This window comes from Magnolia sinica, chromosome 3, assembly GCF_029962835.1.
Source record: "Magnolia sinica isolate HGM2019 chromosome 3, MsV1, whole genome shotgun sequence".
In the NCBI taxonomy this organism is placed as follows: Eukaryota; Viridiplantae; Streptophyta; class Magnoliopsida; order Magnoliales; family Magnoliaceae; genus Magnolia; species Magnolia sinica.
The window spans coordinates 115598591-115665066 of NC_080575.1; the positions used below are offsets into that span (position 1 = coordinate 115598591).

The window sequence follows — 66476 nt, forward strand, 5'->3', positions numbered from 1 at the left end:
CATAAAGAACATCAAACAAAAATTTGAAAAATACTTATGTTGTTCACAGTTGCTCGCCCAATGAGTGAGACAAATTTCAATTTTTGGTGAGCCCATTGTGATAAATGAATAATTTTATCCTCCAAAAAATGAAAAAATAATTCCAATATTACCAAACTTTAAGTTTAGTTCATACAGGCCTGTGCCACAACAATATTGGCCATTTGGACAAATAACCCTGGATAGACTTACCTTTTTAAAAGGTTTCAATGGTGGGCACCATCGTAACCACTACTTCATGTGGTGTGGTCCAATTGGACCTTGGATCAACGTCATTTTTAGGCTCATGTTTTAAAATAATCAGAAAAAATTGATGAACGGCATGTATAAAAACTATAGATCATGTTGGGTCCCATAGATCCCTGCATGGATAAAACTCATACTTCATGGCGTATAAATGGACAAAAACAGAAAAATCAGCAACAGCTCCCATTCAATGAAAGTAGAATCATTTTTCAGATGTTAGGATACTTTGATGGAGGCAATTGTAGGTTCGTGACCAGATGATATCATATCCTTCAGAATGAACGGTTTGGATCACCATAAACATGTACGGTAACCAATGTGAGGCATGGAAACTCGGTGCCGGCACGGACACACAAGTCTTTAGCAATTTAAATGGCAGGCATAGGTACTGCACCACCACCTCGTCACACGTGCAGGAACCTCGAAAAGATCGTTCAGTATATGAAGAGGTGGGTCAAGTTCGTATATTTAATCATCCTTCGTCCATTTAATGTGCGGCCTTTGCGATCATGGGAGCATCTTCATTTTCTCATGAGATAATCATGATGGACGGATCGGATTTCCTATACATATTACATTTTGGCGGGAAACAGGAGCAGTGCAACAAGCTTATATCCATTATGTAATTAGGGCGATTTCCTGTGCAAAACACTTTCCATTCATTATCCCAACTGAAATTCGGGCATCATAAAAAAAGATGAGGAAGATCCGAAGCTCAAGTGGGCCACACCACAGGATTCAGGAAATCAAATAACTACTTTTGAAAACTTTTTAAGGCTATTATTTCCTTTGGTGTGGGTCTCTTGAGTGTTGGATTGCCCTCATTTTTTGGCTCATGCCTCAAAAGATTATGCTCGAATGGATGGACGGGACAGATATTTTATATATATATATATATATATATATATATATTACAACGAGGCCCACAAATTTAAACCAGTCCATTTAGACCGGTTTTCAAGCGGAAATACCTATAAGTTTCCAAACAGACGTAATAGTAATCATTACTATTTCCCATGTATTTATCCTTGAGAAATTTGTGTCTGTACAACCCATTTATGACCCATTTAGGAAACTACGCCCACCTCATTTTCCTTTGCGAGAATACGCCCGAGCTGTACGGAAGGCTTGCCAAAGGTCGAAAATGCCCCTGTTTGTTCCTTCGAGCGGATATGTGGCGCTCGAAGACAAGCGCTTTCACTCCTCGAACACCGAGTTGTACGAACGGTTCAAAAGATATCAGAGTTACATGGGCCCCACAGTTACGTATTTATTATATCCACAACGTTCATCCATAGTTCGAGATCATTTCAGAGCATTATCAAAAACAAAAAAATTCCTATCCAAAGATCAACTGGACCACACCACAAAGAGCAACGGAAAAATTGATTTCAACCGTTAAAAATTTTGTAGGGCCCACCATAACATTTATTTTCCATCCAATATATTCATAATGTCACAAAGACCTGGATGAAGAGGAAAAACAAATTTTGTAATGATCCAAAACTTCTGGGGCCCCTAAAAGGGTTTCAATGGTAGACGTTCAATCTTCCACTGCCTTTTACCGTGTGGTCCACTTGATAGCTAAATATGTCTTATTTTTCTTCCCAAGCGTTGGTAAGAGTTCGCAAAATAGATGGTCGGTTTGGATATAACACATACCTCATAAAAGGACCCACAAAAGCGGTGGGGATTACAACAGGGAAAAAAAAAGAGTTTGTATCTTTGGCTACGGATTATAACCGTAGCGATAACCGCAGCCAATGCTTTTTTAATATGTCTTCTACTATACATCGAAGGTCTTTCGATATATCGAATGTCTTTCGATTAATCGGAAAAGGTCCAAAACTGTCCAGCAACTTTGCATAAAAAATCTCGCAATTTTCAATTAATCGAAGTGTATTCGATATGTATCGAAGATATAGCTACAGATTATAGCTGTAGCCATAACTGTAGTCCGTAAAAGTCTATGCAAATTTTTTTATTTTTTTATTTTTTATTTTTTAGTTTTTATTTTTTACATAGAGAACTTTATTCTACCTACAATTTTCTCTAATACATATTTATATAAATATGTATATATAAGCATATAAAAAAAAATTTCTCTCTTTTCTTCATTTATTTCTCTATTCATTCAACAAGAATATCTTATAAACCAAAATTAGTTACTTGATGTACCCTATATGATTTTGGGGTAGGAGAAGATACTTTAGCCAACTAACCTAGTTATTTTCTAAGATTCCATTAGCTCGATGGTCGAAAATCCATTTCATTCACTTTGCGGTCAATTTCAATCAGTTCGTGGTCATTTCCATGCATTTCACCGTCAATTCCCTCCACTTCACGGACAATTCCATGCATTTCACGGTCATCCCAAACTATTTCGTGTTAATTCACGGTCGTTTCGAGGCATTTCGCGGTCAATTCCCTTCACTTCACGATCATTTGCATGCATTTCGCGCTCAAATCGCTTCAAACCATGATCATTCTCATGCACTTCACGGTCATCCCAAACAATTCTGTGTTGATTCACGGTCGTTTCGAGGCATTTCGCGGTCAATTCCCTTCACTTCACGGTCAGTTGCATGCAACTGACCGCTAATCATGAATTGATGCGATTTGAGCGCGAAATGCATGCAAATGACGTGAAGTGAAGGAATTGACGCGAAATGCCTCAAAACGACCATGAATCCACGGAATTGTTTGGGACGACAGCGAAATGCATGGGAATGATCATGGTTTGAAGCGATTTGAGCGAAAAATGCTCACAGTGAAGTGAAGGGAATTCAGCGTGAAATGCATGGAAATGATTGTTTGGGATGACAGTAAAATGCATGGGAATGATCATGGTTTGAAGTGATTTGGCCAGTAAAATGCATGCAAATGATCGTCAAGTGAAGGGAATTAAAATGCCTCGAAACGAGCGTGAATCAACACGGAATTGTTTGGGCAATACGTGAAGTGCATGAAAATGATCATGGTTTGAAGCGAATTGACTGCGAAATGCATGCGAATGACCTGAAGTGAAGGGAATTGACCGCGAAATGCCTCGAAGCGCAGTGAATCAACACGGAATTGTTTGGGATAATGCGAAATGCATAGGAATGCTCATGGCTTGAAGCGATTTGATCGCGAAATGCATGCAAATTACCGTGGAGTGAAGGGTATTGACCGCGAAATGCCTCGAAACGACCGTGAATCAACACGGAATTGTTTGGGACGACCATGAAGTGCATGGGAATGATCATGGTTTGAAGCGAATTGATCGCGAAATGCATCTGTTGGCCAGTGGAGTGAAGGGAATTGGCATGAAATGCCTCGAAGCAATAGTGAATCAACACGGAATTGTTTGGGATGACCATGAAAATGCATGGGAATGATCATGGTTTGAGCGATTTGAGCGCGAAATGCATGGAAATGCCAGTGAAGTGAAGGGAATTGGCGGTGAAATGCATGCAACAGTGAATCAACACGGAATTATTTGGGATGACCGCGAAATGCATTGGAATGATCATGGTTTGAAGCGATTTGGCTGCGAATGCACAAATTGCCGTGGAGTGAAGGGTATTGACCGTGAAGCGCAACTGTGAATCAACACGGAATTGTTTGGGATGACTATGAAATGCATGGGAATGATCATGGTTTGAAGCGATTTGACCGCAAAATGCATGCAAATGACCATGCAACTTAAGAGACTAGAAGAAGCACACTATGAACACAACTTGAAAAACATGGAGTGTGTACCGACATGGGTGTGTACTAACAAGCTAACCTAAAAAAGTAAAACAAAAAAAATATATAAAAAAATAAAAAAATACATTAGAAAAAAAACAGAAAAATTACACTTCGATATATCGAATAGAACACGATATATCGAAACTCTTCGATATAATCGAAACCTAATCGATTAATGGTAGAGTAAGTTGTCGATTATATCGAAATCTAGTCGATATAATATTAGTAAGTCATCCTTACAACCGATGGATATATCGACTATTATTCGATTGATCGAAAATAGTCACACACTGTCCAGTAACAAAATACTTTTTAAATTCTATTATCGATATAATCGAGTAGATGTCGATATATCAAGGTATCGATATATCGACTAGATTTCGATATATCGAAAATTGTCAGAAAATGTCCAGCGTCGAACTGCTTTTTTAGTGCAATTTTTTTATTTTTTTTCTAATATGTTTTTTTTATTTATTTTTTATTTTACTTTTTTAGGTTAGCTTGTTAGTACACACCTATGTCGGTACACACTCCATGTTTTTCAAGTTGTGTTCATAGTGTGCTTCTTCTAGTCTCTTAAGTTGTATGGTCATTTGCATGCATTTTGCGGTCAAATCGCTTCAAACCATGATCATTCCCATGCATTTCATAGTCATCCCAAACAATTCCGTGTTGATTCACGGTCGTTTCGAGGCATTTCGCGGTCAATACCCTTCACTCCACGGTCATTTGCATGCATTTCGCGGTCAAATCGCTTCAAACCATGATCATTCCTATGCATTTCGCGGTCATCCCAAACAATTCCGTGTTGATTCACAGTCGTTTCGAGGCATTTCGCGGTCAATTCCCTTCACTTCACGGTCATTTGCATGCATTTCGCGGTCAATTCGCTTCAAACCATGATCATTCCCATGCACTTCACGGTCGTCCCAAACAATTCCGTGTTGATTCACGGTCGTTTCGAGGCATTTCGCGGTCAATACCCTTCACTCCACGGTAATTTGCATGCATTTCGCGATCAAATCGCTTCAAACCATGAGCATTCCTATGCATTTCGCGGTCATCCCAAACAATTCCGTGTTGATTCACGGTCGTTTCGAGGCATTTCGCGGTCAATTCTCTTCACTTTGCGGTCATTTGCATGCATTTCGCGGTCAATTCGCTTCAAACCATGATCATTCCAATGCATTTCGCGGTTGTACCAAACAATTCCGTGTTGATTCACGGTCGTTTAGAGGCATTTCGCGGTTAATTCGCTTCACTCCACGGTCATTTACATGCATTTCACGGTCAATTCGCTTCAAACCATGATCATTCCCATGCATTTCGCGGTCATTCCAAACAATTCCGTGTTGATTCACGGTCGTTTCGAGGCATTTCGCGGTCAATTCGCTTCACTCCACGGTCATTTGCATGCATTTCGCGGTCAAATCGCTTCAAACCATGATCATTCCCATGCATTTCGCGGTCATCCCAAACAATTCCGTGTTGATTCACGGTCGTTTAAAGGAATTCCGGCCAATTCCCTTCACTCCACGGTCATTTCATGCATTTCACGATCAATTCGCTTCAAACCATGATCATTCCCATGCATTTCGCGGTCATACCAAACAATTCCGTGTTGATTCACGGTCGTTTCGAGGCATTTCGCGGTCAATTCGCTTCACTCCACGATCATTTGCATGCATTTCACGGTCAATTCGCTTCAAACCATGATCATTCCTATGCATTTCGCGGTCATCCCAAACAATTCCGTGTTGATTCACGGTCGTTTCGAGGCATTTCGCGGTCAATTCCCTTCACTTCGCGGTCATTTGCATGCATTTCGCGGTCAATTCGCTTCAAACCATGATCATTCCCATGCACTTCCCGGTCGTCCCAAACAATTCCGTGTTGATTCACGGTCGTTTCGAGGCATTTCGCGGTCAATTCCCTTCACTCCACGGTCATTTGCATGCATTTCGCGGTCAAATCGCTTCAAACCATGATCATTCCCATGCATTTCGCGGTCATCCCAAACAATTCCGTGTTGATTCACGGTCATTTTGAGGCATTTCGCGGTCAATTCGCTTCACTCCACGGTCATTTACATGCATTTCGCGATCAACTCACTTCAAACCATGATCATTCCCATGCATTTCGCGGTCATTCCAAACAATTCTGTGTTGATTCACGGTCGTTTCGAGGCATTTCGCGGTCAATTCCCTTCACTCCACGGTCAGTTGCATGTATTTCGCGGTCAATTCGCTTCAAACCATGATCATTCCAATGCATTTCGCGGTCGTACCAAACAATTCCGTGTTGATTCACGGTCGTTTAAAGGCATTTCGCGGTTAATTCGCTTCACTCCACGGTCATTTACATGCATTTCACGGTCAATTCGCTTCAAACCATGATCATTCCCATGCATTTCGCGGTCATTCCAAACAATTCCGTGTTGATTCACGGTCGTTTCGAGGCATTTCGCGGTCAATTCCCTTCACTCCACGGTCATTTGCATGCATTTCGCGGTCAAATCGCTTCAAACCATGATCATTCCCATGCATTTCGCGGTCATCCCAAACAATTCCGTGTTGATTCACGGTCGTTTCGAGGCATTTCGCGGTAAATTTGCTTCACTCCACGGTCATTTACATGCATTTCACGGTCAATTCGCTTTAAACCATGATCATTCCCATGCATTTCGCGGTCATTCCAAACAATTCCGTGTTGATTCACGGTCGTTTCGAGGCATTTCGTGGTCAATTCGCTTCACTCCATGGTCATTTGCATGCATTTCGCGGTCAAATCGCTTCAAACCATGATCATTCCAATGCATTTCGCGGTCATCCCAAACAATTCCGTGTTGATTCACGGTCGTTTCGAGGCATTTTGCGGTCAATTCGCTTCACTCCACGGTCATTTACATGCATTTCACGATCAATTGCCAAACAATGATCATTCCTATGCATTTCGGTCATACCAAACAATTTCGTGTTGATTCACGGTCGTTTGAGGCATTTGCGGTTAATTCGCTTCACTCCACGGTCATTTACATGCATTTCACGGTCATTAAGCGAACCATGATCATTCTCATGCATTTCGCGGTCATTCCAAACAATTGTGTTAATTCATGGTCAATTCGACGCATTCGGTCAATTCCCTTCACTCCACGGTAATTTGCATGCATTTAGCGATCAAATCGCTTGAACCATGATCATTCCCATGCATTTCACGGTCATCCCAAACAATTAGTGTTGATTCACGGTCGTTTGAGGCATTTCATGATTCCGTTTTGATCCACGGTCATTTGCATGCATTTCGCGGTCAAATCGCTTAAACCATGATCATTCCCATGCATTTCGCGGTCATCCCAAACAATTCGTGTTGATTCACGGTCGATTTGAGGTATTTATTGTCAATTCCCTTCACTCCACGGTCATTTGCATGCATTTCCGGTCAAATCGCTTCAAACCATGATCATTCCCATGCATTTTGCGGTCGTTCCAAACAATTGTGTTGATTCACGGTCGTTTCGAGGCATTTCGCGGTCAATTCCCTTAACTTCACGGTCATTTGCATGCATTTAGCGGTCAATTCAAACCATGATCATTCCCATGCACTTCACGGTCATCCCAAACAATTCAGTGTTGATTCACGGTCGTTTTGAGGCATTTCCGGTCAATTCCCTTCACTCCACGGTCATTTGCATGCATTTCGCGGATCAATTCGCTTCAAACCATGATCATTCCCATGCACTTTCGGTCATCCCAAAAATTCCGTGTTGATTCACGGTCGTTTGAGGCATTTCGCGGTCAATTCCTTCACTCCACGGTAATTTGCATGCATTTCGCGATCAAATCGCTTCAAACCATGAGCATTCCCATGCATTTCGCGGTCATCCCAAACAATTCCGTGTTGATTCACGGTCGTTTCGAGGCATTTCGCGGTCAATTCCCTAAAATCCACGGTCATTTGCATGAATTTAGCGGTCAATTCGCTTCAAACCATGATCATTCCCATGCATTTCGCGGTCATCCCAAACAATTCCGTGTTGATTCACGGTCGTTTCGAGGCATTTCGCGGTCAATTCCCTTCACTCCACGGTCAGTTGCATGCATTTCACAGTCAAATCGCTTTAAACCATGATCATTCCCATGCATTTCGCGGTCATCCCAAACAATTCCGTGTTGATTCACGGTCGTTTCGAGGCATTTCGCGGTCAATTCCCTTCACTCCACGGTCATTTGCATGCATTTCGCGGTCAAATCGCTTCAAACCATGATCATTCCCATGCATTTCGCGGTCATCCCAAACAATTCTGTGTTGATTCACGGTCGATTTGAGGTATTTCGCTGTCAATTCCCTTCACTCCACGGTCATTTGCATGCATTTCGCGGTCAAATCGCTTCAAACCATGATCATTCCCATGCATTTCGCGGTCATTCCAAACAATTCCGTGTTGATTCACGGTCGTTTCGAGGCATTTCACGGTCAATTCCCTTCACTCCACGGTCATTTGCATGCATTTCGCGGTCAAATCGCTTCAAACCATGATCATTCCCATGCATTTCGCGGTCATCCCAAACAATTCCGTGTTGATTCACGGTCGTTTCGAGGCATTTCGCGGTCAATTCGCCTCACTTCACGGTCAGTTGCATGCATTTCGCGGTCAATTCGCTTCAAAGCATGATCATTCCCATGCATTTCGCGGTCATCCCAAACAATTCCGTGTTGATTCATGGTCGTTTCGAGGCATTTCGCGGTCAATTCCCTTCACTCCACGGTCAGTTGCATGCATTTCGCGATCAATTCGCTTCAAACCATGATCATTTCCATGCACTTCACGGTCGTCCCAAACAATTCCGTGTTGATTCACGGTCGTTTCGAGGCATTTCGCGGTCAATACCCTTCACTCCACGGTAATTTGCATGCATTTCGCGATCAAATCGCTTCAAACAATGAGCATTCCTATGCATTTCGCGGTCATCCCAAACAATTCCGTGTTAATTCACGGTCGTTTCGAGGCATTTCGCGGTCAATTCCCTTCACTTCGCGGTCATTTGCATGCATTTCGCGGTCAATTCGCTTCAAACCATGATCATTCCCATGCACTTCCCGGTCGTCCCAAACAATTCCGTGTTGATTCACGGTCGTTTCGAGGTATTTCGCGGTCAATTCCCTTCACTCCACGGTCATTTGCATGCATTTCGCGGTCAAATCGCTTCAAACCATGATCATTCCCATGCATTTCGCGGTCATCCCAAACAATTCCGTGTTGATTCACGGTCGTTTTGAGGCATTTCGCGGTCAATTCGCTTCACTCCACGGTCATTTACATGCATTTCGCGGTCAATTCGCTTCAAACCATGATCATCCACATGCATTTCGCGGTCATTCCAAACAATTCCGTGTTGATTCACGGTCGTTTCGAGGCATTTCGCGGTCAATTCCCTTCACTCCACGGTCAGTTGCATGCATTTCGCGGTCAATTCGCTTCAAACCATGATCATTCCAATGCATTTCGCGGTCGTACCAAACAATTCCGTGTTGATTCACGGTCGTTTAGAGGCATTTCGCGGTTAATTCGCTTCACTCCCCGGTCATTTACATGCATTTCACGGTCAATTCGCTTCAAACCATGATCATTCCCATGCATTTCGCGGTCATTTCAAACAATTCCGTGTTGATTCACGGCCGTTTCGAGGCATTTCGCGGTCAATTCCCTTCACTCCACGGTCATTTGCTTGCATTTCGCGGTCAAATCGCTTCAAACCATGATCATTCCCATGCATTTCGCGGTCATCCCAAACAATTTCGTGTTGATTCACGGTCGTTTCGAGGCATTTCGCGGTCAATTCGATTCACTCCACGGTCATTTACATGCATTTCACGGTCAATTCGCTTTAAACCATGATCATTCCCATACATTTCGCGGTCATTCCAAACAATTCCGTGTTGATTCACGGTCGTTTCGAGGCATTTCGCGGTCAATTACCTTCACTCCACGGTCATTTGCATGCATTTCGCGGTCAATTCGCTTCAAACCATGATCATTCCCATGCATTTTACGGTCATCCCAAACAATTCCGTGTTGATTCACGGTCGTTTCGAGGCATTTCGAGGTCATTTCACTTCACTCCACGGTCATTTACATGCATTTCACAGTCAATTCGCTTCAAACCATGATCATTCTCATGTATTTCGCGGTCATTCCAAACAATTCCGTGTTGATTCACGGTCGTTTCGAGGCATTTCGCGGTCAATTCCCTACACTCCATGGTCAGTTGCATGCTTTTCGCGGTCAATTTGCTTCAAACCATGATCATTCCCATGCATTTCGCGGTCATTCCAAACAATTCCTTGTTGATTCACGGTCGTTTCAAGGCGTTTCGCAGTCAATTCCCTTCACTCCACCGTCATTTGCCTGCATTTCGCGGTCAAATCGCTTCAAACCATGATCATTCCAATGCATTTCGCGGTCATCCCAAACAATTCCGTGTTGATTCACGGTCGTTTCGAGGCATTTCGCGGTCAATTCCCTTCACTGCACGGTCATTTGCATGCATTTCGCGGTCAAATCGCTTCAAACCATGATCATTCCCATGCATTTCGCGGTCAAACCAAACAATTTCGTGTTGATTCATGGTCGTTTCGAGGCATTTCGCGGTCAATTCGCTTCACTCCACGGTCATTTGCATGCATTTCACGGTCAATTCGCTTCAAACCATGATCATTCCCATGCATTTCACAGTCATCCCAAACAATTCCGTGTTGATTCACGGTCGTTTCTAGGCATTTCGCGGTCAATTCCCTTCACTCCACGGTCAGTTGCATGCATTTCGCGATCAATTCGCTTCAAACCATGATCATTCCCATGCCCTTCACGGTCGTCCCAAACAATTCCGTGTTGATTCACGGTCGTTTCAAGGCATTTCGCGGTCAATACCCTTCACTCCACGGTAATTTGCATGCATTTCGCGATCAAATCGCTTTAAACCATGAGCATTCCTATGCATTTCGCGGTCATCCCAAACAATTTCGTGTTGATTCACGGTCGTTTCAAGGCATTTCGCGGTCAATTCCCTTCACTTCGCGGTCATTTGCATGCATTTTGCGGTTAATTCGCTTCAAACCATGATCATTCCCAAGCACTTCCCGGTCGTCCCAAACAATTCCGTGTTGATTCACGGTCGTTTCGATGTATTTCGCAGTCAATTCCCTTCACTCCACGGTCATTTGCATGCATTTCGCGGTCAAATCGCTTCAAACCATGATCATTCCCATGCATTTCGCGGTCATCCCAAACAATTCCGTGTTCATTCACGGTCGTTTTGAGGCATTTCGCGGTCAATTCGCTTCACTCCACGGTCATTTACATGCATTTCTCTGTCAATTCGCTTCAAACCATGATCATCCCCATGCATTTCGCGATCATTCCAAACAATTCCGTGTTGATTCACGGTCGTTTCGAGGCATTTCGCGGTCAATTCCCTTCACTCCACGGTCAGTTGCATGCATTTCGCGGTCAATTCGCTTCAAACCATGATCATTCCAATGCATTTCGCGGTCGTACCAAACAATTCCGTGTTGATTCACGGTCGTTTAGAGGCATTTCGCGGTTAATTCGTTTCACTCCACGATCATTTACATGCATTTCACGGTCAATTCGCTTCAAACCATGATCATTCCCATGCATTTCGCGGTCATTTCAAACAATTCCGTGTTGATTCACGGTCGTTTCGAGGCATTTCGCGGTCAATTCCCTTTACTCCACAGTCATTTGCATGCATTTCGCGGTCAAATCGCTTCAAACCATGATCATTCCCATGCATTTCGCGGTCATCCCATACAATTCCGTGTTGATTCACGGTCGTTTCGAGGCATTTCGCGGTCAATTCGCTTCACTCCACGGTCATTTACGTGCATTTCACGGTCAATTCGCTTCAAACCATGATCATTCCCATACATTTCGCGGTCATTCCAAACAATTCCGGGTTGATTCACGGTCGTTTCGAGGCATTTCGCGGTCAATTCCCTTCACTCCACGGTCATTTGCATGCATTTCGCGGTCGAATCTGTAACATCCTGAATTTTCACTGTTTTAGATTTCTAAAAAAATCCATCAATTTTTGGTCGTTTCGAGGCATTTCGAGGTCATTTCGCTTCACTCCACGGTCATTTACATGTATTTCACGGTCAATTCGCTTCAAACCATGATCATTCCCATGCATTTCGCTGTCATTCCAAACAATTCCGTGTTGATTCACGGTCGTTTCGAGGCATTTCGCAGTCAATTCCCTTCACTCCATGGTCAGTTGCATGCTTTTCGCGGTTAATTTGCTTCAAACCATGATCATTCCCATGCATTTCGCGGTCATTCCAAACAATTCCGTGTTGATTCACGGTCGTTTCGAGGCGTTTCGCGGTCAATTCCCTTCACTCCACGGTCATTTGCATGCATTTCGCGGTCAAATCGCTTCAAACCATGATCATTCATATGCATTTCGCGGTCATCCCAAACAATTTCGTGTTGATTCACGGTCGTTTAGAGGCATTTCGCGGTCAATTCCCTTCACTGCACGGTCATTTGCATGCATTTCGCGGTCAATTGGCTTCAAAACATGATCATTCCCATGCACTTCACGGTCGTCCCAAACAATTCCGTGTTGATTCAAGGTCGTTTCGAGGCATTTCGCGGTTAATTCCCTTCACTTGACGATCATTTGCATGCATTTTACGGTCAAATCACTTCAAACCATGATCATTCCCATGCATTTCACGGTCGTCCCAAACAATTCCGTGTTGAATTACGGTCATTTCGAGGCATTTCGCTGTCAATTCCCTTCACTTCACGGTCAGTTGCATGCATTTCGCGCTCAAATCGCTTCAAACCATGATCATTCCCATGCACTTCACGGTCGTCCCAAACAATTCCGTGTTGATTGACGGTCGTTTCGAGGCATTTCGCGGTCAATTCCCTTCACTCCACGGTCATTTGCATGCATTTCGCGGTCAAATCGCTTCAAACCATGATCATTCCCATGGATTTCGCGGTCATCCCAAACAATTCCATGTTGATTCACGGTCGTTTTGAGGCATTTCGCGGTCAATTCGCTTCACTCCACGGTCATTTACATGCATTTCGCGGTCAAATCGCTTCAAACCATGATCATTCCCATGCATTTCGCGGTCATTCCAAACAATTCCGTGTTGATTCACGGTCGTTTCGAGGCATTTCGCGGTCAATTCCCTTCACTCCACGGTCAGTTGCATGCATTTCGCGGTTAATTCGCTTCAAACCATGATCATTCCCATGCATTTCGTGGTCATACCAAACAATTCCGTGTTGATTCACGGTCGTTTCGAGGCATTTCGCGGTTAATTCGCTTCACTCCACGGTCATTTACATGCATTTCACGGTCAATTCGCTTCAAACCATGATCATTCCCATGCATTTCGCGGTCATTCCAAACAATTCCGTGTTAATTCACGGTCGTTTCGAGGCATTTCGCGGTCAATTCCCTTCACTCCATGGTAATTTGCATGCATTTCGCGGTCAAATCGCTTCAAACCATGATCATTCCCATGCATTTCACGGTCATCCCAAGCAATTCTGTGTTGATTCACGGTCGTGTCGAGACATTTCGCGGTCAATTCGCTTCACTCCACAGTCATTTACATGCATTTCACGGTCAATTCGCTTCAAACCCTGATCATTCCCATGCATTTCGAGGTCATTCCAAACAATTCCGTGTTGATTCACGGTCGTTTCGAGGCATTTCGCGGTCAATTCCCTTCACTCCACGGTCAGTTGCATGCATTTCGCGGTCAATTCGCTTCAAACCATGATCATTCCAATGCATTTCGCGGTCGTACCAAACAATTCCGTGTTGATTCACGGTCGTTTAGAGGCATTTCGCGGTCAATTCGCTTCACTCCACGGTCATTTACATGCATTTCACGGTCAATTCGCTTCAAACCATGATCATTCCCATACATTTCGCGGTCATTCCAAACAATTCCGTGTTGATTCACGGTCGTTTCGAAGCATTTCGCGGTCAATTCCCTTCACTCCATGGTCAGTTGCATGCTTTTCGCGGTCAATTTGCTTCAAACCATGATCATTCCCATGCATTTCGCGGTCATCTCAAACAATTCCGTGTTGATTCACGGTCGTTTCGAGGCGTTTCGCGGTCAATTCCCTTCACTCCACGGTTATTTGCATACATTTCGCCGTCAAATCGCTTCAAACCATGATCATTCCTATGCATTTCCCGATCATCCCAAACAATTCCGTGTTGATTCACGGTCGTTTCGAGGCATTTCGCGGTCAATTCCCTTCACTTCACGGTCATTTGCATGCATTTCGCGGTCAATTCGCTTCAAACCATGATCATTCCCATGCACTTCACGGTCGTCCCAAACAATTCCGTGTTGATTCACGGTCGTTTCGAGGCATTTCGCGGTTAATTCCCTTCACTTGATGATCATTTGCATGCATTTTACGGTCAAATCACTTCAAACCATGAACATTCTCATGCATTTCACGGTCGTCCCAAACAATTCCGTGTTGAATCACGATCATTTCGAGGCATTTCGCGGTCAATTCCCTTCACTTCACGGTCAGTTGCATGCATTTCGCGCTCAAATCGCTTCAAACCATGATCATTCCCATGCATTTCGCGGTCGTCCCAAACAATTTCGTGTTGATTCATGGTCGTTTCGAGGCATTTCGCGGTCAATTCCCTTCACTTCACGGTCATTTGCATGCATTTCGCGCTCAAATCGCATCAATTCATGATTAGCGGTCAGTTGCATGCAACTGTCCGTGAAGTGAAGGGAATTGACCGTGAAATGCCTCGAAGCGACCGTGAATCAACACAGAATTATTTGGGATGACCGTGAAGTGCATGGGAATGATCATGGTTTGAAGCGATTTGAGCGCGAAATGCATGCAAATGATCGTGAAGTGAAGGGAATTGACCGCGAAATGCCTCGAAACGACCGTGAATCAACACGAAATAGTTTGGGATGACCGTGAAATGCATGGAATTGTCCGTGAAGTGGAGGGAATTGACGGTGAAATGCATGGAAATGACCACGAACTGATTAAAATTGACCGCAAAGTGAATGAAATGGATTTTCGACCATCGACCTAATGGAATCTTAGAAAATAACTAGGTTAGTTGGCTAAAGTATCTTCTCCTACCCCAAAATCATATAGGGTACATCAAGTAACTAATTTTGGTTTATAAGATATTCTTGTTGAATGAATAGAGAAATAAATGAAAAAAAGAGAGAATTTTTTTTTATATGCTTATATATACATATTTATATAAATATGTATTAGAGAAAATTGTAGGTAGAATAAAGTTCTCCATGTAAAAAATAAAAAATAAAAAAATAAAAAAAATTGCATAGACTTTTACGGACTACAGTTATGGCTACAGCTATAATCTGTAGCTATATCTTCGATACATATCGAATACACTTTGATTAATCGAAAATTGCAGGATTTTTTATGCAAAGTTGCTGGACAGTTTTGGACCTTTTCCGATTAATCGAAAGACATTCGATATATCGAAGTATATATCGAAAGACCTTCGATGTATAGTAGAGGACATTTTGAAAAAGCGTTGGCTGCGGTTATCGCTACGGTTATAATCCGTAGCTAAAGATACCAGCTCTTTTTTTTCCCTGTTGTAATCGTCATCGCTTTTGTGGGTCCTTTTATGAGGTATATGTTATATCCAAACCGTCCATCTATTTTGCGAACTCGTACCAACGCTTGGGAAGAAAAATAAGACAGGTTTAGCTATCAAGTGGACCACACTGTAAAAGGCAGTGGAAGATTGAACGTCTACCATTGAAACCCTTTTAGGGGCCCCAGAAGTTCTGGATCATTACAAAATTTGTTTTTCCTCTTCATCCAGGTCTTTGTGACATTATGAATATATTGGATAGAAAATAAATGTTATGGTGGGCCTTACAAAATTTTTAACGGTTGAAATCAATTTCTTCGTTGCTCTTTGTGGTGTGGTCGTTGATCTTTGGATAGGATTTTTTTTTTTTTTGATAATGCTCCGAAATGATCTCGAACTATGGATGAACGTTGTGGATATAATAAATACGTAACTGTAGGGCCTATGTAACTCTGGTATCTTTTGAACCGTTCGTACAATTCGGAGTTCGAGGAGTGTCAGCGCTTGTCTTCGAGCGCCACGTATCCGCTTGAGGGAACAAGCAGGGGCATTTTTGACCTTTGGCAAGCCTTCCGTACAGCTCGGGCGTATTCTCGCAAAGGAAAATGAGGTGGGCGTAGTTTCCTAAATGGGCCATAAATGGGTCGTACAGTCGCAAATTTCTCATTTATCCTTGGTTGAGAAATTCAAATAGGCCCTGTGGTACTGAGGACTGTAACTGTTCATTTCTCCGATATAAGATCCACGTGTATGTTGTGAATGCATTTCCCAAGACGCCCCTGCCGACATGTCGATCACTCGTGCTGAGCTCGTATATATGGGAAAGAGAAACTTCGCAGGGCACGTGCTAAAAAGTCACGAGTGCGTGAGATCTATCCCATTCATCAGATGGGTCTTCGTGAACATTCCCTCGTCTAGAAGTCATCTATGTTCAACTCACTCATCAGGTGGCGTACACGTACTTTGAATATAGACCGTTGGTCATTGAGCTTCGTTTTTACCAAATATGTGTGACCCATATGATGAGTTGTTAGGCCTGGCTACCCATCCTGATGAATGGTTCAGATCTTTTATACATGTACCAGGTTGGCTTTTGTACATTTGCATGTTACACAAGCGCAAACTACCGCCTTTCTCCTGGAAAAGAGTCCTAAGAGAGAGAAATGATAAACTGCAACGGCCGTATTGGAAGCACCGATATCACCACTCCATCTTTAGTTCTGGTCGGTTCTGAAAAAGCTCCTAGGCTCACAATGATGTATTTGTTTTATTCATTCATTTATTTTTCATGTCATTTTTTTTATTTATTATTTTTTTAACGCACGCACGCACACCACCCCGTAGTGGAATTTCACCACCTATGGGTACGAACCCTTAACCGAGTGTTGAAACTCCTTTAGAGTCTACCATCGGAGCAAGAGTAAGAACCTTGGACCCTTTTTTTCATGTCATTTTATTTGATGGGACCACACCACAAGAAGCAGTGGCAATTTAACATTGAACGCATACTATTAAAAACTTCCCAACGCTTGTTAGAATGTTTATTTAACATATAACCTATGTGTTTACGTAAATGGATGAAGGTAAAAATAAATATTTAACTTAAACATTTATGGCCTATACAAATTTTTTTAATAGTCAATTACTACATTTTCCTGTGGTGTAGTCCGTCTGATATTTATATCTAATTAATTTTTGAGATCATACCCTAAAATGAGCTGGAATGGGCGGTTTGAATATATAATATATACGTTAAGGTGACCCTACTGTCAGGGCCGAACTGTGCTGCGTGGGGCCGGAGCCGCACCTAATCGGCTTCCGCCAGGGAGTTGCATGGAATACCCGTACCCGAATTAGGCATCGAGTAAATTCTGTGGGGCCTATCTTTAGGTATGTGGCTTATCTACACCGTTTATCCACTCTGACAGCTCATTTTAGGGCATATCTCTAAAACTGAAGCATATCCAAAGGATAAGTGGACCACACCACTGGAAACAGTGGGATAATGACGTCCATAGTTGAAACTTTACTAGAGTCGACAGTTCTGTTTATTTGTCTTACAACTTGTGCATAAGGTCCCGTAGACATAGATAAAAGAAAATCCGAATATCAGCTTATAAGACAGCGTAGATAAGACACGTAAGCTTTGGAAAACGGATGAACAGCGTAGATAAGATACATGCATCAGTCTCTCAGCACGCAATCCACGTCTAGGACAACCAGCCCATCAGGAGGTACGGAAATCGGGCAGATCACTCGTTGGGCGGGCCATACCTAACCACTAAGTAGTACCGCAGCTGTCCATTGATCGACATTGTATCCAGCTCCACCTGTAGATCCTGAATTTCATACCAGGAGATCATAGTGGTGAGGCCCACCTTGTGTACGGATATGATATCCTTAACATGTGATTCTTGGCGGGAGAGGCATGGCAATATCAGAACTTCTTATACAGCCGCTGTATCTGATCATTTCTCAAAAGTCTGATTGGAAACGCTATCCAGCTAAACGGTGGGCCCCACCGTCAGGATCATCTGGTATAAAATTAGGCTGATACACTCACCACTCAGGTCACAACATAAAAAATCAGAGGATGGCATTGCTATAAAGAGGAGCTTTCCAGGTCACGGCAATGAACTGATTTCAATTAACGGGAGATGATACCGTAGAGCGGTAAGAACCCCAATAAGGTAGATCTCTTTCTATCTGGACCGACTAGTTTCCATCTGTAGTAGAGGCAACTAGATGGACCGTCCAGATTGATATATCACCCTTCCACGTGTGCAATGGAGAGAGAGGTCTACCATACTCCGGTTCTACCGGCTCTATAGGATATACTACCACATTTTGCAAATGGTGAATCCAGACCATCCATCTACCATATAATACGAAATAACTCTTTTATTTGCACATTTGAATAGACCTATCAATATATCTGGACCGTACATTGGTTCCATCTCATTTGTCATGGGCCACCTGCAAAATCCCCGTATGATTCTGCAAACGGATTGCGTGGTGTGTTGACGGTGGGCCACAGTCAAGGATCCGATCCCATCCACCGTAGCCGCGCTCGGCTTTTTCTTTTGCAGCTGTCAATTTTCCAAGCAACATATGGGTATGTTTTTTAATCCAAGATATTATTAAGAATGAATGAAATCCAATGATGCGTAGCTTTTTCCTATAAGCCAATTGGACCATCCATTTTGCCAGACATTGATTGGATAAAAGGGAATTTCAGGTTCGGCATGATTTTCTTCACGGTGGCCCACCAAGAGTGGTTGGATTGGATCAGTCGAGATTGATTGGTTGGCTATCCACATCTCCATCTGTCAAAACTAAAAGCCAATGCACCCAAACTTATATTTAAACCACAGTATCTATACTAAAATGAGATTACATAAATAAAAAAATAAAAAAAATTATAAATTGGAGCTTTTCTGAGCCCACACGCGTGTACATGGTAGTTCATGTGCCCCCATGGCACACATGTGTGAGATCCAGTCCATCCATAAGAGATGTACCACTGTGTAGATAGATACTCTGTCTCAAGAATCAGATCAGTCCACTCGTCATGTGGGTCACAATTTACTAGAAATCAATGGATGGTTAGAAAACAGAAGAGATGATAGCTCAGATCCCGTACACAGGTGCCGTATTAGTCCATACGCTTGTATAATTGTATTGATAGGCAAGACTCGTACGCGGATTACCTACGGCCTGCTGCTGACAGGTTGACGAGCCAAACTGCTGCAGAGCAATAGAAGTGACGTCGCCAAGTTCTGTGAGCCCCCACCATGATGTATGTGTTGTATGGATACTGTCCATTCATTTGTTTGTGGAGATTATTTTAAGAAATTATTTAAAGAATGACACAGATCCAAAGCTTTAGTGGACCACCATAGAAAATAGAGGAGAGATTGACGGCCACCGTTGAAACCTTCCTAAGGTCCAACATGATGTTTATTTGAGATCCAACATGTTCTTCATAAGTTAACACATACGGTTAAATAAGGGAAAACACAAATATCAGCTCGATCGAAAACCGTTGTGACACCTATAAGTTTTTAACGATGGGCGTCACTCTCCCCTATTTTCTGTGGTGAGGTCCACGAGAGATTTGAATTCGACTCATTCTATGGCACATGCCCTAAAATGATCTCTCTAAATGGATGGACGGTGTGGATACAAAACATACATCATGGTGGGACCCACCAACTTGATGATGTCACTTCGGTAGTCAGTCTCTCTGCTCATCTCGTCAGTAGCTAATCCCTGGATAGAGAAGGATGGTCCAATCAAGGGCTCTGTGGGGTCCACCGTGATGTGTATGTGTAACATCTCGTCCAATTGGTACAGTGTCCTGAGGCGTCTACGTAGGACTTTCTGTAGGACAGTTCATTTAAACCATTCGCGGTGGGGTACCACAAGCAAATCAACCTAGGATTAGCCCATTAGAATAAACCAGTCGGGTCATGGCAAAATCAATTGTGAGCCGCCAAGTCAGATGACCGCTTACACCTGGCAACAGCCCGTGCGGGCTATACCGCGACGCAAGAATGTCAGAAAAATCTAAAAATCTAAGGAACCATGGAGTTCACTGGGCTTGTGGACCATTGCGGACCACGGACCCAGTGGACACCTAGAAGTGGGATCTGGCACAGGCTAAATGCACCCCATCAATGCCAGGACCGGAATCTGGCACTCGCAAATGAAACCGAGATTTCGGGCTATCCAGCCGTCGGATCTCTACTACATTTACAGTGAAAGTCTAATGTATTTTTCTACGCCCGTCTATAAACACTGGGACTCGATCGAGGAACGGTGACCGTTGATCGCAAATCGGGCCCGTACGACCAAACCCCATATCCGATCGTCTCCAAATTTTGCATGGCCCTTCATCGAGCCAAAGGACCATGGAGTATCTATCCTATAAGTTCCATGGCCAGAGGGCCACCAGAATCAATCTAGTCACCAAAATGGACCCCACAGGGCCATTTAAAGGTCGGGACCGCTTACTCAGACCCTATATCCATTCATCCGTTTGTCCCCAAATTTTACACGGGCCCTATTCGGGCCATAAGACACCTACCCACCAAATTTGATGGCCAAAGGAGTATTAGGGTCGGCCCTAGACCAATAGGGAGCCCTAGAGGGTCATTGTAGGCATTTAACAAAACTTAAGGCCAAAGGGCCTAAGTCTAGGAAACAAAACCCTAACTCTCTCATAACTTCCTCCTTCACTACAACCACCAAGGGTAGAGAGAGAGAGCAAGGGAGCAAAGGAGAAAGAAGAGAGTGTGAAGGAGAGCTAGGAGGATCCTAAATTAAGGTGGGGCCCAACGAAATCAACTCCCTACATTTTCTCCAATAAGTACCCATCATCCTCGACCGCCCTTTTCACTCCATTGATCATCTAGGTAAGACTCATCCTCCATTTTCGTTGAAACTCATGCGAATGAGAAGGGATTTGCTTGGATTCTAACATACAAATGGGTTGTAGGGATTCCGGCTAATCAAACCTCCGAAATCCACCCTCCTAGGTCGATCCCACACCTTCTACAAATCCGAAGGTGCGGACTATTATTCTTAAGTGGCCTAGCACCAAGTTTAGTATAAGCTTAATGATTTTGATCGTTGAATGCAATATTTGAAATTCTAGAGAAATCCTAGGAAGTATGTGTTTGTGAAATCGTATGGATTGCATGTTTGGCTCTCTTGATGTCGTTCTTGCCTCTCACATGATTTTTGTGTATGTATGATTACATGATTATGCCTTGTTTGATTTCTTCATGTATTGTGTCTCATAGTATATATGATGTACTTTTCGTTTGTGCACATGATTTCTTAATATGGGGGAAGTGTTTAACTTCCTCATAGGCCCACACAACTCACATGCACTTGTTCATGATAGTAATAGCTTGCTCGTTGAGAATATGCGATTTGTATGATTGAGATGCATGAAAACATGATGTTATATGCTAGTTGATATCTTGGATTGTCGGTATGTCATGGATCACCAATATACTATTGGGTTGGTCAGGAACAAGATGAGAGACGGTAGTCCCATTGGTAGGACTATACTATGGCAAGACCCGAGGGTTTGGGCGGGTGTGTCCGGGTGGCTGTAGTTTGACTACATGGGTCCCTTATGCCCTATGTCACTCGTCCCACGCTCGCCTGGCTCGCGTGGTCTAGCCTATTGTCTAACCAACCTTGTTTGCTCACACTTGTATGGAACCTGGAACACCCTACCACCATAGTGGCCCACTAATAATCGACTGAAACTGGTCCACAGTATCGTGAGCCGGGCATGGTAGAATGGGACACTGTGTTCGAGCTGTCGGCCTACGCTGGGGTACCGCGCCTCCCCGTAGTGACCACGAGCGATCCTTTCTCTCGGCACTCCTCATGTGCTTGAAGTCGGGGATGAGGAACCCGACAGGATCACGGACTGCGGGGTCTCGACCTCACACGTTGGAGGGTCTTGGCCTCACAACCAATTAGGGCATTGATACGTGGGGTGTACTAGAATCTCTAATCTGCTGGATGAATGAACTTAACTAATAACTCGGCTAACACAATCGCATTGCATCGCATTAGTTAGGGTGGCGACTCGGCAGTCGAGGTCGCTCTGAGGGAGTGTTGTCATACGCGATCGTTAGATGGAGTCGCTCGAGGGAGCATTGTGAAGAGGGCACGCATCATTTCATTTATCATACATGCGCATTAATAAAATTAGCTAGGTATTTATGTTTGACTGTTTTTCATTAAACCCATATTTAAATTGATGTCTGTTATAACTTGAGACTAATGGCACCCACTGAGTTGATCACTCACTCCCACTCTGGGACAGTGTTTTAAAACACCAACCAGACCCATTCATAGATGCAGGTGATTCAGGACTGGAGGAGCCTAGCGAGGCGAGCCTCGACGAGGAGGACGAGCTATCTTACTTCCAGCTGATGGACGGCTCTCTGTCGGCTTAAGGGGCAGGATTGGGATTGTTGGTTGTGGGCTCAGCCGTATTATTTTTTTTGGGATATAGCATTCTTTTGTTGTTTTGGTTGGGCTACGCCTTGCGCGACCTATTTATATTTTTGGACTTGTATGTATGATAGACCACTTTCATTTTAGTAGACTTGTGTGATTATGTTCATGTTCCAGGAAATTTCAGGCTGCGCAATTAAACCGAATTAAATGCACATTAATAAAATTTGGTTATAAGTGACTCTCGGGAACTCGAGAGTTGAGTGTATGCGCGACACCTGATTTCCAGGGCGTTACAGTATGTTTTATCCACTGCATCCATCTATCTTGACATATCATTTTAGGAAATGAGCCCAAAAAGTTAGCACATTAAAGACTCAAGTGTACCACACCACGTAAAACAGTGGGATCGAACTCCTACTACGAGCCCACGTGTTCGTAAGATCACGCAGACCTGAATGAAGGTAAAACATAAACATCAACCTGAGCTAAACCTTATAGAATAGTTTTGAGCAGTAGCTTTTAATACCCCACTTCTTTTCATTCACGTAATCTACACGGGGCTTTTATTTGTTTTGCTTATGGGCTCATGATCTAAAATGGTCTTTCAAAATGGATGAATGGCCTTGGGAAGTAATTGACAAGACCATCCATCTCTAATTAAATTTTCGTGTTAAAATTTGGATTTAGAGTTTATTGTATCTTAAAGACAATTTACAGATTTTCTATGCTTGCACTTGTTGGAACTATCAGAAAAAAGAGAGCAAATTTGTCTTGAGATATTGACTATTCAAGTCAAGCTTTAAACTCGATAGATCTGATTATCTCATTATCTTTTTCCTCTATCATCCGTTAATACAAGATTCTTTCATTTCTAACAAGGTCCCGGTGGGAGTATTACCCAATTCATGTCCGAATCTATTACGAGTGAACGGGCGTATTAGACCTCTTGTAATGCGTGGGCTCGAGATTTGAAGGGTGCATAGGTTTTCAGTTTCGCCAAATGAGGACCAAGATTCGATAACTCAGACCACTGTTCTACATTGTATTCTCTTCTTAGCCATCAAACCCACGTTGGACAATAAGTCGTACGATCAGAGCTCATTTGGGTCCCACTGTGATGTATCTATTTATCCACTCCATCCACCCATTTTCTCATATTATTTTAAGGTATGATCCAAAAAATGAAGCAGATCCAAAGCCAAAGAGGACCACAACAGAGGTGACTCTTGCATTTAATGCATCTTACATTTAATGTTTTGTGTGTTTAATACAACCCAAGCTCACTGTTTGGTGTGGTCCATGTTAATGCAAGAATCTGAGCCGCCCTCTTTCGACCTCTAAGCACCTACACAAGAGAAGAGCAAAGGAGACCTTGGCAAGAGCAGGGGACCCTCCTATGCCAAAGTCATGCTAAGAATCTAAGTTTGGTCATGTTGAAAGGTTTAGGGTAAGAGATTATGCGTACCTTTTCATGTAGATGGTTCCCTTATTTATAGTGTTTGTAAGATGAGGTAGTTCGTAAATTTAGGCACGATCTTAGCCGTTGGGTGAGAGACGGGTAAGTGGCGGATGCGGCAGTTACCCTAAAATCACGCGGTGGACGGTTACATAAGTGATAGATATCAGCGGTTACTTTGGAATCGTGTATAGCCTAGGAAGATCATCTATTCATCTGAGGAGGTAGGTCGGCACAGTATGAGCCCCTTTGTTTATTTGTGTCGAAACCGAGCTGGACTAACTAATTGACCAGATGAAGCTGACCTGAACTGAGTCGAGCTGGAATCATATCAATTAACCAAGAATCAGCCAAGCGCATTGCTGAACTCGATGGTTTGGTCAGCCAAGGATTACTTTGAGGTGCTCAGAAGTTTTGTATTAGTTAGGCCAAGCTTAAGGTTGGACCTTTCTTCTCGTTAGTCCTATCTCTCCTCGATAAGTTCTTCCTCGACTTCACTAAGCCGATCACTTCATCGGGCCTGTCCTGAATCGAGATGGGCTGACCAAGGCACTTCGGAACAGTCCTTGTGAGGTGCATAGGTGGAAGCTTAAGGATACGCGCTGCTGAAGGCCGTCCTCGAAAAAGTGAACTCTAATTTCTTTGGGTGAGAAGGTGCGGGAGTGTACGCTCGTCAGCCCGAGTCAACCCTGAGGATGGTCAGACTATATTTCCCCGTAACAGTCCACTTGATCATTGGATTTGCTTCATTTTTGGGCTTACACATTAAAATGATTTGAGAAAATAGATGAACGGTGTGAATAAACAGATACATCTGATATTAGGTTTTTCCCTTCATCCAGGGCTGTATGACCTTATGAACAATTTGGATGGCAAATAAACATACGGTAGGCCCTTTGAATGTTTCAACAGTGGGAATTAGTTTCCCCACTGCTTTTTGTGGTGTGGTCCACTTGATCTTTTAATACGACTCGTTTTTGGGCTCATGCTCTATACCAATCTTGTCAAATAGATGAACAGTGTGGATATAACACTTACATTATGGTGGGGCCACATCACCTGGTGATTTCAACACTTAAAAGGTCGGTGGCAGAAGCAAATGGTTTCCCACCCCTCGATGCTAATCCATCCGGATAATGCTCTGCAGCCCCACCGTGAAGTATGACTTTTATCCAGACCGTCCATTTATTTTGGAAGATCGTTTTAAAGCATGAACTAAAAAATGAGCATATTTAAGGCTCAAGCGGACCACATGGTGGAGATTGAAGGCTCACCATTAAAATTTTATTGGGAGCCATGGAAGTTTTGGATCAAGCTGATATTTATGATTTCCCTTCATCCAGGTCTATGTGACCTTATGAACAGGTTGGATGACAAATACAGTAGCCCTAATAAGGTTTCAACAGTAAGCATCATTGTCACCCGTGCTTCATATGGTATGACCTTGTTGCTACCTCGTTTTTGGGTTCATACCTTAAAATAATCTTCCAAAATAAATGGACGGCCCGGATAAAATACATACATCATGGTAGGCTCCGCGGAGCGCTGGGGCAGGACACAATCCGCTTCGATGGCGTGCGGCACACCACGCAGTCAGCTTGCACTGCATATTCGGGAGGAGCCACCAGGATCTAGCTAGAGATGACAGTCCTGTGAAGGGCTGTGTGTGGCCTACGGTGATGTATACGTTTTATCCACACCATGCATCCAATTTTTTCATATCATTTTAGGAGATAAGGCCACAAAATCAGACAGATCTAAGGCTCAAGTGGACCACACTACGGTATCGATCCCTAGTGGGGGTGGCTAACATGGAGTGTGTGTACTGACATGGGTGTGTGCTAACAAGCTAACCAAAATAAAAAAAGAAAGAAAGAAAGAAAGTGGACCACACTACAGGAAAAGTGGGAACCTACCATTGAAAACTTCTTAGGGCCACAAAAAGCTCTGATCAAGCTGATTTTTGTGTTTTCCTTCACCTAAGCTTTTGTGACCTTATAAATAGATTAGATGGCAAATAAATTTCATAGTGAACCCTAGGAAGGTTTTAACAATAGTCATTCCATCCCAATGCTTTCTGTGGTGTGGTAGACTTGAGCTTTGGATGTGTCTCATTTTTTGGGATCATGCTCTAAAATGATATAAAAAAAATTGATGGACAGTATGGATCCAACACATAAATCATCTTAGTCCTAGATAAGTGTCACACATCAAAAGTTGGGTTATGCATTACCATTTACCAACGGAGAAAATCACAGTAGCGCATGGTAATTTTGGATTTTTTTTAAAAAGAGTTCGCCGAGTGCATTTGAATTCACCATTAAGCTAGCATTTCCAAATTCCGCATTAAGTAAAAATTTCCATTGTTTGTTAATAAGCCCTAAGTATGTACTACAAGACCCGGATTGGACCATGACTGCTAGAAAAGCTCCGTAGGCCCACCATGATGTATGTGTTTCATCGGTGCCCTCCATCCATTTTACCAGCTCATTTTAAGGCATGAGCTCAAAAATTAAACAAATCCAAATCTCAGGTGGACCATATCATAGGAAACAGTGGTATTTAGTGCCCACCATTAAAAACTTATTAGGTCCACTGTAATGTTTATCCGGCATCCAACTTGTTGATTAGTTCACATAGACGTGGGTGGCTAACAGTGGAGTGTGTACTAACAAGCTAACCTGGTGGTAGGCTCTTAGGAGTTTCAACACCTGGTTGAGGGTTGAGTACCCATAGGTGGTGAAATCCCACCATGGCGTGAGTGTGTGGTGGTGTGTGTGCGTGTGTTTTAAAAAATAAAAAAAATAAAAAAAAAAAGCGCTAACCCAAGAAAAAAAAAAGGTCACATAGACATGAACAAAGGGAAAACAAAAATATCAGCTTGGCCTAAAACTTTAGTGGGCCCCAAAAAGTTTTTAATGATATGTGTTCAATCAGGCTATTTCCTATGGTATGGTCCACCTGAGATTTGAATCTGATTAATTTTTTGGATCATGCTCTAAAATGAGCCGACTAAATGGATGGATGGCATGGTAAAACACAAACATCATGGTGGGGCCCACAGCTTTTCCAGCACGGACGTCAGTAGTGGAGGGGTCACTACTGAATCTGAGTCCATAGTACAAGTGCAGTGATTGGGGCCCACCAAGGTGTACTTACCGCATCCAATCTATCCACCGGGGTCGCGTATTATGAAAGCAAGACTACTCTGAAAACAGCTAAATCCTGCCATCATATGCACCACCGCTCATGAGGTTTGATTAGTTATCTTTCTTTTCTTCTTTTTTTTTTTTCTTGGATAGGGCCTGCCGTATTGTGTATGTCACCGAATCCATTAATCACGTGGGCCCCACCATAATGACAGGTTTCGCTGAAATCATACCTGTAACATTATTAGGTGGGCTATACCATAAAAGACAAGACAATGGACAGCCCAAAAACTTATAAATTAACGTGGTGGCCCATGTGCTAGTTAGATCAACCTGACTGTTTGGGCGCCCAACCTTCACCATGGGACACACTGCTGGGATAGTCAGTTGCCATAATCACACCCAGGTGGGTCCCACATGAGCGCTTGCAGAGGAAGCAACCTAAAAACAAGAGGAGAGTTATTTGATATTCCGTCTGCCCCTTACACTTGATACACAGGCCCTTTACAGTCGTACAAGTGGCCTACATAAGCACAATCCTTACCTCTGATTCGTTGACACTTGTTTGTTGAAATAAGAACATTGCATTTTAAAAAAAAAAAAAAATCTTTTTTAACCGTTCAATAAATGTCCACACAAACCTGATAGTAACATAATCAAACAAGTACGAATTTTATTTTATAATACATCTAAACTTATATAAATAAATTGGATGCTTTAATTTAAATTACTTACAGGCCACGTGCAATTTAGAAGTAATTTATAAGTGCCTCCGTATCATTCATCACAAGCAGCCAGAGCATCAATGCTTTTCTCAAAAATATACAAGCTGATTCTCTGGCAATATTCAAAATAGTATTGTATTCATAATTTGACAATTCGACGCAGAATGAGTATGGGAAATACACCTTTCTTCATCGAACTTTTTACTTCGGCCCATCGAACAAACGGTAGATTTGCCGCCTCCATTCAAGAAATCTGGATACCAACCAAAATCTCACCCTTCAGATGATCCTAGCCGTCTGATTTGGCCTGTATTGTATGCGGACCTTGACTGTTACCGTGCATTTACCTAGGATGGATAGGATCGTCTGGTGGGGAAGATATTGGGTGTGGCTATCCCAACAACACGAGTCCTACCGACACCTGCTTAGGTTTGGCAGATACCAACAAATAATAAGGGGGATTTGTGGAAGTTGCGTCCCAACGGTCCCTAAGTGGTATTATATAATAGGTTTGGCATATCCCAATAAATAATAAATGGGATTTGTGGAAGCTGCGTCCAAATGGGCCCTAAGTGGTATTATATAACGATCATACTGGAGCGTATGTACAGTAAGTGCAGATTCCAAAGTGTCCAAGTAGGTGGGTGAACAAACCTTAGTTTAAAATATTAACCAAAAAGAAGAAGAAGAAGAAGAAGAAGAACAGAACTTTTGAGTGGAGTTCTTAAACCCTTCCAAACTATAGATGTGGACCCCCACCGTGGGTCCATGCACTAAAGTCACTTGAATCATATCGGAAGATATTAGTTGTAGATTATCTATTCAGCCACCCATTAAAGGGTTAGGATTCTTTCCTCTGCTAGATTTTTAAAGGCGTGCTTGGATAGAAAGAATCAAAAACAGAGACATGGAGAACCCTCAGCAAAAACTTCAGGAAATGCAAAATTATGCAATCCAGCGGTAATTCTATATTTTGTGTGGAGTGCTGTTGTCTAGGGCTGCAACTTGGGTTGAGGTTGAACCAACCGAAGTTGGGATCAGGTTGGAGGTTGTGAAGGTCCTTCTTTGGGTTCTGGTTGAAAAACACCAACCCGATTTGGATTCGGGTTGAGCAAGCTCGTCAGGTTAGGTTGGATTTGGAATAATCACGTGTAAGTGGGTTGGGTCTGAGTACAGAGTACTTTGGGTTTGAGCAGGGGTTGGCATCTCAGGTTGGAATTCAGGTCAGGTCACGTTGTAGGTTGGGCCTTCTTGAGGTAAGGTTGACCCTCAAATCGACCAACCCACCTGAGTTATAACCCTAGATATGTTGAAAGGGTTCAATAATGAAAGTCATCTCTATCTCCCGTTAACTGTGAAAACTGCCCTTATGACGTGAGATTCATAAATAAATAAATAAGTTTTTATAAATCTCAGTGACCACCGATGTTATGGCCATGCACCAAAAACTCCCAAATGGAAAATGGCCCTTCATCCGCCAAACCGATGGTTAATAAAGAAAATGAAGCAATGGTTCACCTTCAACCAAAAAAAATTTAAAATGGGGGCATGTTGTGTAGCTCAATCTTCAGTTCGATTGTTTTGGTGACTGGGCCATATAGCTATGCCCCATCACAAGCAACTGCTTGGATCCCTTAATAATGGACCCCAATTGTCCAAAATGAAAACTTGAACAGTATTGTACACATTTCCAGCTCAAACACTGTATAACACCCAAAAATTGAAATTTAATCACTGTTTTTTAGATAAAGGCAATTTAGTCATACAATTCAAAAATGAAACAGGTGATCCCAATAATTTTATGTTTTCTACATTTGCCGTGTAATTCAGTTGAAAATTGGTAAAGTAATACTTTTTTTAAATAGGTAAGCTGAGCTCGAACCTGAGACCTCAATGTTCAAACACACCCAATCCACCGGTGAGCTATAGGCTCATGCCCTTAGGTCAAGTAATACCACTGATATATATATATATAGGAAAAAAAAGAAACAAAGAAGACGATAATCGCAGAAGAGTTTCAAAAGAGGGAGGTCTTTGACAACCATAACATGCCTCCAAGCTTGGCTGATCCAGTTCTTTACCGATCAAAAATATAAATATTTATAAAAGAAGAAGAAGAAGAAGAAGAAAATCGTGGAAGAATTTCAGACGGGACAGGTCTTTGACAACCTCTCACAACCATCATATACCTCCAGGCCTGGCTGATCTAGTTCTTCTTCCTTGAAGCATGCACAGCGCCGGCTCATTTTCCCAGTCAGTGCAATTTCTAAAGGTCTTTGGACTAACCTCGGGTAGCCAACATCGCACCATACCTAACCACATGTGGACAGGCATTAAAGTAATAACAAGTAATCAACACTGGGTCAGTTTTATTGACAGGGATGTAGGCTTCAGATGAAGGACAGGTGAAATCAACCTTGTAGCAGAAGTAGCAAGTGCAAGCTTAACCTCACTATCCATACTGTATGAGTTTTTCCAGTAAAACAGACACTGGTCCTTTTTATTCCCAATTGCTGTGAACCGCAATGCCCAGATACTTGAGATTTATTGGTCCTGCACATCAGCAAAAATGCAGCCTGCTGACACGTAGGATTAGGCACATGTGAGTCGATCATTCAGTGATCCTGATTCCAGACCATGATCTGATGCACCCCACAGTGGATGGTACTTGGGAGATGCCATGGAAGTAGAAATCGGGCTGTTTACTGTTTCGAATGTGGATTGTTGTGGTATTTTCTCCCTAACATGGGTTGGGATCACCAGACCATCACCCACACATAGGGAATCTTTCATGTCAGCATGCAATATGTTTGCTGATGAACAGGACCGTATCTCCTCTATTCAAAATAGGCAATGTATTCTATCCTCCATGCTCGATGTGGGTATCATTCGCCACAAACGGGAATGGCTTCAGGCTCTCGATGGAAAAAATAATAATAAATAAATAAATGGTGGGAATCGAAACTCTTACCTCTCCTCCCTCTTCCTGACTCCATCTTGAATTACAAGTGGGCAATTTAGCTTCTTCATTCTTCTGTTTCTCTAAAAGCTGGGCCCCTCTAGCAGCCTTCGCTTCGACTCCCTTTAAATACTTGGTCGGGTTTCCTTGGCTATTGTAGTACCGACCCACTAATTTACCAACAAATCTGACAATCAAAAACTAAGATCAGTTTATCACATACCATCCTTGAAGCTTTCATCCCCATCTCTCCTCTAGAAAAATTATATTCCAGCTGCAGGCTTGGACAAAATATCCTATCCAGGCTCAAATCTAGTAGTCAGGTATCTCGTAACAAATTTGAAAGAACATGTAAACTTTCTTACATATGACATAATCTACTAAACTATAGGGTACTAATACTGAAAATCAAAGGAATAATTAACCAGAGGAATCAGTCCAGATGGGTTAGCCAACGCACTGTGGAGGCCATAGTATCTCGCCCAGGGGTAGGTGAGCCCCACATATTCTCTTTTTCAGTTTATAACCCAAGTAGTTTCCTCATTTAATGGCTTTGGCTTAGTTAGAACAGCTCGCCAGAAATTAGCAACTTTTTAAGTTCAGTCTCTCGTACAGATATCCTGAGGACCATGAGCAAGTCTTGCCTGCTCAACCAACAGCTCTTGAGATGTATCAGGGATTTATCGTGTTCCCATGTAATTAGGAGCAGCATGATAAGCAGAGACACAGAGATGGCCAGTGGGTGTCAGGTAATAACTGATGGCATTGCTTCTATTGTCGACAGATACAAGATTGCAGAGCAATTTCAATGAAAGACATGGTTAAATACCCCCTGCTAGAGGTTAGAGGTTAGAGGAATCTGCACCAAATGATAGGAATCTGCTAGACATGGTTAAATACCCTCTTCTTCTTCCCCTCCGCTAGAGGTTAGAGGATTCTTCTTCGGCTGCTGCTGATCTTCCTCCTTACCCTCTTCCAATGTTTTAAATATCAATGATATCGGTCGATTATATCCCACGATATATCTTGTATCTCACCTGTGCGATACGAAACGCACAGGTAGTGCTGATATATTCCACACGTTCGATCCGGTGAGCATTTTCTACATTCAATCCGGTGAGCATTTTCTATTTTCAATCCCTTTTTTTGTTGAAATTGTGTTAAATCAGTGTCAAATGGTTACAAATCCATTGGTTCTTCATGTTTTGCATGAAAAATCATAGAGCTGGAGCATTGATTTCGATACATTGGTTCTTCATGTTCTCCATGTTTTTTTCAAAATTTTCCTTCAACCAGCAATCAATTAGGACTAATTTCGAAATATTTAAGAGTATTTGATTAAAATTTCCCCCATTTCTCCTAAATTGCTTGTAATGTTGTACTCCAAACATGAAATCAGGCATGTATGAGGGTTGATCTACTGATTTGTCAAGTCCTTGTCAATTTTCAGAAAATAAAAATCATTTTTTAATTAAAAAATATTAAAATATTACTTTTTTCCTCAAAATTTCCATTCAACCAGCTGTCAATTGAGACTAATTTTAAAGTATTTAGGAGTGTCTGATTGAATGATCATCATATACACTCTAAATGTTATGCATTCAATTTGAATATAGTTACATTAGTTCAGTTAGACAATGCATAGCTTAGGACCATATACAAAAGAAACATATTATGTCCACTTCTTTTTTGAGATCTTATGATTTAAAAGTGTGTATTAAGGTATTTTTTAACAATCATTGAAGTTTTATTGAAAAATTCAACAATTTTCCCAATGTTTCCTAAAAAGTACGACAAATTACCCGTTACAAACGATATATCCCGTGCGATAACCAATACATATTTGTATCCCAAGGATGTGATACGTAACGCGACATTGATATTTCGAACATTGCACTCTTCTTCTTGCTTTTGGATTGAAGAAATGTGATATAGTCGTAAGGGTGTAGAATGACCCCCTACAACACCACTAGTATGAGATTAGTGATTTTAACCCCCTCCCGCTACTTTCATTAACACAGAAATATTTCGTTAGCATTTAGTTTGCATGGAGAGATAACAGGGTTAGCCCGTGTCTGAGTTAGCTTTGGCTGGTTGTATGCGTCCTTGTTTTTTCTTCAGGGAGTCTATTTCCCACTCTTAATATGGAATTTTAGTTATTTTTCCAACCAAAATTTAAAAAAAAAAAACTGAGAAAAAACCCAAGCAAAGTCATGAGTTACACATCTAGGAGGCCTTTTATAGTCTTGCAAACATACCTTAAAACAACAAAGTGTCCAAGACACCGTTCAATCCCCCACATTAGCCTTCTGTAAAGTGGCCATAATTGACCCAAATAGTATCAGAACTACGTGATCTTGGGCTCATTTTAAAGCTAACTCGATAGACATCAAACAGGACCAATTTCATGTTGTTCCAAATTCCAATGCCATCTTCAATCCAAAAAGTGGCCCACCAGAAAAGTGACAAAAATTCGAAAGGGAAACTGGTTAACTAACTCTAACTCTACTAAATGATCATTAAAATAATCTGGAATGCACACTGGAATCGCTGATCCTCCATCAAATTAATCTAGACCTTCAAAGTGGTCCAGATCTCCAATCTGGAGAGTGGCATCATCCAAATCCTTGATCAGGACCATTCGATGACCCTGAACTAAGATTGATACACAATCTAAGGGTTGGTCTCTGATCAAAGAGTGTGTGCAATCACTTGGTTGCATTGATTCCTCAGCAACAAAAAGAACTTGTCACCAAGTTAAAGCCTATAATAGTCCGTCGCAACATTCCACCTTTGTAGTGCGACTTCAACTTTGACGGTAGTTGATGGTGAAGTTCTACCCATCAGATCGGCATCTTGAACACAGGAAGGCATTGTAGAACACACCAATTCTTCTTTCACTTCCTGGTCATTCTCCTCATCCCGCATGTGGCCTTCCATTTCTTTTCCAGTATTTTGCCTTGGATGTTAGATTACATACCTTAGCATCATCCCTAATCCTTAATCAGCTTCGTGTCAGTCTCCCTTGACATCACTAGCCTCTGATATGTGCTTCACTCGGCATCGAGATGGGACCAACATATCCATACCGATTGCTGAGTCATTCCTCTCAATCTCAGCCAATGTAACCATTGACTCATCTATCTACCAGGTCATCCGTCAACTGATGTTCTGATTTGATTAGAACTTTCTCTTATTCGGTTGTTATTTATCAGCAAGCCTTTCCATGTTGCCATCAGATAATCCAACAATGGATTCCTTTTGGATCGCCACACTTTCTGCAAACATGTCTTTCTCAGGATCTTCAGATAACGGATTGAGATCCATTGTGTTTTCCCTGTTCCATCAATTGCTTCATGCAATTTTTGAACTCATCTTTGAGACTCACAAACATTTCACAATCTCCTCTTCGAGTGTTCTCATATCCTTCTTGAGCTCTTTCATCACCTCTTCCCAAATCCTCAACTTTTATTGATCATTCAGATGGCTTCTTTAGACAGGGCAGTTCTGAGTGACCAGCATATGGTGGTGTTCTTTCATAGCAAGGGGATATGAGAGGGTTGTTGTGCCTTCAACTTCTTTTTTAGCTATGACAAGCTGGAGATTTGAAGTTGAATTTTAATGGCATAAAGGGGATGATAAAGAACTAATTGGATTGATGTTTCAGTTTTCTGGAATACGGTTCCCACAATATGTCACCAAAACCAATAATGGCTTCCTGTTCGAGATAGAAAACTATTTCCTACAACAAAGGGGACAGGTTTGAGGTACTGAATTTTTTAAAAGAGATTACCATAGATGTGAGAGGAGAATGTACAACTCACATGTAGCTTCTGAAGTAGAAAGCACGCCAATCAACTATGCTTTTCATCTGCAAAACAAGCAAACATGAAAAAACGTAAGTGATAAAGTATATTACTAATGAGTGCTCAAAAGCTACAGTAATCTCTGGCACAAGATCTAGATGAATTTCCACGCTCACGAAAAGACAAGATTTTACGCTAGGCTTTAAGGAAACCACGTAAGCTCTCTTTGAAAGCACTCTATCAAACATCCATCCCAGCAAGGTATTCTGTATTGGTAACGGTGGCCGTAGCGGTCACCGCCATTACCGATACAGGTATTAGCTGTAAAGGCCGATATGGGGGCATAACGACTATTATGACCCCCCTTAACGGTTGAAAATTTTCTTTTATCCGAAAAATTCTGAAAAAAATATCTAAAAAATCCAGAATAATGTAAATATTCCAAATATGTATTCGTTTTTTTAACATGTTTATGGTAGTGTAACAGTCCACTCTTTGGTGAGAGTGTTGTATCAGACTATCAAGTGAATTTGTGAACATGAATAATATGTATCTAATGTTTACACATCACAATCAAGCATTAGAACTAGAAAAAAAAAATGTATAAATATTACTTTTTCAATCTTTTGAACAAAAGGCCCTTGAAGTTTCTATTCTCTCAAATCACTTCAATCTACAGTTTTAATCTTAAAAATTATAGTAAAAGTGGTCGAAATCTATCATAAAATGATCTATGAGAATTTCTGGAATGAGAGAGAGAGAGAGAGAGAGAGAGAGAGATGGATTTAAATAAGGAAAAAAGTGGCCGTTTTTCGACCGTTGCAGGGTAACGGTTATTATGTCCCATAATGGCCTTTACCGCTACCATAATGGCCGATACGGTCCCAAAAAGCCAATTGCCCCGTTTCACCCCATATGGCATAACAGTTATGGCCGTTACCTATATGTATCAGCCTTTATAGGCGTATCGTAATGGATACGGAACACCTTGATCCCCCTAAATTTGAGCAAAATCCATAGTAGCAGCAGTAATACAATGGAGAGCTGATCACCTATAATCGATCATATTATATGATCCTTTTTTATGCCATCTAAATTTTAGTTTCCACTTATGATATTTCAAGGGAAAAATTGCTTGTAAAAATGGGTCATATGTTAAGTTGGACTATGACCAGCGGTAGGTGATTAGTTCTACACAATTTAGTAGCCTTAGTTTCCTATAATATCTTATTCTATATTTATCATTCACAAGTTATTTAACCAAACAAAATGAGCTCTTTTGAGAAACAACAAGGAGGAAGTTTTCCTCATGAAATTTTGGATTCAAGTGGTAGTACAGTTTCTAAGCTTTCTAAGCATGCTCTACTAGCATGGTTTCATAATGAAATGAAATACATTTTTACGTTCTTATCATGTCCAAATTTTGTTAGGAAAAGTGTAACGCCCCGAACTTTTCAATACTCGAGTATTGAAAGCTCTTGAGCATTACCATAAAATTCAACCTATTATGTACATGGGTACAATCCCAATTTATCTATCCTAACCTTACACACATTCTCCAACACCGATCTGACTGTGAGAAATAATCTCCATGCCTAGACAAAGCCATCTGGCCGTTGATTTTAAGACAAGACCATCCATCAAGTGATTCAACGTATGCACCTTCCCTTAAGTGAATTAGCGAATAACCAATTATCCGTAAGGCCAGAAATGTGCATAAAACCAGGTAGAACCATTAGATTTCACAAAACCATCGGATCAGAAATAATTATGAAAATGCCATTAGCCTAGACCACTGGATTCAAGATCACGTGGTTCCCACGATCCATTTAATGTGAAATTTTACACCATGCCTATGTATCATAAATTAACTGTACATGTCGAATTTCAGCCCTTGGATCATTGTAAAAACCATTGATTTTGACGTCCAACAAAGGTCACGAGTAGTCATATTAAGATATATCTCCCTTCATCTGAGTATATAATCTTATGGAAAGGTTGGATGACAAATAAACATCATTGAAGGGCCTGGAAAGGTTTCAACGATAGAAACCATAATACACAATGTTTCATGTAGCATGGCCCATCTGATCTTTGGATATGCTTCAACTTTGGGATCAACCCTTAAATTTAGATGGAAAAATGAATGGACGGTGTGGATTTCTTCGAAACATCACCGTGGACCCCACATACGAGGTGCGTGTGCACAGAAACACACACTCGGAACACGCTAGAACCAGGAGCACAATCAAACTAATGTTGACCCATGTTTTCCTTTAGGAGAGAGTCCTCCCTCAAATAGGTTCCCGCTACAGCGAAAATTCGAATGGATGTCGCTGGCATCATTGGTGGGTCACCTATTCGTCCCATATGATTGATCTGAAACGTCCAACACGTGAGGAGGATGGATTCAACTAAAACCTTGTTGTCCATATGTGTCCATGCACACTCACAAGATCATAGCAACCGGTGAATATCGCATCACGATAACTAGTGGAGTGGCCACCCAAAACTCAGATTTACCTCACATTTTAGCCCATGGCCTAACATCATCCTACAAAACAGATGAAGGGTGTGGATTTCCCAAGGGCACACCATAAGTGGACCCCACCTGATCCGACAGTCGAACCAAGTCGACGCCCTTTCCGCACTCGCTGTAACAACGCCCGAACAAAATACGACCGCGAGTTGCCCCACCGAAACTCACAGACACAGCAACTCTATCTAATCCAGGCCGTCCAAACTCCACGGAAGGTAGATCGGACGCCATCCCCATCCACGGGGAGATTAGAAAGATCACTGCAATGCCAAGATTCGGAAGAAAACAGGAACTAACCCGTAAACTGCATAGGAAAGATGGTTGCTGCGCGTTTTCATGGAACCCAACCACAGAAGCAATCTGGACCTTCGATTTTAAGACGTCCCAAGCCTCCCTCGGTAAATCCGAACCGACCAGAAGAGTCCACTTGAGTAAACACAGATCATGGAGTGATCTGCCATTAAAACCAAATCACCTTCCTTGTTCAAAACTAGGACCCAGCTTAAGAAAGACTGCTCCATTTTAGAATCCAAGTCGTCCAGGTGGCGACCCATCCAGACACGACCTGATCTTCCGAATTTAGGAGGAGAGAGCCTTAGCCGTTGTAGCCACAAACAAAAGTTGTTCGCACAACGCAACTAAAGACTTCCGCACGAAGTTCGCAGTTCGATCACGCAGGGTATGTTCTATGGGCAATATACGCAGAAGAATCTGGAAATCCAGGTTGTATAAGTACCTATACTCCTTCGCTGGGAGGCATTCCAGCAAGAAAGAGAGAATAGGAGAGGAAGAAAAAGGAAAGAAAAGAAAGAAAGAAAGAAAGGAAAGGAAAGGAAAAGAAAGAAAAGAAAGAAAAAGAAAAGGAAAGGAAAGGAAAGGAAAAGGAAGGAAAGAAAAAGAAAAGAGAAAGAGAAAGAAAGAAAGAAAGAAGGAGAAAGGAAAGGAAACAAAGGAAGAGAGACAGAGATTGTGTGTCGGGTTGACTTGCTAGGTCTTGGACCGAGTCAGGGCCAGGTTTGAGTCGAGCTCAAGTTGAGAGTTTTATCCTTTAAGTTTACATTAATTTAAGTTGTTATATTTATCCTGCCTTTTACATGTCTTCCTATTATTGTATCTTGCCTTTTACATGCTTTTATATTACTTTGAATTTTCCCTACAATTATATGTTTTACTATCAATTATTTGCCTTTGGCTTACAGTATAATGTTGATTACAAGAGAACTTTCTAAATTTATGTAGGACCATGGATATAAGCATTGCCCTTGCCTTACCAAATTTATTGAGTTGGCCTTACCACTCTCCTTATTAAAGAATCGGCCGTTGCCGCTCTTCTATTTATTGAGTTGGTTATTGCCACTCTCCTTATTAAAGAATCGGCCGTTGCCACTCTTCTATTTATTGAGTTGGCCATTGTCACTCTCCTTCTTAAAGAATCGGCCATTGCCGCTCTTCTATTTGTTATGTTGGCCATTGCCACTCTTTGAGTTGACCATTGTCACTCTTCTCTATATTAGCCCTGTGCTATCTATCTTTAAAGGGTCTGGGCATGTGTCTTGATATTCCAAAACCTCGATGATTCAGTTTATATTCTCTATAAATGCAAGTACTATGTTAGGAATCTCTCTTATAGCGATCGAATAAATATCGTGGACGTAATGCGTTTTCGGTAGCGGCCCTGGGGCGACACGTAATTCCATGTTTCACGGGTGATGGTGCACCAGTTGATGTATGTAAATCGTTATATATACTGTTACATCAATTCTTTTCTTTTGGGGGTTGGTTGTCGTAATTAGTCGCTCCAATCTGGGTTACATGATTCACCTGGTCATGTGTTGTGTCCGTCTTGGGATAACCGCATAAATTCATGTTAAACGTGGGACACGCCGGCAAATCTCCATAGTATCGGATGCGGGGCGAGTCGGATAACTCTAATCATATTCCACATTGTGGCGATCGCTAAGTGTGATAAACCACATATACTTTGCTAAGCATGCATCTCAGATAGATTGCTTGTACATTGATACCTCTTGTAATGTGGAGTACGGGACATATCAGAACCTTTACATTACTTTTGTGAATCTCTTGAATTATTGTTAATCTTAAAGGATGACCATCACTATGAGTAGGGCACTGACCCTCTCCCACTCATGCAGATGATACGGGTGATGTACATATTGGAGACCTAGAGGACCATCTTCCTATAGAAGACTATACTGAAAGAATACGAAGATAGTTTTATTATTTAGTTTTATACTTCCGCTGCGAACTTGATTAATGTAATAAGCTTCCATTGAGAAGGCATTTGATTATTTAATGAATTTATTTACTCTGATGAAATAATCAATCCAGTCGATTTTATAATTGGAAATGTTACCTTCATGAATGTACCTGGATGTGATCCAAATGAAAAAAAAAAAGATACGATTTCTAAAGCATCCAATTTATACATTATTAACACCCAGTTTTCTCGGGCACAAGTATAAACTCTAGCCGTGAAAATTCGGTATGTTACAAAAAGACCTAAACCCAGAACTCCAATGAGATTTCAAATAGAAGATATTTATCTAGTGATTGAAAGTTACCAATAACAGGAACATGTAAAAAATTCATTACCTCTGAAGTAGATAAACCCTGCAATGAGTCCGTTAATCCATCCCCTATATCAGCAAGACAAAATAAAAATAAAATAAAGACCAAGTTGAAAGAAAATTATTAAAAGTCTAGTCTAGTATAGTCGTTGTTTTAGCCTTGTCCCAGCTATTTGTGGTTGGCTTAATTAATGTTGTTTCGCAAATGTTCCTATTAGGTATGGTTAGTACATGTTGACAATTTAATTAGGTCTAGTTTATGTTCATTAGAACTTGGAAGTAACTAGATTCTTCTTCAAATCACTCGAAACAATAACAACAACACCATCAAATAAACAAATGCTCATTGTTTTTAGTGCACAAAACCGGGATAACAACCATATATTATTAATAATTTTTTGTGTGCATGCAGAAGCAAGAACATGCATATACATATATAATGAAGGGTGGCACATACAATGCATGCAAGAAGAGGGAAGGAAGACCATATGCATGTACAAAAGTGGATGGTTAAAAAGATTGATTGATGGTCCACATTAGAAGTACATAATGTGGCGCATTGATTAGGTTAATGTCTTAATGGCCTTATTTTCACAAAAACCTTCTTGATAAACAGGTGGACGACTTTTGAGGATATTGGCACGGCTTTCTCACATCTGGCCTTCCTTATCATTCCTACAAGCTATAGTATGGAGTGATACACCCTCAGGCAAATTCTCGGTGAAGTCTCTATATATCATAATTAAGTCTTTGGCGAATGAGGCAAATGGTCACTTTTCCCCCTTAATTTGCTTGGTTAGTTGGAAGAAAATGTATCCTCTCTATGGACAACCTTTGTAAGCGAGCTGATGCGGACACGGGTGCATTCAAGGTGTACCAACGAAGAAAGCGCCAACCACAAGTGCCGTCCTTGTGGATAGGCGAATATTGAGGAGCTGAAGACCTTTCACATGTGATTGGACATATAGAAGACCCCACTTAGGGAAGACACATGTGAAGGAAGATTGGAGAAAGAGGACCGAGCGCCCAAACTTTCCCATACTTATGTTATTTGCACGTTTTTTGACTTAGTTAGCGGTCTTTTAGTAATCTTATATCTTTATTTGCTTATCCTAGGGGTATTTTAGTAATTTTATGTCTTTATGTGCTTATTTAAGTGGGGTAAAGCCCTAAACACGAATTTCAACTATTGATGAATGAAAAGCAAACCCTTTGGTTGCCTCCTTCCTCTCTTCTCTCTAATGGTGCTTCTTCTCTCCCCTTGATCTTCTTCTTCTAAGTTCTTCTTGTGCCTCTCCAACTTCCTCAAGGTAATAACTTTCTTTCTTCTATTTTTTTTGTTTTGGCTAATTCCTCTTCGATCAAAATCTTGAGAACCAATCTAAACCCTAAATCCCCAAATTCTCAAATCCCTAATCCGAGAAACTTCTTGGTTCTTCGGACTAGTGATCTTCATTGATCGATTGGGTGTGACCATGCAAGATCGGGATGTCTCATCCTCGCCGGATCCAACCTAAGTAGTAATTGAATTCCATACTCCATGGTTGTAGTGATGGCCCGCTCCATTGCATGTTTCCTTTATGATTTTCTCGGTTATGATGATTATTGTTAGAATTTTAGATCATTTATTCCTTTTATTTCCATTGTTTAATTATCTCCATGAGCATGCATCATAATTAGGGCTGTTCTGCGTCAAATTTGGTATCAAAGCCTAGGCTTGCATGGTTTTAGTCAAGATCGAGTTATCAAATTAGGGTTTTGATTTTTAGGTATAACTTGGGAAAGTTTCAAGTTTAGAAAGTTTTCAATTTTCGAAACTTTCCAATTTTAGAAAGTTTCTAATGGAAAATTTTCCGATTTGAGTTGTTTCTTGTTTCAACTTAATTGTGTCGGTTCATAGTAGTTTTGCATTCATCGCATTCATCTTGAAAGTCATAACACCTAGTAGTCTAGTTAGGTAGTGTTTGGTTCATGTCTTGATTGTTTGCAGAAGAGAATAGGTAGAGGTTTCGGACTTCAACCTACCATGAATAACGAGCAATTATCTGAGCAACTTGCTCAATTGATACAAAAGATAACCGCCCTAGAGCGAGTCAAAGGCGTGAGTTTGCCCGCCTTGAGAACCAAATTACCACCACCATGACTAAGGTGGAGCAACTAGAGGCGTCCCAAAAGGAAAACCCCACTGTAGGGGAAGATGCGCACTCCCAAGTGGAAGGAATCATTGAAGAACGTGCTGCCACACGTGGTGGTAGTGAGGATAGAGATCGTGGTAACAGTCGTGGTGTGGTGCGAGAGGCACGAACCACATGTGGTCATCAAGACCGTTATGATCCAGATGAGCGTGCGATGAAGAGTGTGAGAGTTGAGGCCCCGAGTTTTGATGGACGCTTGGATCCCAAGGCATACCTTGACTGGGTTGTTGACATGGACCACTACTTTGAGTGGTATGGCATGTCGAAAAACCATCAAATGCGGTTTGCTAAGATGAAGCTTGTGGGTCAAGCCAAGCTCTTCTGGACCAACACCGAGCGTAGGGTAGAGAGAGTTGGTAGAGCCCCTATCACACATTGGTATGAGATGAAAGAGAAGTTGAAGGAGAAGTACCTTCCTCTCTCATACCGTCAGAAGCTCCTTGACCAATGGCAATCCTTACGCCAAGGGTCAATGTCTGCCGCTGACTACATCGCTAAATTTGAAGAGTATGTGATGCGATGTGATATCCGAGAAGACCCTCTAGTAACGCTCTCGCGTTTTAAGACGGGCCTTTGTGCGGATCTTCAGCACGAGCTTATAAAACGGCCCTAAACGGACTTAGATGAAGCAAATCAAGTCGAGAAGGAGTTAGAGCAATATCTGAAGGCTCCTGTCGTTCGTCGTTTTGAGTCTCGAGACTCCAATACTAGATCTAGTTCCCAAGGAACTAGACCTAATATTGGTAATCAACCTAGGGCACAGGCGACCATTCCGCCTAGGCCTAGGGAGGACAAGGGCAAAGGGGTTCTTGGTGCCGGTCCTAGTAACATGAGCCAAGTGAGGTGCTATGAGTGTGGCAACCTTGGCCACATGTCTAATCAGTGTCCTACGAAGAGCCGTGGGAGAGCCTTAGTTATAGGCGAATCCCACGAGGGTGGAGATGACCAGGGTGATTATGAAGTTGAAGAGTATCACCCTGAAGGAGGACTTACTAATGAAGAAGTGGATGGAGAAGCAACGCTTGCAGTAGTCAGGCGTGTGTTAGCTCAGTCTAGAAGTAGTGCTGACTGGCGTCGAAACACTATCTTCTACACTATTGCCAAGTGTGGTGAAAAGAATTGTAAGGTGATAGTGGACAGTGGAAGTTGTCAGAATGTGATTTCCACTAGCACCTTAGATCGCTTAAAACTGAAATCCACACCTCATCCAGACCCGTATAAAGTTTCTTGGGTTGACAAGACATCCCTACCTGTCACCCAGCAATGTCTAGTCCCCATCGAGTTTGGGTCATACAAAGAGTCCCTGTAGTGTGATGTTTTACCTATGGATGTGGGGCATGTTATCCTAGGTAGACCGTGGCTATTCGATAATGATGTCACGATCTTTGGCCGTTCGAATGCGTGTACTTTTATGTATAATGGTAAAAAGATCAAACTTAATCCCATGCCACCTGAGAATACACTAGGAAAGAAGAAGAATGAGAAGGCAAGTGAGCCTAGAGAAATGGGGAAATCCAAACCTAAGTCTTTACATATAATCAGCGCAAGAGAGTTTGAAAAAGAGGCTAAGAAGGATTCTATGGTGTATGCCCTTGTGGCTAGAGAAATTACACCTGAGGTTCCATCAGTTGCCCTGTGAGGTGACCTCGGTCTTGAAGGAATACAGTGATGTATTTCCCGAAGACTTACCGAATGAGTTGCCACCTATGAGGGACATACGACATGCCATTGATCTTGTCCTGTGGTCTACTCTACCGAACCTTCCTCACCACAGGATGAACCCTGCAGCGCATGCCGAGTTGAAGAAGCAAGTTGATGAGTTTCGCAAAAGGGTTTCATCCAAGAGAGTATGAGCCCGTGTGCCGTGCTGCATTGTTGACGCCAAAGAAAGACGGCACGTGGCGCATGTGTGTGGATAGCCGTGCCATAAACAAAATTACATCAAGTATAGGTTCCCTATACCTAGACTTGATGATATGCTTGACATGATGGCCAGGTCCACTATATTCTCTAAGATAGACCTCAAGAGTGGATATCACCAAATTCGTATACGCCCAGGAGATGAGTGGAAGACGGCGTTTAAGACGAAAGATGGGTTGTATGAGTGGTTGGTCATGCCCTTCGGCTTGACTAACGCACCCAGTACTTTCATGCGGGTGATGACCCAAGCTTTGAGGCCGTTCATGGAAAAATTCCTAGTGGTGTACTTTGACGATATTCTTATTTATAGTACCACTAAGGAATCACACCTTGAACATTTAAAGAAGGTCTGTAGTGTCCTTAGGAAGGAAAAGTTGTACGCTAATCTTAAGAAATGTGCATTCATGTCTAACCAAGTTGTGTTCTTAGGATTTATAGTGTCATCTGAAGGGATGCGGGCAGACCCTGAAAAAGTCAGGGCCATAGTTGAGTGGCCAGAACCAAGGAACATTCATGAGGTGCGAAGTTTTCACGGCCTAGCAACTTTTTATCGTCGGTTCATTAGGGGTTTTAGCACGATCATGGCTCCCATTACTGAGTGCTTGAAAATGGGAGAGTTCGTGTGGTCTAAAGCCGCCGTCAAGGCTTTTAAAGAAATTAAGGGCAAGATGGTGGAAGCTCCTGTCATGCGTCTACCTGACTTTTCTACAGTCTTTGTAGTAGCGTGCGATGCGTCTGGTGTCGGTATAGGTGGAGTGTTGAGTCAAGAAGGACACCCAGTGGCCTATTTCAGTGAAAAACTGAATGAGGCAAAACAAAAATACTCCACTTACGACAAAGAATTTTATGCGGTAGTGCAATCCCTGAGACATTGGCGACACTACCTCCTACCGCAAGAATTCGTTTTGTTTTCTGACCATGAGGCTTTGAGATATTTGCATTCTCAGGAGAAACTCAACCCAAGGCATGCCAAGTGGGTAGCGTTTCTTCAGGAATATTCGTTTGTTTTGAAACACAAGGCCGGGGTTGAAAACTAACCAGCGGATGCCCTTAGTAGGAGAGTGGCGTTGCTCAACTCTTTGAGTGTAGAGGTAGTCGGATTTGAGCACTTGAAAGATGAATACCCCATATGTCCTGATTTTGGGGGTACTTACTCGTCGCTCTCTAGTGACCAGCATATTATGGGTGGATATGTTCTTAAAGATGGCTTTCTTTTCAAGGGAGACAGACTTTGTATTCCCCGTATGTCCCTTCGTGAATTCCTTATCTGGGAGCTTCATTCAGGAGGGATAGCTGGCCATTTTGGTCGTGATAAGACCATTGCCCTCGTGGAAGATCGTTTCTATTGGCCAAGCCTCAAGAGAGACGTAGCCAAAGTTTTAGGGCAGTGTCGAACATGTCAGCTGGCAAAGCAAAGAAAGCAAAATACTGGGTTGTACACGCCATTGCCAGTGCCACATGCTCCGTGGCAGGACATTAGTATGGACTTCGTGCTCGGGCTTCCCAAGACTATAAAAAAGCACGATTCCGTTTTTGTCGTTGTGGACCGTTTTTCTAAAATGGCGCATTTCCTCCCATGTTCGAAGACGTCAGATGCGTCTCATGTTGCTCGTATCTTTTTTGATGGTGTGGTGCGTCTCCATGGGTTACCTAAAACCATAGTGTCTGATCGTGATGTTCGATTTACTAGCTATTTTTGGAAGACACTGTGGCACATTATGGGAACTCATTTGCAATTTTCTACTGCTTACCACCCACAAACAGATGGTCAAACTGAAGTGGTAAACCGTAGCCTTGGAAATCTTCTACGTTGTCTAGTGGGTGAACATGTTAAGACTTGGGACCTAATTTTACCAATCTGAACTTGCTTATAATGGGTCAGTTAATAGATCTAGAGGGTTGAGTCCTTTTGAAATTGTAAGTGGTTATAAACCTAGAATGCCCATAGATCTCTTACCTATGTCTGTTACCCAAAGGTCTTTTGAGTCAACCGATGCATTCGCACGCCATATTCATGATTTGCATACACATATTAGACAGCGGTTAAATAAGAGCAATGATGATTATAAAGTTTTAGTTGATTCTCATCGTAGAGTGCAAGAATTTCAAGAAGGAGACTATGTAATGGTGCGAATAAGGCCCGAGCGATTCTCTCAAGGATCTAGCAAAGAAATTACAAGCGTGTAGTGTTGGACCATTCAAGATATTACAAAAGGTTGGGTCCAACGCGTATCGGGTTGACCTTCCATCTGAAATGAGCATTAATCCAACTTTTAATGTGGAAGATCTAGTCCGTGCCCATACTCCCATTGTTGATACATCATCCCTTTCATGGCCTTTTTCTGAGTTTGCTACCCAACCCCTTCCACCCCCTCCTCCACCCAATACCCATAAAGAAGCAAGTGAGGAAAAATTGGATGACGAGATAGTATCCACGAGAGAGGGGGGTTTCCAAAGGTATCGTGTCAATTGGAAGAAAAAAACATCGTCGAAATCTACGTGGCTGTCGGGCGACGCATTGCAGGGTATTGATCCAGATCTACTTGAGCGCTACAAAAGTTTCAACTCGTCGGGGTCGAGTTTTTCTCACTCGAGGGGAATTGATGCGAACACAGGTGCATTCAAGGTGTACCAACGAAGAAAGCGCCAACCACAAGTGTCGTCCTTGTGGATAGGCGAATATTGAGGAGCTGAAGACCTTTCACATGTGATTGGACATATAGAAGACCCCACTTAGGGAAGACACATGTGAAGGAAGATTGGAGAAAGAGGACCGAGCGCCCAAACTTTCCCATACTTATGTTATTTGCACGTTTTTTGACTTAGTTAGCGGTCTTTTAGTAATCTTATATCTTTATTTGCTTATCCTAGGGGTATTTTAGTAATTTTATGTCTTTATGTGCTTATTTAAGTGGGGTAAAGCCCTAAACACGAATTTCAACTATTGATGAATGAAAAGCAAACCCTTTGGTTGCCTCCTTCCTCTCTTCTCTCTAATGGTGCTTCTTCTCTCCCCTTGATCTTCTTCTTCTAATTTCTTCTTGTGCCTCTCCAACTTCCTCAAGGTAATAACTTTCTTTCTTCTATTTTTTTTGTTTTGGCTAATTCCTCTTCGATCAAAATCTTGAGAACCAATCTAAACCCTAAATCCCCAAATTCTCAAATCCCTAATCCGAGAAACTTCTTGGTTCTTCGGACTAGTGATCTTCATTGATCGATTGGGTGTGACCATGCAAGATCGGGAGGTCTCATCCCTCGCCGGATCCAACCTAAGTAGTAATTGAATTCCATACTCCATGGTTGTAGTGATGGCCCGCTCCATTGCATGTTTCCTTTATGATTTTCTCAGTTATGATGATTATTGTTAGAATTTTAGATCATTTATTCCTTTTATTTCCGCTGTTTAATTATTTCCATGAGCATGCATCATAATTAGGGCCGTCCTGCGTCACGAGCTATGATTCTTCCCAACATTTGCTTACTCCACATGACGGATGCGGAATCAATTGATCATCTATTCATCCATTGCCCTTTCATTTCTCAAGTATGGACAAAGATTTTCAAGCTATTTGGCGTCCACTGGGCGATGTCGTCTTCTATTGACCATCTGTTCCAAGTTTGCATGAAGTAGATTTGGCAAAGGACCATCAAATGCTATGGCAATTGCTCTTCCTTGCGTTTTTGTCGAATACATGGGGGCAACGCAATGGACAATGTTTCCGAAATATTTCGAGTCTGTGGGAAAGAGTATTTTGGAAGTCTATAAGAGATGTAATTGAATGGGCAGTTGTTGTGCATCAAGGGGTCGCTTCCTTTGCTTGTTCATTTTTGGGGTTGTAATTTTCCGTTTTTCTTCATTTGTTGTATTTGTTTAGCTAGGCTTTTGGCCTGGTTTTTTTAAAATAAAATCCTTAACCTTTAAAAAAAAAATGGCCTTATTTTCACAAAACATGTACACATGTGGCCCACCTTATTATCTGCCCAAAATGTTACACATGGAAGAGTAGGATTCTCCCAAGCACCCATGATACAAGAGTAGGAAGAATAGGATTCCAGTCCATGGCTACTCATGCTCTAGAAATAGTTGAGGCCCACTGTCTTCCCAATCCATTGGGAACACTTGCGATCAGAAAACCCACCATTAAAACCTTCCGTTTTTTTTTTTTTTGTGTGTGTGTGTGCATGTGTTGGGCCACCTTGAAAATTTCACAAAGATCGGAGGATTCCATCCAATCCATGCCTTATGTCACAGACTATTTGGATCATGTAGGGCCAACTTAGATGGCCAACATCTCTGAAGAATCATTTTGAACTATCCCACCCATGGCTTGAAACTGACATTTATGAAAAGGAAGCATGAAATTTGGATGCATCATATGATCAATGTGATTTTTCATTGTGACTTCTGAAGAGTGGGATGGACCTAATTTACTCAATAAAGCATCAAAACTTGAAACAACTAAAGATTATTTTCATCACTAACATCTGAAGAAATATTAATGGACATTAGTATAAACATAAGCCAATTATACCTTTTTGTTACCTGTAAAGTTTCCTGAAATAAACGCACGAGATGCATCCCTGAAATCCCATGCAGCATTTGTTGGCAAATGAGTCAAAAAATAGAAATCAAGGAAAGAATTGATAGATGCAATGGCAATCTAAACAGATTTGAATGTGTAAAAAATAAACAAATAAGTTGACTACGAGGTAAAGCTTATAACTTGTTAATTCCCACCATGAAGGTGGTCTAGGCATATAAAGACAGTAATAATTGCCTACACTTAGCCGCATATGGTGACACGATTTCACATTAGAAGTAAATTAAAGGATGCCAAGAATTGGATTTAAATAAGAAGCAAATGCTTCTACATATTCAGATTATTCTTATTTGGGCTGACCACATTATAGACTGACTTCACATGACGAAAATTTTCCTGATTTTTTTTTTAAAAAAAAAAAGCCTAAAGGAATTGGAGGTACAAGTAACCCTTCATGCAACTGCAAAACCACATAACAGCACTCTACAACAATCTGATTAAGTTCAACACGAGACAATATTAAGCAACAACAAACTCCATGATCTATATAGCAAAACTGGAAACTTTAAAAGTTTAGAATAGAATAGGCATTGGAGATGTAGCCTGAACTCTACTATATGTGCTTGTCCTATTTCTGGTCCCAAAAAGCATCAGTTTTTTTCTCAAGAATTACTGTTTAAGTGGCAAGTCCATCCAAAAGTTCCCTCATGAGTCATAACACATTACCAAGTAACACAAGGTCCCTTGCCTATATAAAGGACATGAGAAATTTAGCAATGGCAATAACAAGCTGGCGCTCCTCTTCTCATTCTCCATCAATCTCGTCTCTCTCCCCCTGTCATGGCATTCTTTAAGTCAATCCCAATTTCTCAAAGCAGGGTCAACTGATATACATCTGAAAATAAAGGACTGCCAACAAACCACATTATGTGGATGTTTCAATTGGACCTGCCTACAAGCATCAAAATGTGCTTCCTACATATGCACATGTACCAATATAGTTATACGCCTTTTGGATATTCCTACTTCTACCACATGCTCCAATGGCTTTTGTAAGACAAGCTGAAAAAGTAACACACAAGAAAAAAAGATTGAGAAGACCAAAAGAATTACAAATCAGCCCAGGAAGCAGAAGGGAACAATCTCCCATGACTAGGGGTTTTACTTTATTTTTAAAAGATGAAGCACTTTATTAAGCAGAACCAAAGAAAGAAACAACGGATAAAGAGAAACTAGAAAAAGCTGGAAAAGAGAAAACCAAAATAAAAATACAACAGCCAGGCCCACACCTAAGGAACCCCAGGCCCCCAAACAACTCACGGAGCCCAATTCCTAAACACAACAAAGACTCTACTAAGAACCCCACGGAGGAAGAGAGAACATTCCTAAAGTAGCAATTATTCCTCTTGAACCAGACTGCCCAAGGGATAGCCGGCAGCAGGACTCCCCATTTCTTCTTACCTAGAGAACCTCCCACATCCGCATGCCAAACCTGAAAGAGGCAATCAATGGAAGAAGGCATAACCCACTGACTACCGGCCAAATCTAAAGGTGTACATGAGTCGAACCGAGTCGAGCTTGGCACAGCTCAACTCGGCTTGGCCACTAGTTGACCCCATCTCGAACTCGGCTCGGATCGGTCCTCGAGCCTGACTAGGCAGCTCGGCTCGGTTCAGTCAACAGCTCGGGCCATTTCGAGCCAAGTTCGAGCCTCTGTGGCATTTTCTCAAAAACATGGAGTGCACCTTCAATTTCTCATGGAATGTAAAACAACAACATCGGTTTAGAGGTATTTCCTCAAACACTCAGTAGGCAGCATAAAAATCAAGATACAAGGGTATTTGTTTCATATCCATACCTTCCTCGCCACTAGCTGACACTTCGTTGAGTTATTTCATCAAACACTTGCTAAGCAACATCAATATCAAAATAACCGAGTCACCGAACTAGTTCGATCCGAGTTTCAATTCGAGTTGGGGTTTGATCCGAGTCGAGTGAGCTAACCGAGCTAACTCGATTCGTGTACGGCTCTAGCCAAATCTAGAGCATGCCACCAAATCTTGGATGCAAACATACAATGAAGGAATAGGCAATCCACCAACTTAGTAGCACATAAACACATCAGACAAACATTGGTGAGAGGCATGCCTCTCTTCCTTAGATTGCGGATGGTAAGCACTCGATTCCTCTCCACTAACCATGCAAAAGCTGCGACTTTAAGGGGAGCACCATAGAACTAAGTTGCACCAAGATGCCTAGCAGTCGAGGGGGGGGGAGAAACTAGAAGAAGGAATGCACTGAAAAAGAGCCCGAGGAAAACAACAACCAAAACAGAGACTCCTCCAGGTCCCGGACCCTACAGAGAAGACAAAAGGGCCTCAAAGTCCAGAATTTCCGAATCCGAGAGGTCCCTCCTAAATGGAGGAATCCATACCCCACCCTCCCCATCCCCTAGGAAAAAACAAAAGGCAGTAACTGAGATGTCCAAGGCTATACAAACAGCCACAAGGGCAAGGAAAGAGAAGAATAGAGAACAATTACCACACCAAACATCAACCCAAAATTTGATCCTCAGACCATTACCCAGATTGAATTTCACATTTTGAAAAACTTTTGGAGCTATTTTAGCAATCCCTCTCCAGAGGCTCTGTATAAAGGATTAAGTCCACCATCCCTGGGGGGTAGTCCCATATTTAGCAGCAATGACTAACTGCCAAAGACAATCACTCTCACAACCAAACCTCCAAGCCCATTTACCAATCAGAGCTTCATTAATCCGCTCCAATCTTTTTATCCCCACACCTCCTTCCAAGAATGGAGAGCAATCTTTCTTCCAGTTAAGGAGAGGAAATTTTCTAATTTTCAATCCTCCTCACCAGAGGAAGTCCCTTCTAAGCTTATCAATCCTGAGGAGAACCAACATAAGGCAGAGGAACAATGACATGCAAGTTAGAGAGGCCTTAACTAGGGAGTTGGAAGCCCAATCCACAACATCTAAGTTGGCCCGCCTTATGACTTCCGCCACTTCCCCACTGCAGTTAAGAAAACACCAGTTATTTCTTTCCCCCCACAATGCCCAGAGACGTGCCAATAATGCACATCGCCTGCACTTGTGTTTTACCTACTTGTGGAAGAAAAATGCCTGCTAAACTTGCCCTTATTGAAGGACATGGGAAGGGTTTTTTTTCCCTCTCTTTTTTCTCTTTTTTTTTTTGAAGATAACATGGGAAGGGTTTTAAAGTATAGGTAAGGGCAATTAGATAATTAGGTGAAGCCATCTGGTTGAAGCACAACACTCTCCAAAAGGAGGAAACTTTGATACTATGGTAAATGATGATGGTTGATACGCAGGCACTAAGAAATTGTATACATGCAATATAATGAACTCAAAAAAAAGTACAAATTGTGGACCCTAATTTTGATGGATCCATCATCATCATCATCATCTAAGCCTTATCCCAACTAATTGGGGTCAACTAGGCCCTTATTTTGAAGGCTATTAAACAAAACAAAACTTTACACTGATTTGTTTCCCTTGATTAGCTTATTATGGATATTTAAAATATAAAGTCACTGGTCCAAATTCAACAAATGCTCATTAACTAGACATTAGGATAGTTGAATCAATTTGAATTTTGGATGATGACCTATCCAAAGTGTCCCATGACTTGGATAGTTTAATTGAGTAAATTTATGCCATGTGCACAATTTCAAAGTGCCTGAGTATCAACCATCATAATATGCTAGAGTATCAAATAACTCCCCTTTTCTCCTCCACTCTCTCCCACGTCTAGCAAAACACTTCTCCCTGACTCGCTCCACATGCATTGCAAATGCCAAATCTACTAATATACATATATGTGAAGAGTTATATTCTGTATCAATTTTTGAATTTTGCTTAACCATTTTGATGCAGGAAATGAAAATTAAATATGATATGCGAGATTTCAGGCTTAAGATTACGTTAGTTCAAAAACAATTACAGAAATTCTATATCCCATATGAAAGTCCAAACATTCAATTAAGGAGAATCTATGTGGGTCCAGGCCTACATATGATAGGGTTGGATCAATAAAAATTATGAACCAAACAATACTCAAAGAAAAAAAATAATCATCCACACATGCATAGTAATCAGTCTCTAATCCAAGGGATTCACCAATTTCAAATCAAGGAACCCTAGGGTAAGAAAAGGGACATAAAATTGGAGATTTGAGTAATTTAAGATTAGGTTTAGGAATTTTGGGTGAAAGCGGAGTGAAAGAGAGGAGAGAGACGAACCAGGGAAGTACCGCACGCGTGGACAACAACAATGGCCCAGACGCACGTGCGTGTGATCTTGGCCGCACGTGTGTGGGGTCCACTATTAAGAAAAATGTCACATTGGCCCTGGTCGGCCAGGGATAGACTCCAAAAACCCCAAATCTCAGCTCGATCTGATGTACGGTTTGTACGTGGTGCTCCGTCGAAGTTTCAGCCCTCCTGTAGGGCCAGATTTTGAAATTCTGATATGGGGAGGAGAATTGTTGCAATAGCTGATTGATTCGAAGTGTATATGATAGGGTGAGATGAGAAGAAGGGATGGTAGAAGATGAGTAGTAGAGATGGCGATGGTTGAGGGCGAATCGGGATAGATGTGGCTTCGCACCACGATAGTTAACCCTTCGATAAAGGGAGGGTTTCGCACCCAATTAGGATTCACAACTCAGAAAGTAGGAAAATGCAGAATTTTTATTAATCTTCAATGAATGAAAAAGCTACAAGGGGCTCCTATTTATAAGAAAACCATATACCCCAAAACTCGCTGCATGTGCGCAACCTATTACTTGGCGATGAAGTAAACCAAAATAAAAACTAATTAAAGAAATCTACAGCATCCATGACGTTCTAAATAACATTAATAAGCAAAACCTAAAATATAAAATCAATCCGACTAGTAGGCCACGATCATGAGATCTCATGATGGGCTTTTCTTGACTAACGGGCCCACTCTTTTGAATCAAAACTTCATCTTCTAGCTAGAAGGCCCTCCCTAGACGTCGTCATCGATCCAGATCGACGGTGGGGCCCTCCTTCTGTCATACGAGCGTAGGGGGGGTAGTGTGCGTGCACGTGTGGACGGCGTGCGCAGGATGTCCCCATCACATTTCCAGAAATGTAACCATGTGTAGCTAACATGCAATATACACATATGTGAAGAGTTGTATTCTGTATTAATTTTTGAATTTTGCTGAACCATTTCCATAAATGTAACCTTGCGTTGCTAACATGCACCATCAAAATGCAGGGGCCAGTTAACTGTGCACGAAAGCAACTTAAACACCAGCTACAATCAACCAGAAAAAACAGCAATGAAGTCACATCTGGGGACCATCAGAATTATTGGCAATGCCATGTCCAGACATAGAATTTGTTCGAGTCCTAAGCAAGAGTTAAGCAACTCAAGCCTTTTAGCTGCAAGACAAGGAAAATTATATAGTCATGCAGATTTAAGCTCCCGTGGTTTGATAGCTCACAATAACTCTCACAGAAGTAAGCAAGTCAAAAAAAACACCAGCAGTGTTAACTCTAACTAACACTGAAGAAATGTATAATCACATTGCAAGCAAAACTAGGTTCCTGTATCAGCTGCATTGACATTTCCAAGCAGATTTTTCGAGTATCAAGGTCGATAAGAGTGAAGGGTTGTTTATATACATACGCATTCATGATCATGTGACTGAAGTACCGGCACCGCTCATTTCACATATGACCACATCAACAGAAGAGCAATAAGAATGTATATTTTATATTTATATATATATATATATATATATATATATATATATATATATATATATATATAAGAGTCAATGTGAGGAAGCCTGACCCAAAGACTAAAGCTACATTTGGAAGTAACCCCAAATCGGTAGTTCATTAAATAATTCAGTAGGGCAATGAGTGCTTACAGGAGCATGGGAAATGACACCAAACTGGAGGGTTTTCACTTTCTGCATTTCCACCGCATAATAACAATTCTAGACCATTTCAACTGGCAGTTGGAAATGAGCATATTATCAATTTGTTTTTCTTTCTTTCTTTCTTTCTTTCCTGTTTTTTTTTTTTGGGAGGGGGGGGTGTGGGGAAGTTGATCACTCCACCTCTAATTTCCAAGGTAATTCCAATTCCAAACATGTCCTGAGTGAAGTCTAAGAAAGGAGAAAAAAATACCCCTGCCTAAGCATATAATATCCACAACATCACCACTGAAATATGCTGCAGCATATAAACCAATACAGTGAAACGCATAGATTACTGTCAACGTGCATGTAAACTAATATGAACATGGAAACACATACAATCATAGAGAATCAACGTATTGGCATTCACACTTAATGACCTACCTTATCCACATTTTAGCAACAGATGGTTCTTATTTCAACTCTTAGAAAGGAGTAGCATGAATGCCTTATGCTCCAAGTGGCATCAAAAGTGAAGCAACTGCATTTCTGTATCTCAATTGGTCAGCCAGAGATAGAGGTCATGTTAGTTGTCAATGCTCAATAGTATCATTTTGAGCCTGCCAATGCCAGCTTCGTTTGATGAGACTCAAACCTTCCGTATTTAAGACTTTCATGAATTAGACAAACAAGGTGAGGCTCAGAAGACTCAGTTCTAGTCAAATATATTTGTTAATATATTTTCTTTAGTCACTTCTCCCCTGATTCCTAATCTTTCCTTATTTCAGGATTTCAAGCCGCCGAGTAGGGGATCCCTTCTCCTTACATTTAAATGGGTATCTGATATCCAACTTGGATACTCCAGTTCTAAGGATCCAAGTTTCACAGCTGAAATGACATGAGTGACTTTCACACTCATCCACCAAAACTGTTGATCTCTCTCTTTATCAAGCAGATTGGGTTGCTTGCACAAACAGCTAGCCAAGGCAGCTCGATCAGGCTACTTTTTTCTGGACATGTTATTTATCTTACGAATACCACTACTTCAGCTTGGTGATATGGGGGGGCAAAAAGCTGTAACACATGAGTCCCAAGATCAAGCTCCTCAGGAACATACTTTCAGTTCATCCTAAATTCTTTGCACAATCTGTCTGCATGTGTAATAAGACCTCAAGATGCATGAAACCTAAACATTTGGGAAACCCACATTGACTATATTGCAAAAAACAAATGCAAGTTTTTTATCTCCATTTATAGAAGATGCCATTGAATAAATGGCACAAATTAAGGGCCTGTTTGGCCGGGCAGATTGGATGGGATTGGATGGGATTGGAAGGGATTGGAAGATAGATCCCGGGATTGGCCAGGCGTGCCAAACAGACACGGGATCCTGATACCGGGATATAGCAATCCCATGGATCTTAAGACAATCCACTGACATCACCATCATTACCTTTAAATCCCATCCAATCCACCCTAATCCCTTCAAAATTGCCTGGGACGTGTTTGGTTCGAGGGATTGAAAGGGATTGGAAGGTTTAATCCCGGGATTGGCTGGGCGTGCCAAACAGAACCGATATAGCAATCCCATAGATATTGCACCAATCCACTGACACAGCCATCATTACCTTGAAATCCGTGCAATCCACTCTAATACCATCCAATCCCATCCAATCTGCCCAGCCAAACAGGCCCTAAACATCTTAATCAAGCAATCCATGAATGAAGGTAAGTTGCAAATCAAGGCTTAATATCGGATGGCATTATCACGTATATTAATATTAAGGCAGAAAACTTTTTTTTCCTTTTCTTTTTTTAAATCCATTTTACAGAAGAAACCAACCTGCCGGCAAAATGATTGTAACCCCCTCCTGGACCATAATGAGTTCTTCCTTTTGTGACATCAAACACGGAGCTGTAGTTGCAAATAGAACCCTTGTTGAAATCAAGAGGATGCACATAATTGAACAACAGTACAAGGCATGCAAAGCTACAAGTAAAATAAGATCAATATTACCCAAGAATTCCTAGGAGAATGGGCAATCTATCATCAGTTCCATTGTACATAGTCAGCTCCTCTGGGGTCCACAGCTTCTGGTAACACAAACACAGAAGTTCAGTGAGAACGACAATTGCATGGTTTTGGAGAATTCTAATTTGCTTATGGGAGAGCAAGCATCAGTGAGACCATGCTGCCATTTATGAAATGGTAGGAACCCCATCCATGGTTTGATATTATGATGGGAGTTATTACAATGATACAAGTAATCATTTTCCTGTTATAAATAAATAACATGATTCAGTATGAGGAAACTAAAATGAGGGGGCAGAAACTTGTCTAAGATCTGGGCATGCGGCCCACATGTCAGAGATTTGGGCCATTTGTCCAGTAGTGCACACTACAAGCATTTCATATGGCAAAAATCATGGTAGCACACTCATCAAGTGAGCCACAGGTGCACCATCCATTCAGACTGTTGAAATTCTTTTTTTCTAACTTTGCCTTTTGTCTCATACAAATTTGACCAACCTGATCAGTTGACCAACATTCTTTTCGGCCCATGGCATGCTCATGGCGATGAATGGCGTGTTGGTACACGTATGGCCATTGGGCCTAAGTTGCCCTTGTTTTAGGAGATGAAATCTCACATATCTCTATCCCTTTTTTTCTCTCTCAAGTTGACCTGTTCAATGCCCGTTGGAAACCAAATGCACCTCTCATGGAGAGTCGTTTTCTCCAAGGTTGTGATGGCCAAATCAGATGCATGAAATTTCTATAAATAGAGAAAACTGAATCTCTTTAGCATACTAAGAAAAATAATAAAAAGAAGCTTCTCACATCCGGAAAATCCTCATATGCCTAGAGATCAACAACCTAACAGCAATCTATCCTCCGTTATGGCCAGAGTTTTTTTTTCCCCTTTTTACGAACTTTTACTGATATCAAAGCTGGCCATAGTCCCTTAGTTTATGCACTTTAAAAAAGAAAAGTGATGGCCTCTTTTTTATTAGCTTACACTGCCAACTCTTTTATGTTAAAATAATGGAATATCACAGAACTATAGCAGATTTAAGCAAATAATGATATTCCAAATAGAATTTTCGAAAGAATATGGCAACTACTCTCATGTAACAAAAATATCTAATTGTTGAGTCTCAATGAAGGGTGAAAACAATGATGATGATGATGAGACTAGCACTTGCTTATTTACTTAATGATTTCCACAGTTTAAACAGGACTAATCATAACTAATTTACCATTGGCTAGAGACCAGAAAAAATGTAGATGTAACCTTTTAATTAAAGAGCTAAGTCACGTACTATCAGTAAATTATTTACAGGTAATGACAAAGTCTAATGCTTTAAACACCAGACTTTTAAAGAAAAAGTTTATGCATTAAATACCATACCATTTATTAGAAAAAGGCTAAAGAGGTATATATCTTTTATGAAAAAGAAAAGTCACACGAAGGTCACAGCACCTCTTTTTGTTACTTTTGTTATATGTATAGGGTTTTTTTTTTTTGGAAAGACGAATCAATTTATCAGGCAGAACCAGAAGAAACAAAGCAGAACAAAGACAAAGAAGCACAACCAGAAAACAAAGGAAAGCAAAACAAAACTAAAATACAACAAACCAGCCCCATGGCTAGAAATTTCCAAACTCGAACTAAGGAACCCAATCTCTGAAGAAGCTTAATACCCTACAGAAAACCCTGCTGAAGCGACAAGAGAATTCCAAAATGCCATGTTCTTTTGAAAATTTTATTTGGAATGTCATTATTTGCTTAAATCTGCTATTGTTTTGTTATATTCCATTATTTTAGCATAAAAGAGTTAACAATGTGTAAGATTAAAAAAGAAAAAAAAGAAAAAAAAAAAAGAAGCCATTAGCTGCCTTCTTTAAAGTGCATAAAATAAGGGATTATAAGCAGCTCTGATACCGGTAAAAGTTTTTAACAAGGGAGAAAGCGGAAACTCAAACTGACTATAGTGGAGGACGGATTCTCGTTGGCTGTTAATCTCCAAGTATATGAGGAGTTTCCCAATGTGAGAAATCTTTTTTTGTATTCTTTTCTTAGTATGTTGAAGAGATTCAGTTTTCTCTATTTATAAAAATCTCATACATCTAATTTGGCCATTGCAACCATGGTGAAAATGGGCCTCCAGTATAGGTGCATTCAATTTCCAGCTGGCATTGAACGAGTCAACTTGAGAGAGAAAAACAAGATTAAGATATGGGAAATTTCATATCTTTGGTATGGCCCACTTGAGTTTTCGATCTCCCCTATGTTTGGGCTTATGTCCTACAATGAGCTAATGAAACAGATAGATGGAGTGGATATAACACAAACAATACAGTAGGCCCCACAGAGCTTGGGGTTACTGGAGATTCTTATGACCTCATGTTATAGGGAAGTCGCATTCCCTTTTTTCCCTTTATGTCATACTCAGGCCGCATATGGAGCTTGAGCTTCATACATAGGCACTCAGAAATTGTACATGACGCATAAATTAACTCGAATAAACCGACTAGATTGTGCAGCCCACTGTGGCCAAGTCACAATCCAATATCAGATTGGTTTAACAATCCTAACCTCTGATTCATGTTCACTTGTTTGTGGAAACAGGAACGTCCGATATTTTTCAGTTTCAACCATGCAATAAATGCCGACCAATCCAATAGTCAGACAATAAGCTTAATTTGCAGTTCATTATACATCTAGGCTGTGTACCATAACTTCGACGGTTTAATTTCACCACTTATATGCCACTTGTGCAATTTCTAAGTAATTTATGTGCTGGCATATCATCAATCACACTATGCCAGAGTATCAAAGTCTTCCTCTTTACCATTTGTGCATTGCACAGCAGTACCGTGATCATACTACACTACAACGGGAATGTCCTTTATAAGATCCTGACGACATTTCTAAAAAACTTGCTTACGAACTAATTCAAACAGCTCTAACTCTTCTATAATAAAAATAAAAATAAAAACCCTAGTTCACGTATTCTAGCCAACGACCCCAAGAAGAAAAGCAATTTCCCACAAACCCTAACTCTTCCAGGGCATCGGAAAGAAAAAGAAGAGGAAAACAGATTTCAGAAATCAAAGAAGTCAACAAATTAAGATATTCTAACCGTTCAATTGCAGGTGGATGTAGGAATAGCTTACAGATTGGGTAGGCGTCTTTACTGAGGAGCGGAGAAATAGAGCAGCGAGAGCAACGGAGATCGCCAACCCTAGAAACCAAGAAGATGCTAATTTCGACCGCATTCTTGAATTTTCCTAAGGAATCGATAGCTTGCTTTAGCTGTGTGATGGACTTGCTGATGTCGATCACCGGTACAATTCAGCAGCTACGTTTGGAAAGAAGAAAAATAGAATGGAAAATCAAAGTCGACTTCTTCTGCTGTTGTGCAGTTTTGCGGACGTATGTATGAAAGGGCCACTGGTACAGTTCGCCGATGTTTTGGTCAGCTTAACAGCAGACCGGATTTCTTCGTTCGCTCCGAACCCGAAAACGCTTGGAAGGGAAGCGGATTGGCTGGTGTACCCCACACCAGCTATATAGCTGCTGTAGGTACGTGTCGTGCGAAGACGAGCGCTGACGCTCCTCGAGCTCCGAGTTATACGAACGGTTCAAAGTAGATCAAAGTTACATGGGCTCCACAGTGATGTTTTTATTATATCTACACCGTTCATCTATTTTTAGAGATTATTTTATAGCATTATCCAAAAAAATGAATCATATCTAAATATCATCTTGACCACACCACAAATAGCCGCAGAGATAATGATTTTCACCGTTAAAAAATTCATAGGGCCGACCATAACATTTATTTTCCATCCAATCCGTTCATAAGTTCACAAAGGCCTAAATTAATAGGAAAAATAAATTTCATATTGATCCAAAACTTTTGTGACCCCAAAAAGGATTTTAATGGTAAATGTTCAATCCCCTGCTGCTTTTTGCAGCGTGGTCCAATTGATCGTTAGATCTGTCATATTTTTCATCTCAACCCTTAAGACGAGCTAGTCAAATGAAAGAACAGTTTGGATATAACACATACCTTATGATCAGACCCACAAAACTTGCTGACATCAACCTAAGAGCTATGCAGCAGATGCGAGATACACCATGGTAGTAGTGTATTGATGTCAACAAGTTCTTTAGGTCAAATCATCAGGTCTTTTATATCCAAACCGTTCATCCATTTTGTGAGCTCATATTACATATTAAGGCTTCATCAGATAAATAAGGCAGATATAAATATCAAGGGGACCACACTGAAAAAAAAGTAGTGAAGGATTGAATGTCTACCATTGAAACCTTTTCGAGGGTCACAAAAGTTTTGGATCAATATAAAATTTGTTTTTCCTCTTCGTCTGTAAGCTTGTGAACAGATTCGATGGAAAATAAACATTACGGTAGGCCTTAGAAATTTTTAATGGTGAAAATTATTATCCCAACCGTTATTTTGGGCAAGTCCATATGAGCTTGGAATATGATTCTTTTTTGACCAAAGCTCTAGAATGATCTCAAATCATGAATGAATGGTGTTGACATGGTAAATACAACATTGTGAGCCATGTAACTTTCATCTCCTTTGAACCGTTCGTGCAAATCGGAGCTCAAGAAATGTCAGTGCTCATCTTCGCATGACAGGTATCTACACCAGCTATATAGCTGGTGTGTGGTACACCAGCTAATCCAGCTAATCCGCTTCCAAAACACTGAAATCGGATTGCATACCGAGTTACGTAGTACACTCTTATCGTACTGAGTAAACTTGGTTAGGCCCACCGTGAATGTATGTGGTTTATCCACTTCATCTATCCATTTTCCCAGCTTATTTAAGGGGTTGAGACCAAAATTGAAGCATATCCAAAGCTGTAGTCAATCATACCACAAGAAACAAATAGTGAGAATAACGATTTCCACCGTTGAAACCTTACCGGCACACAATGATGTTTATTTGTCATCCAACCTATTAATATGATCACAAAATTACGGATGAAAGGGAAAACGCAAATATAACCTTGATCCAAAACATGTGGCCCTCACGATTTTTTCAACAAGTCAATGGTCAATTCACACTATTTCCTATGGTGTGGGTCCATGTGAGCCTTAGATATGCTTTATTTTTAGGCTCAGACCCTAAAATTATATGGTAAATGGATGGAAGGAGAGGGATAAAATATATAAATCATGGTGGAACCCATGGAGTTTACTCGGTACACTTAGTTACTCACTATGCAATCCGCTTCCCAAAAGATGCGGCCCTTGCCTGACCCAAGACGGTTCAGTCATGAGTATGGGGCCCACTTTGATGTATTTATTGTATATCCACACCGTCCATCAGTTTTTACAAATACTTTTAGGATATAACAAAAAAATTAAGCAGATCCAAATTTAGGTAGACTGCACTGTAAGAAATAGTAGTAACTAAATGCCTACCATTAAAAACATCCAGTGGCCCGCATTAATGCTCACCGTAATGTTTATTTTCCATCCAACCGTTGATACGATCATAAAGACTTGGATGAAGGGAAAAAATTAAATCTCAGCTTGATACAAAACTTTTGTGGCCCACGGGAGGTTTTTAATGGTAAATTACCATTGTTTTTTCGGGTTTGGTCCACCTAAAATTGGGATCTGCTTCATTTTTTTATCATGCCCTAAAGGGATGATCTGTAAAGACGTATGGAAGGCATGGATACACAATGCATATATCAGGGTGGGCCCTGCAGCTAGGGCCGCACTTTGTGTTGGGTGAGGCCGAGGGCGTTATTTTCTCTGACGTGGATGGAACAACTTATGTTAATGAGATTTAGCCCGTCCATCAGGTGCATCGCTGTGTTTTTATGCTTCATTTAAGAAATTAGGCTGATTTAACACTCATGTGGGTTATCGTAACACTCCGTCCTTTTTTAAACGGTGGGTTCCACTGTTCCCTATGATGTGGCCCACTTGAGCATTGGATTGCCCTCATTTTTGGGCCCTTGCCTTAAATTGACCCGACAAGACTGATGAATGTGTGGGTTTGTCACATCATTCCTGTGAGGCCTATTCTCTAAAAAAAAAAAAAAAAAAAACAACAAGCAACATGCTGAGGGACGTCACCCACAACCAAATCTCCTCCACGGCTCTCTCTCCTTTAATCGGATCTCCTCCACGACTCTCCCTCCTTTCTTTTACTCTGCGGTACAGTTGTACTAGTAAACCCATCTGACCATTCATGCCATCATCATGGTAGGACCCACTCCTCAATCTAAACCGTCCAATGAACCCGAACCCTTGAGTAACTCTAGCCCTTGAAATCTTTTGCCTAAAAACCTTTGATGCGGCCCACTAAAGATTTAGATCTTCTTCATTTTTAAGCTCACAATCTATCCTTATCTTGCAAAACTAATGAACAACTTAGATCTCTCTAACCATCACTAGTGGACCCTGCCTAGCCTAACCACCAAAACTGGAAACTTTAGCATCCAACACAAGTTCTGTTCGAAACGGAAACTCATTCCGTTTTTGCAAGCACAACCTTCCTTCTCCATAATGGATTTTGATCTTACCATTCATAGCCTCAAATTTTAGCTACATCCAATGGTTCATAATCGTCCAACACTCCTCATTAACAAGTAGTCAATCCTTATCATCCACACAAAATCAAAATGAAAGAAAAGTCATCAATCCTGAACCTGCCATTAACAACCAATCATCTTCCACACCAAGAACCCACCATGGGCCGTTATTTGCTAAACTTGTTTCAACATCCAAATCATCACATGAGGCCCATCTAATCTGAATATGATCATTAGATCCATTAGATCAATCAATTGTTGGAGATATACTATTCACAAGTGCAACTCAGTTTTGTACGCAAGACGACAAAGCTCCTATTACCGCCCAACTCTAGAGCCATGTTTTCCAAAGACATATGTGTGTGTCCATTGAGACTTCAGATAGCCCCCATCACGAGAAAGAGATCAGAGATAGAAATAACAAGAAAATTAAAAGAAAGCGAATCAGTGAAAGGAAAATATAATCAAGCTTTCCGAGTCGCTTGACTCATTGTTTTATCCCATCTGAGTTGTTGTTCCGGCGTATTTTGGACAAGATCAGAAGAATGAATCAAAAGAAAAGGCCAAGGGAAATAAGAAGAAAAGAAATAAGGGAGAAAGAAAAACAGGCAGTTTCATCGAGTTAACTCAACGAGTCAACCAGATGACTCGCTGGGCCGATCATCCGAACCAATTCCATGTTCCAACTTCGAGCCATTTATTAGCTAAGTTTTCTATTTCCATCCTTTGATTTTATATGTCAGAGTAGCCTTGATTCGAGTCTACTCACCGAGTCAACTCAATGATTTAACGTGTTATATTTCTTATATTTTAAATATTATATAATTATGAACCTTATTGTAAGTCTTAATAAATTAACATGTATGATTTGTGTAGGGACACAATCGTTTTACGTTGAAAACATTTACCAAGTGATACTAGTTTAAATGCGTCAAATTGAGTTCATGAGAAATCGGATTCATACCATCTACGTGTAGGTTCCATCACCACATCAAGTCTATCACTCTAAATCAGGTAAGTGATCTTCCTTATTGAAAATTTTAGGTTAACATATCGATTGATTTGATTATTTATTATGTATTAAATTTATTTGATCGTTGTCATTGGGTGCATATTATTTTATTTGATTTCTTGGATGCATATTGTAGAGACAATTTATTTGAGTTATTAATTGACTTCATTTCATTTATCATATGCATACTTAAGTTACAACTATTTTCTTATTATTACATGATGAAGAATGTATTTCAATTTACAGGTGCTCTGCCCCAAAAGAATCACCATGTTATTTGTTTATGGGTGCTCTGCACAGGGTCATTCCCGAAAGAATCAGCACAGTACGGTTGCTCTGCTCAGGGTCATACTCAAAAGGATCGGTACGGGTGCTCTACCCTGGGCAATTCCCTAAAACGATCAACATACACAGGTGCTCTGCCCTGGGTATTTACCTTAAAAGTTTATTCATTAGGTGCTCCGCCGAGGGTTGTTCTCTAAAAGGATCAACACCGGTGCTCTCCCGAGGGTCATTCCCTAAAAGGATCAACACACATGGGTGCTTTGCCCTGGATTGAACCATAAAGGATTTTAGATGACTGTATTATCTTATTTTGTTATTATGAAAAATAATTTGTTATTGTTGTCACGTAAAATGTCAATTCAACGCTCGTAATTAATCATATTTATTTTATTGAGTTGTATTGGTGTTAAAGTAAAATTTTCAATTTTGAGAATGATTTGACTCTACGAGTTGTCGCGCTCACACCCGTATAGACTGTTTTACAGGGTTTGTATGTGAAGAACCAGTTGAGCAAGATTAAAGACTTTTATCTTTGTTTATTCTGAAATTAATTAAAATTCAATGTATGTTGTTATTATTTATTTTTGAATGTCAATGTAATTAAAGATTCAATGATTGATTAGTGGACAATATTTAATGACAATGATTAATATCCTTTTAGTTACTCTGATTGCCTTAAAAATGCATGAAATAATGTGGGTTGCAATATATATTTTATTTAAATACAACTCATAGTCCTGAAATTCGAGTTCGAGCTTGGCCAGCTTGGGTTCCGATTTTCAGGGCGTGACAGATTGGTATCAGAGACTGGGTTGTAAATTCCAACCGAGGAACAAGGTTGTGTTTCAAATTAGTGACCTAAACATAAAGTCATTTGCTTTTATGATAGGAAAACTAGAAATATATACTTAGGAACCATTTGCATCTATGCTGACATCAAATATGATCTTATTTAGGTTTGAGATTGAGCTAACAACTGAAAACTAGACCCTAAGGAATTTTAAAGATTTTTTAGCCTACTATGGTAAGTTGGATAGCAATAGTAAGCAAAAAACACCTAAATTATAAAAATCATAACTAATTAATTATAACTCTGTTAAAAGCGATTCAAAATCTCAATTGTAAATTAATAAGTGTAATTTTATAGAAAAATAATACGAAAATATAATTATAGGTTTCTCCTATACCGATTTTAATTTATGTGTGTACTAGTCAAAAATCGTCTGCTTCTGGGCAGACCTAATTTTCTGAATTTTATGATTTTTTGTAGACCTTAGATTAAGCTGAAATTTTATAGAGTTACAATAGACTAATAGATGCATTGTTATAAAAAGTTTTAGACCAATCTGATACCTAAAAATACCGGAAACATTAGCAGGATCAATATCCTCATAATCTGAATTTTTTTTATTTTTATTTATTTATTTACTTTGCACTACATCCTTGGTACATATCATCGCTCAAATTCTCTTAATCTTCATGTGTAAGTTTTTTAGACCACGTAATATTCCTTACAATCCTACAAAATCTATAGCGTATTAAGTATCCCTGTCCAATCAATTGTAGATTATATTTGAGTGATATGAGTTACAACACTTCATCAGGAACGCCTGGACCCGATGCCTTCGAGAACGGATTATTTGCGAGTAAGTAACTAAGAGTTGGTAGTTAAGCCTTAATGAGATCTTTAAGTCTTAGTAGATTATTAGGTTGGACAAAGTTAGTAAAAGAGTTAGACCCGACTAGGATCACACGTTAGCCTACTACAACTAAGGATATGAAGATCACATTGCATATCTATGCCGAGCGCCTCAACTCTGGTACCAGTATGATTTTCATTTTGACCCCAACAACTGCTATATTTAGGGACTCAATGAGCATATGCGTCTCAACGTCAACAATCGCCTCGTCTCCGTTAACCATTGAGTTAAGAACCCACGCCCCAGCAAGTCTACCGGCCACTTCCATAGCATGTGCCACCATCCATGCACCAACAATCTCTACTTTACTCTTCAGCACAACCATTCCTTGAGCTTATCTTCGTCGTATCCAAAAGGATCACCATAACAATCTTAACA

At 41.1% G+C, this 66476-nt stretch overlaps 1 protein-coding gene across 1 annotated transcript; it reads right to left on the reverse strand.

The window, feature by feature from the left end:
- Window positions 1-29792: 29792 nt before the first annotated feature.
- LOC131240867 (membrane-associated progesterone-binding protein 4) lies at window positions 29793-60041 on the reverse strand. The gene is made up of 8 exons (XM_058239377.1): window positions 59691-60041; window positions 56529-56605; window positions 56355-56426; window positions 48575-48612; window positions 39942-39985; window positions 34808-34854; window positions 30996-31170; window positions 29793-30336 (listed from the first exon to the last, which is right to left on the reverse strand). Exons 1-8 carry the CDS (start codon window positions 59790-59792, stop codon window positions 30169-30171), a joined length of 723 nt encoding a protein of 240 aa, XP_058095360.1. The 5' UTR covers window positions 59793-60041; the 3' UTR covers window positions 29793-30168.
- Between the last annotated feature and the right edge of the window lie 6435 nt (window positions 60042-66476).

Excerpts from the sequence above, each read along its gene's own strand:
- LOC131240867 (XM_058239377.1), bottom strand. The coding sequence starts at position 59,792 with ATGCGGTCGAAATTAGCATCTTCTTGGTTTCTAGGGTTGGCGATCTCC. Across the intron at positions 34,855-39,941 it reads AGGGTTTATCTACTTCAGAG|ATGAAAAGCATAGTTGATTG; the intron begins GTAATGAATTTT and ends CTTGTTTTGCAG. Across the intron at positions 30,337-30,995 it reads GTCAGGAAGAGGGAGGAGAG|GTATGGTGCGATGTTGGCTA; the intron begins GTAAGAGTTTCG and ends ACATGTGGTTAG.